The sequence below is a fragment of the Hippocampus guttulatus genome, chromosome 18 (assembly GCF_054856545.1).
Source record: "Hippocampus guttulatus isolate MCC_2025c chromosome 18, RoL_Hgut_1.0, whole genome shotgun sequence".
Classification (NCBI taxonomy): Eukaryota; Metazoa; Chordata; class Actinopteri; order Syngnathiformes; family Syngnathidae; genus Hippocampus; species Hippocampus guttulatus.
In genome coordinates, this window is record NC_141278.1 from 12,276,283 (window position 1) to 12,346,118 (window position 69,836).

General features: G+C 44.2%; 4 protein-coding genes and 1 pseudogene across 10 annotated transcripts; 1 reads left to right on the forward strand and 4 right to left on the reverse strand.

The window, feature by feature from the left end:
* Window positions 1-11,885: 11,885 nt before the first annotated feature.
* Window positions 11,886-17,702, reverse strand: LOC147191266 (uncharacterized). Of its 2 annotated transcripts, XM_086136737.1 has the most exons (4): window positions 17,146-17,702; window positions 16,003-16,317; window positions 12,445-14,781; window positions 11,886-12,369 (listed from the first exon to the last, which is right to left on the reverse strand). In XM_086136737.1, exons 1-3 carry the CDS (start codon window positions 17,246-17,248, stop codon window positions 14,633-14,635), a joined length of 567 nt encoding a protein of 188 aa, XP_085992863.1. In that variant the 5' UTR covers window positions 17,249-17,702; the 3' UTR covers window positions 11,886-12,369; window positions 12,445-14,632. The 2 variants fall into 2 exon arrangements, with proteins under 2 accessions (XP_085992863.1, XP_085992862.1); XM_086136736.1 differs by lacking the exons at window positions 11,886-12,369; window positions 12,445-14,781 and having other exon boundaries at window positions 14,881-16,317.
* Window positions 17,703-21,138: 3,436 nt separating this feature from the next.
* Window positions 21,139-25,081, reverse strand: LOC147191267 (uncharacterized). Of its 6 annotated transcripts, XM_086136708.1 has the most exons (4): window positions 24,701-25,081; window positions 22,700-22,863; window positions 22,552-22,621; window positions 21,139-22,065 (listed from the first exon to the last, which is right to left on the reverse strand). In XM_086136708.1, exons 1-4 carry the CDS (start codon window positions 24,801-24,803, stop codon window positions 21,485-21,487), a joined length of 918 nt encoding a protein of 305 aa, XP_085992834.1. In that variant the 5' UTR covers window positions 24,804-25,081; the 3' UTR covers window positions 21,139-21,484. The 6 variants fall into 6 exon arrangements, with proteins under 6 accessions (XP_085992834.1, XP_085992831.1, XP_085992833.1 ...); XM_086136705.1 differs by having other exon boundaries at window positions 21,139-22,621; XM_086136707.1 differs by having other exon boundaries at window positions 22,552-22,863.
* A 2,312-nt stretch (window positions 25,082-27,393) lies between these two features.
* On the reverse strand, window positions 27,394-28,620 carry LOC147191268 (uncharacterized; annotated as a pseudogene).
* A 2,484-nt stretch (window positions 28,621-31,104) lies between these two features.
* On the forward strand, window positions 31,105-40,393 carry LOC147191269 (uncharacterized). The gene is made up of 3 exons (XM_086136714.1): window positions 31,105-31,243; window positions 31,398-31,489; window positions 36,943-40,393. The coding sequence occupies exons 1-3, from the start codon at window positions 31,239-31,241 to the stop codon at window positions 38,250-38,252; spliced, it is 1,407 nt and encodes a 468-aa protein (XP_085992840.1). The 5' UTR covers window positions 31,105-31,238; the 3' UTR covers window positions 38,253-40,393.
* Window positions 40,394-54,219: 13,826 nt separating this feature from the next.
* On the reverse strand, window positions 54,220-55,945 carry LOC147191270 (uncharacterized). Its single transcript, XM_086137489.1, has 2 exons — window positions 55,226-55,945; window positions 54,220-54,383 (listed from the first exon to the last, which is right to left on the reverse strand). Exons 1-2 carry the CDS (start codon window positions 55,943-55,945, stop codon window positions 54,249-54,251), a joined length of 855 nt encoding a protein of 284 aa, XP_085993615.1. The 3' UTR covers window positions 54,220-54,248.
* Between the last annotated feature and the right edge of the window lie 13,891 nt (window positions 55,946-69,836).

Below are 69,836 nucleotides of genomic sequence, written 5' to 3' on the forward strand. Positions count from 1 at the left end.
GCTTACTTCCATGGCCTCACCGAACTCTTCCCACGCCCGGGTTTTTGCCTCGGCGACCACCGAAGCTGCGTTCCGCTTGGCCAGTCGATACCTGTCAGCTGCCTCTGGGGTCCCACAGGCCATAAAGGCTCGATCGGACTCCTTCAGCTTGACGGCATCCCTTACTGCTGGTGTCCACCAGCGAGTACGGGAGTTGCCGCCACGACAGGCACCAACCACCTTTCGGCCACAACTCAGATTGGCCGCCTCAACAATTGAGGCACGGAACATGGTCCACTCGGACTCAATGTCCCCCGCCTCCCTCGGAACATGGGAAAAGCTATGTCGGAGGTGGGAGTTGAAACTCTTTCTGACAGGGGATTCCGCCAGACGCTCCCAACAAACCCTCACAATACGTTTGGGTCTGCCAGGACGGACCGGCATCTTCCCCCACCATCGGAGCGTACTCACCACCAGGTGGTGATCAGTAGACAGCTCCACCCCTCTCTTCACCGAGTGCCCAAAACATGCGGCCGCAAATCCGATGATACAACCACAAAGTCGATCATCGAACTGTGGCCTAGGGTGTCCTGGTGCCAAGTGCACATATGGACACCCTTATGCTTGAACAAGGTGTTCGTTATGGACAATCCGTGACGAGCACAGAAGTCCCTCACCTAGGACCTGCTTGCCATGGGTAACCCTGCCAGGGGCATAAAGCCCCAGACAACTTAGCTCCTAGGATCATTGGGACACACAAACCCCTCCACAACGGTAAGGTGACGGCTCACGGAGGGGTGACCTACAGCCCTCACGGGATAACAGAGTTTCAATTTATCAGAATATTTTCAAAACGGTCGAAAATGTCAACATGTTCCGATCATGCGTTCAGATCAACTTGTCAGAAATCAGGTCAATAAGAAGAGGAGCTCAAAATGTCATATTTGAGAGGCATTTTGATTGATAATTGAACATTCGATCTGAATGCCAGTAGTGTGGTTGTTTACCCGGCGTGCCCTCGTGTGTCGACAACCTGGTGTGGTTGCGCGATCACCCAGATTGATTTTTTTTATATCAGGTGAATCCACTTGAGAACGCTTATTGGTGCTGTTCTGAGAGATCTTGTTCTTCCTCGGTGAATTTTTACCCGACAGCCAAGAAATTGCTTATTTGATATTTTTATTCATTTCTTTTAACCCAAACAAATGACGTTTATGCATTAGTGGAGTCGCTTTTATTTTGAAGGAGGCCAACGCTTATTGACAATCGCAGTGGCGGCTCACTTGACTTCGATTTTGCGAGTGGAGGCTGGCTTGACCGCAGTTAACTCTGCTGGGTGAGGAGGCATGTCGCTTTGTTTCGCGGTTAGGAAGCTAGGCTAAGTAAGCAAACCTCCAAAAAAAAGTTTATTTTAAATCCAGGAAAAAATGATGGACGTACTGCACCGAGGCTTCAGTGCGTTCAGTTCTAATGACGAAGAGGGAAAGAAAGAGATTTTCACGGGTGCATTTTTATAATTAAATGCGTGTAGGTAGCAACGACATACGGCAACTCCTTACAGACAAACTTTATCCCAACACAAACCTTTCAAATACACGCATACGCGCGTGCACGTTAAAACAGCCTGTAATTTGTATTTTTTTCTATTGCGTGTGTGTGTTTCTCTGTGCGCGCGCGCGTTGTTAAATAATGGTCATTCGCGCTTGACATAAAGTTTGTTTATATTGATTTGCCGTAGGTTTGTTATTCCCCCTTCTCCCCCGCCCACTGTTTTTTTTCCAATTAATTTTTGGTTTTACTGTTTATAGTTCTATGGATGATGTTTGCTCCATGCCCAGCATTTTGTATACAGCGGTGGTTTTTTGAAAGTGCTTAATAAATACAGTTGAGTTGAGTAGATTTTCCACCGAAACTTTCTCGACACACCCGCCTCCGCGCGTAGCATTGCATTTCCCCTCGAAGTTGTCTCAAATATACCCAAGCCTTACGATCTCCACCACTACTTTTCCAGACTAAAGAACCTTACGTTAAATCTTCTTCTCCCTTTTAAATCGTTTTGGTGCATGTTGGAGCTTCGCACTGAAATCAAGCCATCACTTTGTTGCGTGACTTCCTGTTCCAAATATGGTCGTCTGCACATCCTCATCTTTGACGTGCTTTCCTTGATCCAAAAAAAATCTGTCAAAATTTGGCAGGGTGTGCTGTGTTCAAGTTTATTTTCTCTTTATTTAACTGTATTTATTCAGGAAAGGCCATTGACATCATATTTTCATTTGGAGTGGCGATCTGGCCGGGTACAAGCAGAGCAAAACAAGGAAATAAGATGAGACTGCAGAAATCCAAACCAAATTGGGGTGATGTGTCTGAGGTTCGAGGTGTAGAGGATGCCAGGACAGTCCCCTGCGGCGCCCCAGTGCTTCAGAGAAGCCTGTCCGACTCACAGCTCTGTACACTCACGTACTGTGGCCTGTTTGTGAGGTAGCCTGTAATGATGTGAGGTGGTGGTGATAAGAGGCCAAATAGAATCATATAAATAGTTACATGACACATTTCATTCCAAAATGAAAAACGTTCGTTGTATTTAGGATCACAGATGCAGTTTTCAAAATCTTTTTTTTCTACCTAGTGTGGAAATTGTAGAAACTCAAAGAAAGCGACAATTTCTCACGTTCGCACTCCGAGAGAGTGTGTTGTTTTTTTATTAGCACACCAAAAAACTTCCCCTGCAACACGAGACCCGCCGTAAGTCAGTTTCCATATAAACAAGCAGACTAACATGGCGGGCCTTAAAGGGACTGCAATTATTTCTACCCCGTTACCAAATGATTGTGAACTCTCTGACAAGCATATGAAACATTGCATTCACAGGTTTGCAGTTGGTGGTGAATTATGTATATAGAAGTCACCACACTAGTCTATTTTAATTACTGTAGTGCTTTTCTTACTTCAAAAATATTGGGGGCGACACGGGAGTCGACCGGCTGCGGCCGTCCTGTGAGGGGATTGCGTGTTCTTCCCTGTCGTCTTGTACATGTCAAATTCAAGTCCTTGGGGGCCGGGATGTATTGCTCCAATGATTTAGCAGAAGTGTGAATTGTCAACACTTCCATCGGTAGTAATGAATCGGTGTATCTGGGAAAAGCGGATCTTAAAGTAGCAAAATACACCTCTGTGTTGATTGATTGCACTTGTATGGCAAATATGGGCGCATACCTATCGGCTGTTCAGCACAGACCTGACGTTCCGATCTTGCTGGTCCGCTAATTAAACACAGAGATTGTTGTGTTACAGTTTGTCTATGTATTTTTTTAGCTCTGGTTAGCAGACCGATGTGCGCATCATCGCCCTTCAAGAAAAAAGCTACTATTTAGCGCTCGTTGTTGTGTGCCCCCCTGACATACAGAAACGACCTCCCTGCTGTGAAAAGCCGGCGCCAGCCATTTTGGTGCCCAAAGCACAAATGCTTCGTGGTGACCCCCGACCCCTGTATCATCCCTCACAGAAACAATATCTGAGCATTTGTAAGTTTGGCATTATTTTACAAAATAACTTGTCAACTGTTTCAAAAAAGAAGAGATAAATAATCCTAATTAAATATTTGTAAAACACGAAGTCGAGCCAAGTCAAGTCAACTTTATTGTCAAATATGCTCTATGTGCAACATACAGCACAGATGAAATTCCTTTCCTCTCAACCACAGGAGAGAGAGGAGCCGCTGTGGGTACCCGCGCCGCAATCAACAGAACAGTTAACATAAAATAACAAAAAATGCTGCCCATTACAGGTGCAAAAAAACACAACCGCCATGAGCTGTCCAGCAATGACATTCAAATGGAGCCGGCATTCGTCCCAATCAAAATAAGAATGGAACCAAATACTCAAATCAATAAAAATAAATAATATAAACAAAAAAATCCACTAGTATTGATAACTTGAAGGACTGATAACACACTCTACAAATATTCTGGACATAATGTGAAAACAGTATTGTTTTGTGTTTTTTGTTATTGTAAAGTGTCCTTGGGTGTCTTGAAAGGCGCTTATAAATAAAATCTATTATTATTATTATTAATACGAAAGGGAGAAATCTACACAGCTTCAAGATTGATTGTTTTTCCAACTTTCAGTTTCACCATTAGATGTCGCTCTTGGCCGATGAACCTCTCCAAAATGTTGGCATAGTCGTCGCATATTGTAATGCCCTTCAGTAGCGGAGAGAAGGATGCTCGCAGTCACTGATACTATTAATCATTTTTAATAACAAAATAAGTAGTAAACACACGCATTCAAAGGAGTTGCTGTTAGCCACAACTCACGCCCATGCGCTCCCCACTCAGACTAACTCCCGGAGCCAATATTCCCCCCAACCTGGCTCCTCCCCTCCCTATGACATCACACAAATACAAGAAACAGATATTACACTGCCCTCCCCTTTATGAAACCCTCGCCCCGAGGGTTCAACAAAAAAAGTCCTCCAGCCGTCGTGGTCGTCGCCTCAGCCTCTGTGGTCGGCCTGGCTCTGAGTCGATACCACCTTCAGCTGGCTGGCTTGGGACAACATTGGTGGGATCCGGGGAACATGGATCCACCACATGTTCTGAACTGGTGGATGAAGCGGACCCCACCTCAAATACAGGAACACCGCTGCCCCGGTAGGGGGCCAACCTGTCCCGATGTAGGGCAACCTTTCTGCCCCTGGGGGGGACTGCCACCCGATAAACTACCTCTCCCACCCGCTCAAGTACCCTACATGGACCGTCCCAATGGCTGTCTAGCTTGGGGCAGCGCCCTTTTTTTCTTTTAGGTGTATACACCCAAACCAGTTCCCCAATCTGGAAGTTCCGCCCCTTGCTGCGCACGTCATAGTTCCGCTTTTGACGTGCACCGGCTTTCTCCAGCTCGTCCCGTGCGAACGCGTGCGCTGCCTCCAGCCGATCCTGCAGTTTGCGGGCATACTCCAGTCCCGGCTGGTCCTCTGAGCTGCCGGGAGGTCTTCCAAACGCCATCTCTGTCGGTGTCCGAATTTCCCGGCCCAGCATCAGCAGAGCAGGAGTACAGCTCGTGGAACTTTGGACCGCCGAACGATAAGCCATCAGTACCAGCGGAATGTGCTGGTCCCAATCACGTTGGTGTTTGGAGGTGAGGATGGCGAGCTGCTGCTGCATGGTGCGGTTAAATCGTTCCACAAGACCATCGCTCTGCGGATGCAAAGGTGTGGTGCGTGTTTTCTGCATGTCCAGGCGTTTACAAAGAGCAGCAAAAACTTTGGACTCAAAATTTCTACCTTGGTCACTGTGGAGGATATCTGCAGTCCCAAACCGACAGAACATGCCCTCCAGTAGCGCATCCGCCACTGTCTCTGCCTCTTGGTCTGGCAGTGCGTATGCCTCAGGCCACTTAGTAAAATAGTCCATCGCACATAGCACGTAACGGTTCCCTCTGTCCGTCACGGGGAAAGGGCCCATAATGTCCACAGCAACCCTCTCCATGGGCGCCCCAACCCTCTGTTGCTGAAGCGGTGCGTGCGATTGGTCTTGAGGTCCCTTGTAGGCCGCACACTCATCACAGCGCCGGCAGAAGTCCTCTACGTCCCGTCGATGCTGACCCCAATAGAACCCCTGGCGCAGCCGTCGGAGGGTCTTGGTGCTGCCAAAGTGTCCCGAGCCGGTGCTCCCATGGCATGCTCTCAGCACCACCTCTTTAAGAGCTCCGGGCACTACCACCTGCCATCTCTCCTCCCCGGTGGCTGGTTCCTTCCAGGCACGCTGCAACACGCCGTCCTTCATGCGTAACACAGCAAACTTGCTCCAAAAGCCTTTGGTGGCAGCGGAGAGTCCCATCACTCCTTCCCAGGGTGGCCTCCTGCCACTCTGGACCCACTGTCGCACAGGGTTGAGATCACGGTCCTCTTCCTGCTTGGCAGCCCACTCTGTAGTGTCCACAGCCTCCAAAGTGCAGCATGACGGTCCAGCAGCAGTCGCTTCCCCACGCAGCTCCAACTCCCTGGCATCCCGCCGGTCGCAGTAGCTGCAGCCACTAACAGAACATGGCCGCCGGGAAAGGGCGTCCGCATTGGCATGTTGAGCCCCAGCCCGATGTACCACTGTGAAGTGGAACGCCTGCAGCTCCTCCAGCCACCGTGCTACTTGGCCCTCTGGTTCCTTGAATGACATCAGCCACTGTAGTGCGGCGTGATCTGTCCTGATGGTGAAAGGCACGCCACACAGGTAATACTTGAAATGGCGTGTAGCCAAAACAACTGCTAACAGTTCACGTCTGGTAACACAGTAGCGTCGTTCACTCTTGTTGAAAGTGCGGCTGAAATAGGCCACCACTCGCTCACCTTCCGGCCCCACCTGTGACAACACCGCCCCCATGCCGACATTACTTGCGTCCGTGTCCAGCACAAAAGGTAAGGCTGGATCTGGCGGGGTCAAGTCAAGTCAAGTCAACAGTATTTATAGAGCACTTTCAAACAGCCATCGCTGCATACAAAGTGCTGTACATGGAGCAATTTAACATGCACAATAAACAGTAAGACAAATCGGTAATAAAGGCGGTAGAAAGCACCAAACAGTAAAACCAAGAACAAATCTAAGTCATGCTGAGTCGAATGCCAAAGAATACAAGTGAGTTTTGAGGAGGGTTTTGAAGATGGGCAGCGAGGAGGCTTGCCGAATGTTTAGTGGGAGGTCATTCCAGAGAGAGGGACCAGCAACAGAAAAGGCTGAGAACAGGAGCATTCATGAGGGCTCTTTTTAGGCTGCAGAACGCCTCCTGACAATCCGGCATCCAGAGGAAGGGTTGGTTGTCTTTAAGGAGGTGGAACAAGGGCGCCCCGATGCAAGAGAATCCCTTCACGAACCGTCTGTAGTACGAGGCCAGCCCCAAGAAGCTTTTCAACTGCTTCTGGTCCCTTGGTACTGGCCAATCTTTAATGGTGCGGACCTTCTCCTCCAGCGTGCTGATGCCCTCACCGTTCACTCGGTGGCCCAGGAACTCCACCTCCCGCTGCATAAAGTGGCACTTTTCTGGGTGCAGTTTCAGCCCAGCCGCTGCAATTCTTCCCAGCACCAGTCTCAGAGACTCCATTGCAGCCTGAAAAGACCCACCATGGACGAGGACATCATCCAAATACACCAGGCACCTTTGCCTCGGAATGTTCGAGAGCACTGTGTCCATCAAACGCTCAAATGTTCCTGGTGCATTGCATAGTCCGAAACTCATGACCTTAAACTGCCAGTGTCCTCGGGTGGTGCAGAATGCCGTCTTGGGTCTGGACTCCGTGGTGATGGGGACTTGCCAGTAGCCACTGCGCAGGTCGAGTGATGAGAACCACGCGGAGCCTGAGACCAAATCCAATGTCTCGTCTATCCGTGGGAGCGGGTAGCAGTCCTTCTTTGTCACCTTATTGAGCGGCCTGTAGTCCACACAGAACCGTGGTCTGGTGCTCTTTTTCCGGGGGACCATGACCACGCCAGACGCCCACGGACTATCAGAAGGCTCTATGATCCCTGCCTCGAGCATTCCACGGATCTCCTGATCCGCGGCCTCCTGCTGGGCCAGAGGCAGGCGTCGGGGCCGAACCTTTACTGGTCGCGCGTCACCGGTGTCGATGTGGTGCTCAACCAAGTGAGTGAGGCCCACCTCATTCTCACTGAGGGCAAAGATGTTCTCAAAGTCCCACAGTACCTGCCACAGCTGCTCACGCTGCTCGACATCCAAGCCGTCACAGTTCTTTTCCCAAATGGACCGGATAGCCTCAGTCCGGTTCTCTGTTGGCCGACCCGGGGTTAACTCCACTGACGTAGCTGGGCTGGATGTCATTGGCCCCGCCAGTGAGAAGTCCATCACGGGGCGAGCGGACTCTACCCGATCTACCGTCGACTGTCGAGGAGTCAGCGCTGCTGCTGCATTGGACAGGCTGGGTCCGGTCATCCGCACATCTGTGTTCTCCGCTGCAGGGTCTGCATTGTTGACGGCCACCCCCGGAGTACCCTGCCTAGACGCCAGGATCAGCCCTACATGCTGACCACTCGGCAGGGTGAGCACCCCAGCTCCCAAGTCCACCACACATTTCGCAGCTTTTAAAAAGTCCCGTCCAAGAATACAGGGATCACTCACGTCAGCTACCCAAGCTGAGTGGGTTGTCGAAAGACCCCCCAGGACGAACAAAAATGTCCCTTTGCCTCTCATCTCGGCTGTTTCACCGGTCACGGTCCTCAGTTTTGTAAAGGTCGATGTTAAGACGGTCCCTACTGGAACAACGTCAGGCCTCACAATTGTGGCTGAAGACCCAGTGTCCACCAGGGCTGTACAGGAAACGTCCCCAATCTGCACACGAACATGACTGGGGTCCCCCACGTCCGTCCAGCCCACCGTTATAGCTTTCTCTCCGAATGCGGGTTGCAGTTCCCGGTTAACAACTGTAGGGGTCCGCGTTGTCGGGGCTACACGGACCCTTTTCCGTTTCCCTGCTGGTTCAACAATTTTGGGCAGCGCCGCAGCAGGTGACCTGGCTGTCCACAACCCCAGCAGACAGCCGGGCGTGCACGATGTCCGCTTCTTTCCTCCTGCTGTGCTGGGCGGGTCTTTATTGCGCACACCAGCTCCTCCAACCACGCTGGCCTGGGCTCCTCCCCTTCCGACAACGAGGTGGCCAAAACGGGGCAGGCGGATGTCTGTAGCGCCCCCTTGGTTGCAATCTCCCACTCTGTAGCGAGAGAGAGTGCCTCTCCCAGGGCTGCCGGGTGGGCAAGCTGGACGTGCAGGCGCAGCTCATCCGGTCTGAGAGCTTGGATGAACTGATCGCGTATCAGTTCATTTTGGATCTCATTCGGCATTCCAGCATATGCGCGCCGACCCAGGCTCTCGATCTCATGAGCAAGACAACGGAGTGGCTCACCGGGATGTCGATCCCGCTGCTTGAACTCACAGCGCAAAGAGTCTCTCAAATTAAACTCCCCAAAGCGCCTCTGCAAAGCACCCACCAGGGCGCTGTAATCGAGTCTCTCTCCGGGGCTCAGCAGCAGCAGACAGGATGTAGCCTCCTCCGTCAGCGAAAGCGCTAACTGCACTGCTTTCACCTTGTCCGACCAATCCGCTGCGTTGGCCACCAACTCGAACTGTGCTCTATAAGCCTCCCAACTCCCTTTTCCGGAGAATTTAAGAGCTTTCATGGAGGGCCACGCGAGCCCAAGGGCGCCGCCATGCATGTTTACGTCCGTTGCGATGGCGGCGGCACCTGCCGCTACGTCATGGCGTAACTCAGTTTTGGCGGGCCCGCGCTCATTTTGGCGCGAATCAACAGCTTCATGGCGACCGCGCCCGTTGCAACTCGACTCAGGCATATCAATCACGCACGGTACGGCTTCATCCTTTACCGTCCGCCGGGTAACGGGATCGCCGCACGGAACGGCCTCTTCCTTCACCTTCCGCCGAGTACCGGAGTCGCCGAACATCCTTACGCAAAAACGGGAGTGCGACGGGTGAATCCAAAACTTCTGACACCAATGTAATGCCCTTCAGTAGCGGAGAGAAGGATGCTCGCAGTCGCTGATACTATTAATCATTTTTAATAACAAAATAAGTAGTAAACACACGCATTCAAAGGAGTTGCTGTTAGCCACAACTCACGCCCATGCGCTCCCCACTCAGACTAACTCCCGGAGCCAATATTCCCCCCAACCTGGCTCCTCCCCTCCCTATGACATCACACAAATACAAGAAACAGATATTACACTATAAAACAACTTGGTCTCAGAACATTCCATTTAATTTTTCAGAGCGTAATCAATCTGCAGGTCACAACTTTTCCACAACAGCGTTTTGGATTTTTGTTGGCGAGCTTGTCCAATGCAATCGCCACTTGCATTTCTTCCGGGACAGCAGGTTTTTGGTGAGAGTGGGGGAAAGCCTGTACCGAGACCAAGAGTTTTACATCATGTACTGTATTTGGAAACAAATCGAATTATTGACTGAACCATGTAAACCAGGTTTGCAAGCATTCTCTAACTTGCCTCTGGTGATTGTTATCATCTCAACATGGCTGTAACAAAATAATCGATTGTTATTTAAAACATCATCTTACAAATGATGCACTAGCATCGTCTCGCTGTTTTTTTTCTTTTCCTCTTTTTCGTGATATCTTTTCGATGACATGTTCAAATGTCAAGAAATAAACTTCTGCCAAATTTGCGATTGAAGCATAATGGAACAAACTACGAGAGAACAAAAAAAGAGGGGCCTGCGTAGCACCAAAGGTAGACTGACGAGAGGTCCGCACAGGACATTCATCTTTTTTTTGTGTAAATAAGCCTATGTTATTTTTGTATTACATATATTGATTAACATACGGTTCTTTGCAAAGTTTTATTATAAATATTCGATACTGTCTTAAGGTTGTATGATTGCCTTTTTCACGACTGAGCCAGTAGAGGGCAATATAACTCTACACTACATTTGTTCGTGGTGAGTGACGTAGTCAGTCCAATAAAAGGGACACGCCTTTCTTTCTTTCTATCTTTCTCTCTCTCTCTCTCTCTCCCTGTTCAATAAACACCTCATCGTGTCATTCTTGGGATGCGCTGTGAAGAAACCCTGCTAACAGAGGCAAAACGTGTTAAGGTTGTTTGTCACTCCCATCTGTGGTTTACTGTAAAAGTGACACGGAGAGCAAATATCCGATCATATTTTTGTAATGGTTCTCGTCTGATTGTCATGTTTTTGATCCTCCAATTTTTGGTGATTCACACAGAACCTTCCTGTCGGACTTCATTCAGTGGAGTCGTGTTGTACATGTAAACATAGTTATACTCAGAATAAGAATATAGGAAAAGAGTGTTAAAATCATCTATGACATTTTGATATGGAAGTAAAATCATGTCTCCATTCGGTGAGCCGTTTTCTACATCTGAATCACTGCCATCCAAAAGTAACAGCAGAGGGTACATTCCATTCACTTTAGACGTCGTGGGCGCACTGGCCACCGTGATAACTTGGATACGCAGAGCCTTCATACAGGGAACGCAGCAACATCCACACGACGTCAAGATAGCTGAAAAAATAGAGAGATTAAGACATAACGCACCATTTTTTTACGTGACATGGGTCTTACCCCACCCCTTCTGACGACAAGGGCGTGCTCACGCCGGAATCGTCCGGTTCAGTGTGCGGAGCCCTCAGGGCGTGGTTGAACAGCACCGTTCACTAAACATCGCACACGCTCCATTGGCTTCAGCCAAGAGCACATCCATTGCTATTCGGTCCCGGAACACCATTAGAGGGGTGACTGTCAATTGTTTTGCTTCTGATAGCCAATAAGGTTTCCTTAGTATAACTTGCAAGCTTCTGCACACTCGAGTGGAGGCATCTGATTCCGTCAACACGTTTTATTCGTGGTAATCCAAATAAAATAGAATCCCCACGGTGCAGCAACCCGGTTAACCAATTTATACTCATCTGGTACACCACGAGGAACTCCAATTGCCCCAATGGAGGTGAAATCTCAAATATCCTCTGCTGTGGACGGAAGCATGGTCATTGGTAAAAGCAGCTTCTCAATTATTTTCCGTTCCACTACAACTATAACACCCCCCCCCCCCCCCCATTTGTTGTTTAAAAAAAAACTCACTGCAGCAATAATCGTCATTTGCCTATAAAATTGTTATAAGTACACTTCTGTATTACAGCGGAACCCAATTAACATATTAAAATGTGATATGATGGCATATTAACATATATATATATACACAGTAAATATTCTCTACTACGGACTCGTGTTTGCGCTGTCCAATTTGTCCTGATAACAGAAATTCCTCACTTGGGAAATGAGCATGGTACATGTCCTTTATGAACGTGCAAGTATGTTGACAAAATGCACGTGTAACAACACAATCAATAAAATACAAAAATATACTGTCCAAAAACTGTTTATATAACAAAAACTGCAATACAGGTGTATCCAAAAAAAATCACAACAGTAAAATACGTACAGTATTTTAATGTTTATTTTTTTCTGTCTTGGGAAAAAAATATGTATTTTGGATTGTTTTGTTGGATGCATTCTTTGGTTTATGACAATGTTTGCCTGCGTGTCATACAGTTTTCTTGCTAGTTGCAAGTAACTGTCCCGTTGATCACTGATGTCTGGTAATTCTTGTGCATACTGAAGGATTTTTGTTGCCATTTGCATTGCTTCCTTGCTGGATGGTGGCTTGTCATCAGGAGTTGAATCGATGCCTTGTTGTTTAAAGTTTCGTAGATTTGCGTCTTTCCGACTCCAAGTGTCTGCTGGATCTTTTTAACCTTGTGTCCAGCCTCGCTCAAACGGATGCATTTCACTCCCTCCGCTCCAGTCGTTACAGTTCTTCTACGTTTCGATGCGATGATCTACACGACGTAAGTGAATAAAGTTAAAATCTTTCGCAATTACAGTAAAGCGCATGCCAATAAAAAGTGGCTTACACGTCTTCGTTTCGAATCTGATGAATGAAAACGGCGAAGCGAACACGTTTCTTCGGTCGTGTCGAGTGGGTGCTGCTTTTAAGCTAGTGCCGCGTTCTACAGGACGTAAGTGAATAAAGTTAAAATCATTCACAATTACAGTAAAACGCACGGCAATAAAAACTCACTTGCACGTCGTCGTTTAGAATCTGATGATCGAAAAACGCGAAGTGAAAACTTGTTTCAGCGTTGTGTCTTTTCCGTCATATCGGGTGGGCGTTGCGTGTATATAAGCTCCCGCGGCATTACATCTCCATCCGGGTTACGGGTAGTGGAATTTCCGCTTACGCAACTTCTGGTAACATGTAATATCGTAGTCAAAATGTTAATGCTTAGGTTTTTATTCCGGATGAAGGATATTCCTTTCCGTAGAATTCCGGGGATGGGAATATTTACTGTATATATAAATTCCTCGTCTCACCCCTCGGGTGGTGTCCGTCCCTCATTCAGCTCGGGTCCTCTACCAGAGGCCAGGAAGCTTGAGGGTTCTACGCAGTATCCTTGCTGTTCCCAGCACTGGACATTTCTGGACTGAGATGTCCGATGTTGTTCCCGGGATCTGTTGCAACCACTCATCTAGTTTGGGGGTCACTGCCCCGAGTGCTCCGACCACCACAGGCACGACTGTCACCTTTACCTTCCAGGCTCTCTCCAGCTCCTCTCTGAGCCCTTGGTATTTCTCGAGTTTCTCGTGTTCCTTCTTTCTGATGTTTCCATCATTGGGACCGCTACATCCACTACAACGGCTTTCCTCTGCCCTTTATCTATGAGATATCTGGTTGGTTCGCCATTACCACCTTGCCAGTCTGGATCTGGAAGTCCCACAGGATCTTCGCTCTGTCATTCTCCACCACCTTCGGAGGTGTTTTCCATTTTGACCTTGGGGTTTCCAGTCCATACTCCGCACAGATGTTTCGGTAGACTATACCAGCCACCTGGTTATGGCGTTCCATGTAGGCTTTCCCTGCCAGCATCGTACACCCTGCAGTTATGTGTTGGATCGTCTCAGGTGCCTCTTTGCACAACCTACACCTCGGGTCTTGTCTGGTGTGGTATATCTGGGCCTCGATGGCTCTGGTGCTCAGGGCCTGCTCCTGAGCAGCCAGGATGAGTGCCTGTGTGCCTCAGGCCAGCCCTCTCTAGCCACAGATAGGACTTCTTGAGATCAGCCACTTCAGTTATGGTCCGGTGGTGCATCCAGTGTAGTGGCTTGTCCTCCCATGATGGTCCCTCTTCCAGCATCTCATCCTCTGTTCCCCATTGTCTGAGACATTCTCTGAGTACGTCATCCGTTGGAGCCTTCTCCTTGATGTATTCATGGAGCTTGGATGTTTCATCCTGGACAGTGGCTCTCACACTCACTAGTCCCCGGCCTCCTTCCTTTCGGCTTGCGTACAGTCTCAGGGTGCTGGATTTGGGATGGAACCCTCCATGCATGGTTAGGAGCTTTCGGGTCTTAACGTCCGTGGTCTGAATCTCTTCCTTTGGCCACCTTATTATTCCTGCAGGGTATCTGATCACTGGGAGGGCATAGCTGTTTATTGTCCGGGTTTTATTCTTGCCATTGAGCTGGCTTCTTAGGACTTGCCTCACTCGCTGGAGGTATTTGGCCATAGCCGCTTTCCTTGTTGCCAGTTCGAGGTTGCCATTGGCTTGTGGTATACCGAGGTACTTGTAGCTGTCCTCATATGTCTGCTATTGTTCCTCCAGGGAGTGAGACCCCAGGGAGCCACTAGATAGCGGTAAAGAGCCGCGTGCTGCCGACCACCGACCTCAGGTAACAATGCTGACTTCTCCCCTGAACAGGGTGACAATCTCTCCGACTGAGGTAATTTCCAACCGTCTACCACCACCAACGTGGTGGGAAGTTCTTGGATCTCAAACGGTTGCCGCACACACCTGTTTGGATGAGGTAGCGAACCTCCACTCACACAATTACACAATCACTATTAAAGCACGTTTTATTTGAGTATATTTAACATCGATGTTGTTCTACATAAATGCAGAGTTTAAGTATGTACAGGACACCGCCGCCCTCAACAGTTTTAAAGACTCGACTCTGTCTATCTACCTGATAGGGACTAGTATGGCTCAGGGCTTGAAACAGCTTTAAAGACCACTCGGTCTGACCCGGCACGCAAACACTCATTCATCCTTTGAAGAGTTCCTTACCTACCAAGAGTACTCCCCTCTCTTCCGGCTTCGCGTCAACCCTCAGCCCCAGACGAGGAGCCGAAACCCAGCCCGAAAAGGGTGTTACAGCCGTGGCCATGGTCTTCCTGGCTGTCGAGTCATCTTCTGGAGGCATCAGGTAAATTGTGAACAAGCCCCCAAAAATGTCAGGCCCATCAATTTTACATATAGAAATAAAACACAAGGAGGAGACAGGAGACTCAATTCTGGTACCGGGGGGAACGAGGAGAAGCGTTAGGTTTCAGTTCTCTGCACGTCACCCAAAGATCTCCGCCCTCACTCCCTCATTTATTGGGAATCTACTACATAGGTGTGCCCAACCTAAAGGGTGGGGGCAGTTGAAGACACACTGAACTTGTTTGACTATGTGTGTGTATGTGAGTGTAAATTACATACATGTGTGCAATTGTTACAAAAACATCAACTTGCCGGTGGTGTTGAAGGCTCCATCCACTGTCCAACCTTGCTCCTGTTTAGTCTTAATACAGTACTTATCATGTGTCCCTCAACTGTCACACAGTGCACTAAGCACTAAGCAATGTGAGTACAGTATATATGAATTAAAAGCATTATGTCTTTATTAAAAGCAGAAGCGTTCTTCATTGCAGGCATCATCAATTTATCATTGCAGGCATAAGCGTTCTTCATTGCAAGCATAATCAATTTATCATTAATACTATGCAAATGTAAGATAACTAAAAACAATCAACCTAACAAAAGGTTGCTCACCAGTGTGGGTTATTTTGTGCGCTTGTAAGTTTCCCTTCTGAGAGAATCTTTGGCCACAAACTGAGCACGAAAAAGGTTTCTCACCAGTGTGGGTTCTTCCGTGCATTTGTAAGTTTCCCTGATGAGAAAATCTTTGGCCACAAACTGAGCACGAAAAAGGTTTCTCACCAGTGTGGCTTCTTATGTGCATTTGTAAGTTTCCCTTACGAGAGAATCTTTGGCCACAATCTAAACAAGCAAAAGGTTTTTCGCCAGTGTGGGTTCTTGTGTGTAATTTTAAGGTTCCCCTTTGAGAGAATCTTTGGCCACAAACTGAGCACGAAAAAGGTTTCTCACCAGTGTGGATTCTTGTGTGTATTTTTAAGTTTCCCTTACGAGAGAATCTTTGGCCACAAACTGAGCACGAAAAAGGTTTCTCACCAGTGTGGGTTCTTACGTGCTTTTTTAAGTCTCCCTTCCGAGAGAATTTCCAGCCGCAGTCAGAACAGGTGAACGGTTTCTCACCATTATCATCAGCAGTTGACGATGTGTTGTCTCTATCTGAGAGTGGAGCTAAGAGGCTATCTGCTTTTGGTTGTCCACAGCGGATTCCAATACCTTGTATAGTCATGTGTTGACATGAGCTGCTGTTTGGAGGCTCCGCCCCTCTGTCCGCCTCATTCATACTCTTCAGATGGACACCAGTCGATGGCAACTTGCAGATCCCCTTCTCCTCCTCCTCTTCTTTGACGTCGGGAGGCTCATCTACCTCCACTTTCGTGCAAGGGTGCTCTAGCTCCTCCTCTTTCTTAATGTAAGGGGCACGCTGCTCTTCTTCCTCTTTCATGGGAGATACCTCTTTTTCCTCCTCTTCCTCTTTAATATCAGAGGTCTCCGCATCCAGCTGCTCAGGACAAGCATCTTCGATGAGGTCTGAAAGACACAACAAGTCCAACACACGTTGAATTAAAGTTTAAATTTACAATGAAGCTTATTAGGAGAGTCAGATGAGTTCAAAACGCTACTTACAAACTGAAATGAGCAGAATCACATCTTGGTGGTGGATTTTTATTTTTATCCCTGGTGGTGAATTTATTTATTTTTAATCCATGATTATTTGCGGAAAGACTTGTACAGATTCTGACATTGCACATTGTGAGTGGTGGATCAGTCAAAAGCTGGACTGACTTCAATATTCATGATATAAAGTATTACGTTTTTGTGCTTTTAATGAATCTGATTATCAGAATCGGAAACGTCTTTATTGGCCAGGTATGTAGAACACACAAGGCTACACTACTATTATCATAAACATGAACATGACAAATAAGTCTCCTAATGTATAAAAAAAAAAAGGCTCCAAAGCCATGAAAAACCAAACCGTGCTTCCAGCTGCAGAAGGATGTGACCGTGTCCAAGGAGGCAGACATTTATCGGTCAACAAAATATTCTGTTCATACAGTATTAACTGAAAAACCCGTGCCGGACATCTCCTGTGTTGAAGAAAATGTTGATTTTCCTACAAATGTCTGTTGTGTGGATCTCCACAAGGCGCAGAGATCTTTTAATATATGGACATCAATGTCTTTGAAGGCTTTTATTTTGAAACTGGCCCTTGCAGCATGTGCAAGTATGAAAAATCGTGGCAGCTGGCTTGGCCACTCAAAAGACAGAAAATACAGCTTTGTGCTGTATAGTTAATTATGACATGAATAAAAGTAATTCGTGGATTTATAGCGTAAGAACGAGAAGCGACCAAACCTGCTCTGCGTGAGACAAATCGAGACTTCTTGAAAACAGCATCGCTCTCCTCTTTTGCCCCACAAAGTTGCTCCTCGTTCTCTGCTGTTCTTCCTGGGCGCATTTTTCAAGAAAACCACCACAGTTTCCGTTCACACTTGATCTCTGCTTCGCGACGAAGCGGCTAGCAAGCAGGGCTAAGTCAGCTAAACTAGGCCCAGAAACTTGAAATAATTATGTTCCAGTCCAATCAAGAAACGATGGTCGTCCTGCGTCGAGGCTAAAGTAATAAAACTCTAGAATAACATTTTGGTTCGTCTTCTTGTGATTTTTTTCACAAATAAATCCGTGTTGTAGTTTAGTGTACAGAGTACAGTTGCAGCATTCCAACAAAGATTGTACGGCAACACCTTTCGGACAAACTTCATGTCAACACGAGCATCGAGTCGTCATGAGAATAGTCCAAAAAGTATAATTGCATACTTTGCGTTTACGGTTAAATATTACGGTTTATTGTTATATTTCAATCGGCTGCGTCGCAGCTTATTCTTTCCAGTTATTACTGCGGTCAAGCCAGCCTCCACTCGCAAAATCGAAGTCAAGTGAGACGCCACTGCGATTGTCAATACTGTGCATTACGGTAATCTGTCGCCAGCGAGCGGCGTTGGCCACCTTCAAAATAAAAGAGACACCACTCATGCATAAACGTCATTTGTTTGGGTTAAAATAAATTAATAAAAGTATAAAATAAGTAATTTCTTGGCTTTTGGGTAAAGATTCAGAAATAGAACTCTGAGAACAGCACCAATAAGCGTTCTCAAGTGGAGATAGAAAATAAAGTCGATGGTAATTCTACATCAATTTCACCTCACATTAAAAAAATAATAATAATCTGGTTGATCGCGCAACCACACCAGGTTGTCGACACACTCGGGCACCCCAGGTATACAACCACAGTACAGGCATTCAGATCGAATGTTCCATTACCAATTAAAATGCCTCTCAAATATGACATTTTGAGCTCCTCTGCTTATTTCAAAATATTCTTGAAAATGAATTTCAGTTATCCCTCAATCAAACCAGACTGCAGGACACTAGAGCACTGCAGGTATCCAACAAGACCATTCGGATCTGATGACCGCAGCCAGTTATTTGACCGTGCTGCGATGCAGGAGACAGAAGAACGTAACGTGTTCTCATTTCGTTGAGGTACTGAAGATATCACCTATGTTATTTGTTTAGCTTAAAACTTTGTATCATAGACAGGTCGACCTTGACTATTAGGTCTCTGTCCTGAACATCCGCTACTTCAAACAAAGAATGTAGTTTGAAGCTGGGGTCCTATTTCCCCTTGAGTGATTAACAGCCCCCCAAGTGTTTTCTTTTGCGTCTCCCACCTTGGGAAAGTTCCTGAAGGCTGTCAAGTTCCCTAGAGGAGGAACTCTTGTCTCGAGATTTATGGACCAGCAGATATGGTCTGTACTTTGTCAAAATGCCAAGATTGAACTACATTGTTTCTGATTTTTACATAAGGGGAAGGACTGCCCGCCCCTAAATTAATATAATTAACATACTATGCCTATATGTACGTGTGACTGTAGTTGCTCGGGGCTTCCTGATGAAATCTGAGACTCACAGGAGCCCGAATCGATTCGTGTTGTGCCCTGAACGTTCAGTAAAACATCTTGCAAGAACTTCTCCATTTCCAGCCTCTGACTTTTGCACATCAACTCAGCCCGAATCAAACGAACACGCGGAGGACCTGGGGAAGTGGAGAACGGTCAAGGGATCCCGCCGTGTCGACAACAACACGCTTCCCCCTGTTTGATCATCCTCCAACAGTACCTTGGTGCGTTTGCGAGGCAAAAAGTTTGTAAAGTTGTTTGTCACTCCCAGCTGTGGTTTACTGGAATACCGACACGGAAAGCACAATCCGATAAAATATTTGGAATGGTCCGCGTCTGATTGTCATGATTTCGGTCCCCAAATTTTGTGTGACGTATAATTCGTGCGACAGCTCTGCGATGTTCGTCAACATCATCTCACTGTTTACTGTCCAAAATTAACACCTAACATGCGTCATGGTAAACTAGTTACCAATTACCTGAATATCGCCAGGGTTACGACGACGATCATGGCTGAATCAAGTTGGGACAAGCAGTGGGCACAGTTCAGCGACTACCCTCCTTCACGTGCATGTCACCCTTACTTCCCTTCCTGGTCTGATCCTCACACGCTGCATATGTTCCCGCGTGTTTTGATCTAGTGTGGCTCTTAAAGTGACAGTGCTACATTTGTTCAACAAGGAAGCTTTCACTACAAACGTCTAAATAAGGTTCACCTGGTTACAGTAAAATAATAAACACAACACATAACATAAAACACGGACAGTCGTGCAATCCTAACCACTTTTTCCTCATATGCTTTGTTGTTTAAAGCAGTTTGAGATGAAAGAGGAGAGAAACAAAGTGTCCTTTCACCAATGGATCAGAGATGTCATGCTCAAAATATGCACACGTCGGTTACAAGCTAAGTTTCAAAGTCAACAAGAAGCTGTAGCATCCATTGACGAAAAAAAGAGATTGGTTAACTTCTCCTGTCCCATGTAAATCCATTCCAATTCCAAGCGGCGACTCTCATTTCCAAATACGCATCTGTGCTTCGCGGCGACACTCCTCTCTCCTCATCCTCAACTTCAGCAGCCATCCATCCAGCCGCACCAACGCAGACTGTCCAACAGCGCCGACATCTCCACTGTGATTCGTGTGGCTGAATGTGGAGCAGCTTCGCATCGACACGAGGAAGTCTTCAAAGTCGATACGTTCCGGCGTGTTGGGTGGACACGAAACATGCGGAAAAACACAAATGAGCTCCCCTGCTGTACAGCTGTTTGCATGACCCACCAGTGAAAGCATTCAATATCCCAAACCACCATATCTTACTCTGAATGGGTCACAATGACGATTATTGGTTTTTCAAGTTGGGACGAGCAGCATACACAGATTTGATGGAGCTCTGCGGTGCGATCGCCTTGCTCGCACTTTAGGGAATCCTCTCCCTGAGTCGCTGACCACCACCGCTGGGGTGTACCAACATCCAGTGGCATCCCGTGAGCAGAACCCACCTCACCCGTCTCATTATCACGGAAAACCCCAGCAATGCGGTCAATTTATTCATCACCGCGCTCTCATCTTTGACCAACGACACTCCACTTATTTCCAAGATTCCTAAAATCCTGTTTGTTAGGAGTCTGTTCATTGTCCAGTGTAGTTCTTGGGCTGTTGCTGTGAGCAATGCACGCCCGGAAATCCTGTCTTCTTTCTCAGACTCAACTCCTCAGTTCAAAATGAACTGGCGGTTCAATGATGACATAACTCACCTGGAGGAACTCATGAGTTTGACCATTCGCCTGAACAACCGACTCCAGCAAAGATGCCGGGAACAGGAAACTTAAGGCCCTCGTACTGCGTCTGAGACCCTGCGCCGCGACTAAGCTTCCAAGAAGCCACAATGGAAAGCCAACCGTACGCTTGTCATCTTAGCGAAGGAACCGATGAAGCTGGCAGGTGGTCAGCAACTTCCTAAGGAGCAACGGTGGATAACAGAAACTAGTGCCTCACTGGTTAAGAATCTCACCGCACATCACCGGTTGCTACCAAACAATGTGGATGTTTGACTTTCTGGCTGTGCTTTTATGAATTCTTGAAAATGCATCTGTTGTCGGCGTGCCTCGGCTCCCACTTCTCCTTCTTTTTAACCATTGTTCTGGTTCCTTGGGAGTTCGGCACGACAGCTCTTTAGCACGAGTCATTTCGCTTGTTCACCTTTTGCATTTTTGCACACCGCACAAAAAGGTTTTTCACCCTGATGTCGCTTTCTCTTCATTGCCAGTCACTGTATTGATCGCTGGTAAAATACGAACAAAGTCGGGAGTAAACTAAATAAAACCAAGATTAGCATCTGGGGCTCTTTTTTTTCCACGACAAAGTTGTGGATACAAAGTATTGATTGGAGTGTCAAAGTAAAGCTTTATTGATTACTAACAGACACATATTGGTTTCATTTCGCACATTCTCTTGTCATTTAACCATTCTTTTCATTTCATTTTCAATACAAATGACCAAACCTCCTCTGAAAACTTATTAAAACAAACTACATTTAACAAAACAACTCCAAGCCAAATAAAAAGTAACTATAATGAAGAATCCAAATGTATTATAACCCCGATGAGAATGCTAGATTTTCTACAACAACAAACTTTTCAATGCAGTCAAGGAAAAGAAAAGTTCAGCAGCCCAAGATCAAGGTACATCAAATACAATCGGCCTGATGAAGCCTGCTCAGATGGGATGTGAACATTTCATTGATTATTGTTCATCTTATCAACACACTTATGATTCTGAATCTGATACTTCCAGGATAATCTTTGGCCACAAAATGAGCAAGCAAAGGGTTTCTCACCGGTGTGAATTCTTGTGTGCCTTTTTAAGCTTCCCTTGTGAGAGAAGCTTTGGCCACAGTCTGAACAGGTAAACGGTTTCTCTCCAGTGTGGATTCTGATGTGCTTTGTTAATGTTCCCTTCTCAGAGAATCTTTGGCCACAATTTGAACAGGCAAAAGGTTTCTCACCAGTGTGGGTTCGTACATGTTTTTTTAAATTGACCTTCTGAGAGAATCTTTGGCCACAATCTGAACAGGAAAAAGGTTTCTCACCAGTGTGGATTCTTGTGTGCTTTGTTAAGTCTCCCATCTGAAAGAATCTTTTGTCACAAACTGAGCAGTAAAAAGGTTTTTCACCAGTGTGAGTTCTTGCGTGCTTTGTTAAGTCTCTCTTCTGAACGAATCTTTTGTCACAAACTGAGCAGGCAAAGGGTTTCTCACCAGTGTGGGTTCTTGTGTGCTTTATAAACACTCTCTTCTGGGAGAATCTTTGACCACAACCTGAGCACGAAAAAGGTTTCTCAGCAGTGTGTACAATTGTATGACGTTTTAAGTGTTGCTTCTGAGAAAATTTTTGGCTACAAAGTGCGCATGAAAAAGGTTTCTCAGCAGTGTGTGTTCTTGTGTGATTTACTAATGTTCCCTTATGAGAGAATTTTCGGCCACAGTCTGAGCAGGAAAAACGCCTCTCACCAGTGCGCGTTCTTATGTGACTTTTTAAGTTTCTCTGACGAGACAATTTCCGGCCACAGTCTGAACGGGTTAACGGTTTCTCACGGGTGTGAGTTCTCGTGTGTAATTTCAAAGCATTCTTATCAGCAAACTTTTTCTCACGCCGAGGACATTTCCAGGGTTTGTTGTCAGTGTGACATGTGAGATCACCATCAGACTTTTTATTTTCATCAGCAGCATTTGACGAGATGTCACTATCTGACAGTGGAGCGATGAGGCCGTCTGCTTGTGATGCTCCATGGTGGTCACAATCACCTTTTATTGTCATGCGCTGACACGAGCTGCTGCTTGGAGGCTTCGCCCCATTTTGATCTTTATCTAAATTCTTTGAAGGGACACAAGTCAATGGCAACTTGCTGATATCCTCCTCCTCCTCTTCTTTGATATCGGGCGGATTACCCACCTCCACTTTGGTGTCAGGGTGCTTAAGCTCCTCCTCTTTTTTCATGTAAGGGGCCTCTTGCTCCTCTTCCTCTTTAAAGTAGAAGACCTCCTTTTTCTCCTCTTCCTCTTTAAAGTGGGAGGGCTCTGCATCCAGACGCTCAGGACAAGCATCTTTGCTGAAGTCTGAAAGACACGAGAAGACCAACACACATAATGATGTATTATTACACAGAGTACAGTGTTAACAAGGTTGCCAAATTTGATTGCAGGATTTTTCCTGCGTTCAAAATGGCGTGGCGGCCGCCTCCAGCTCATTTTCTGCCACGCCCAGCCAAACTGATTGATCTCGCTCAACACAATACAAAGCTCCAGCTGTGCTGAATGAGCGCTTGATGTCCTTCTGCAGCAGCGATGTATTTTAACTGCTATTGCAGGGTTGCACTACTATGGAGGCGCGATATCAACAGCAGTGCACTGGAATGACCTGAAGCAACTACAGAAGAAACAGATGGAATCGTGTTTGAACGCCCCGCTAGTCGGTATGGTTGGCATCCTGATTTTTCCTGGTGGGTGGCACAAAGAGGTAAAAAATGCCTGTTTTTTGCATCCAAACATGTTGTGTTTATTGAAATAAAAGTTTACAATTTGGAACATCACAACGGAAAGACCTTGTGTATGTGATTGAAACTTTTTTTTCCTCTTTTTATATTGTCTCAAAAACACATGAGCCAATGGCTTTGACAAGAAGTGGCTCAAGTATGGATCAGGCACACTGAGGAAGTCATTCACAGTTATTTATGCCAAAAAGCACTGTGCCCCAAAACAACAGGCAATTGCTGCCACCCAAGTGAGACAACTATTCACCAACTACACATGAATGCATCCAAAAATCTCTGAGTGGATAAAATAAGGCTCCAAAGTCATTAAGAATAGTGCCTTCCTTCCAGCTACAGGATGGTGTGAGTGTGTCCAATGGGGCTGACATTTAACGGTCAACGAAATGTGTTTGTTCGTTCACTATTGACTGAAAAACATGTGTCGGGCATCTGCTGTGTTGAAGAAAAAGTAGATTTTTCCATTACGTGTCTGTTGTGAGGATCTACAAAGGGCGCAGAAATCATTTAAGTAATCCAGTCAAACCTCGACCAAATCGATTTTCGACCAAAATTTTTGAGTTTTTTTATGCCTCGGATTACGACCGAAAATCGGTTCTCGACCAAACTAAGCAAACCTGAATACGTCACTCGACTCCCCTCGGCTTCCGGTTCTTGACCAAACTGAGCGCACTTGAATGCGCCACTCGACTCCTCTAGACTGTCTTACACGAGGAAGTGACGCTTCCTCGGGTAGATGAAGAAATGACAGATCCATTGTGAGCAGACGTGTTCAACAAAGATAGAAAAAAAGATTGTCCATTGTGAGCAGACGTGTTCAATAGAGATAAAAAAAGAGCATCCACTGTGTTCAATAAAGATAAAAAAACAAACGTGTTTGTTGAGATCTCCGCAAATAGGACTGTTATTTCTGCATGGCACCAAAGAAAGCAAGTGGAAGTAGTAAAGCTGGTGAAAAAAAGAGCAAAAGAAAGCAAGTGGAAGTAGTAAAGCTGGTGAAAGAAAAGAGGAAAATACTGCGCAAAACTATTGAATTTAAGAAAGATTTGATCGTGAAACATGAATCAGGTGTGCGTGTGTCTGTGTTGGCGAAGGAGTTCGGCATGCTGAAATCAGCAGCATCCTAAAAAAGAAAGACCATCTTAAAGTCAATGATGTGGCTAAAGGATCTCGTGTGTTTTGGGTCGAAAACCGAGGTTTGACTGTAAATGGACATCAATGTCTCTGAAAGCTTTTATTTTGAAACTGGCCCTTGCAGCATCTGCACGCATGAAAGTATGAAAAATAGTGGCAGCTGGCTTGTCCACTCTCGACAGAAAACACAACTTTCTGCTATGAAAATGGTTAATAATGACAGGAAAAAAGTACTTCCCCGATTATGGAGTCATAACGAGAAGTGACCAAACCTGCTCTGCGTGAGCCAAATCGACACTTCTTGAAAACACCGCCGCTCTCCTCTTTTGCCCCACAAAGTTTCTCTTCGTTCTCTGCTGTTCTTCTTGGGCGCATTTTCAAAGAAAATCACGACACTTTACGTCCACACTTGACCTATGCTTCGCGACGAAGAGGCTAGCAAACCAGGTTAAGTAAGCTCAATTAGGTCCAGTTGCTTGCGATAATGATGTTATTGTCTAATAAAGTAACTGTGTTCGTTCTGCGTCAAGGCTAAAGTATATTGAGCTTTAATTCGACAAAAAAGTGGGTTAGAGTTCTCTATTTTGACTATTATTATGATTATTTTAAACTGAAGCGGTCGAGTAGTTCGGCATGCGGAGATACAGCTACAGCTAGCGAACAACAATGTACGGCAACACCATTCGGACAAAAATTCTGTAAGCGGAAGAAGCGCCTTGTAATGGGAATTACAGTATACAAAACCTTATTTTTTTAAACGTTTGAAAGGCTGAAGTTTATGTGTATTTTAAATGTGATCGGTCCTCATTCAAGTTATTTTGCCGTGCTGCGATATACGAGGTTAAATAACGTGTCGTCATCTTTTGACGTAATCTGTTGTATACTGTCAATTGAGGGGTTCGTTGTTTTTCAGTGGATGGCTCTTCTGTACGAATGACAAAAGGAGAGATGGAATCCTTTAATGCGGTTTATTAAAAGGAGAAAAGAAAAAAAACGTCTGCACTTCCGAACGGATGAACGAGAACACCCCCCCTTAGTCACGAAAATACTTCTTGCTTCTCTTTAGCCAATCAGACGCAAGCAACATAAGAATGTTTCAACAATTATTAAACATAATGTAATTTAGATAACTAGAACATAAAATAATATAATGCTCAAATATAAAATGAAAATAATTAAGAATTTAACATAAGATGACATATACCCTCATTCTCCCCAATCAGTTTCGTTCTGCACTCTCAATGTCAGTTTTGGTGGAATTTGATGGATTAAAAAAAATCTGATATATTTGTTTGTTTAAAATAGACATAGTCGATTATTCCCTAATTACCGAGTCCATTTCATACCTGTCAACTTTTCGGAGCGCCAACCTGTATAAACTACCAAAAAAATCCTTATAAAGAGCAAAAAATCCGTATAACATACCAAAGCATTTTATATGTCAAAAATAACGGCAGAAAAAAACCCACGGAATTTTCAATGATATTTATTGTAGATCTCCATAATACAATGTCTGGTTAATGTCTAATCATCATTCTACTTAGTGGCATTACTGTGTTCAGAGTTGTATTCCTGCGTTACTTTTTTCACCAACTCCAAATGATTTGGAGTTGGTGGGAAAAAAACCCGGAAATTTTCAGAATCCGTATGATTTGTGCGATACGGCCATATACGTAAGATTCACCACAAAATCCGTATGAACTATGGCTAAACCGTATGAGTTGACAGGTATGCCATTTTCTTTCATTTTGCTTCCAATATTTGGAGCCTCAAATTAGCCTTAGAGAGGAAGAAAATCAATTCAACAGTTAAAAAGAATGCTTGGTGTGTTGAAAAATCATGAAAAAAAACTTCACCATCCATTCTCCGAACCCACTGTAATGCCTTTCAATGCGGAAAGAAGGATGCACGCAGTCGCTGATGTAATCCGTCGTTTTTAATAAACAAAAGGAGCAATAACACACACATTCATAGGAGTTGCTGTCAGCCACAACTCACGCCCATGCGCTCCACACTCAGACTAACTGCCGAGCCAATATTCCCCCGAACCTGGCTCCTCCCCTCTCTGACGTCACATGAATACAAGAAACAGATATTACACCACTTTGCAGCATTAGCGTAAGTTTCGAAATTATCTTGGGTGCCAAGAATGAAGAAAATAAATACCACTGTGGTGATTTATTCCGATGTAGTTCACTCTCACATACCAGAAAGTCTCAAAAAAGAACTTCCTGCCTTCAAACTGAACTTAAAAGTTGATTTTGCCTTTGCGTTATTTCATTGCGGGCAGCCCGGTAGTCCAGTGGTTAGCACGTCGACTTCACAGTGCAGAGGTACCAGGTTCAATTCCAGCTCCGGCCTCCCTATGTGGAGTTTGCATGTTCTCCCCGGGGTGGGTTTTCTCCGGGTACTCTGGTTTCCTCCCACATCCCAAAAACACGCATGGCAGGCTGATTGAAGCACTGTAAATTGTCCCTAGGTGTGAGTGTGGGTGTGCATGGTCATTTGTCTCTCTGTGCCCTGCGATTGGCTGGCAACCAATTTGGGGTGTCCCCTGCCTACTGCCCGAACACAGCTGAGATACGCTCCAGCACCCCCCGCGACCCCAGTGAGGATGAAGCGGTTCGGAAGATGTAGGTATGTATATGTTATTTCATCGCAATTCAGCGTGTCGTCCAAGCTAGTGTAGAGAAGTGTTCTGTGCCGGGAATATTCTGCCGATTATATCCACAATTATCTTGCTTTCCTTGACCATTCGACTTTGATCAATTTTCGAATCGCCTGATCCTAACAAGGGTTGCAGCCGTGCTGGAACATATTCCAGCTGACTTTAAACAGTAAGCGGGGTACATCCTGAACTGGTTGCCAGCCAATTGCAGGGCACACAAATTCGTACAACCATTCGCGCTCACAAAGACAACTTTATTGGCCAGCAAACAGTACAATGTATCAAACAACAATACATATTGCTAAATCATACATTTGACATGAGTAAATGGAAAATGTCCATTTTATTCAGGATCGCATCCGATAAAAGATGATTAAACACATATCTCGAAAAGTGGGTGCTATACAATCAAGGATAGTTCAGTTAAAAAAACAACAATAATAATAATGAAAATACAAATGACCAAACCTCTTCTGAAAACGAATTAAAACAAACGACAGTACATTGAAAAATGCCACACCCCCATAAGACAACTATGATGAAAAATCCAAAAGTGTTAGAACCCCCATAACAATGCTAGATTTTCTAATTCGCACAAAAATATAATAATAATAATAATAATAATGATAATAATAATTATACGTTTCAATGCAGTGAAGACAAAGAAAAGTTCAGTATCCCAAAAAGAAGGTACGTACATAAAATACAATCAGCCTCAGTGCGGGAACTGATGAAACCTGCTCAGATGAAAGGTGAAAACGTCATTGATAACTGTTCATCTCATCAACACACTTGTGATTCTTAATTTGATACTTCCACAAGAATCTTTGACCACAAACTGAGCAGGAAAAAGGTTTCTCGCCAGTGTGCGGTCTTCTATGAGCAATTACGTGTCCCTTCTGAGAGAATCTTCGGCCACAATCAGTACAGGCAAAACGTTTCTCACCCATGTGGGTTCTTGTGTGTCTTCTTAAATTTCTTTTATGAGAGAATTTCCGGCCACAGTCTGAACAGGTGAACGGTTTCTCACCAGTGTGAGTTCTCATGTGTGGTTTCAAAGCACTCTTATCGGTAAATGTCTTCCCACACCGAGGACATTCCCAGAGTTTGTTGCCAGTGTGACATGTTCGATCACTCTCAAACTCGTCATCTTCATCCTCATCATCAGCATTTGATGACGTCTTGTCACTATCTGCTAGTGGAGCTAAGAGGCCATCTGCTTCTGATTCTTCCGGTGGCTTCCAACACTATGTGTTGACATGAACTGCTGCTTGGAGGTTCCGCCCCTCTGTCCGCCTCATTTATACTCTTCAGAGGGACTCCAGTCAATGGCAACTTGCAGATCCCCTTCTTTTCCTCCTCCTCTGCCTCCTCTGCCTCCTCCTCCTTGTCTTTGATGTCGGGGGGCTCATCCACCTCCACTTTCATGCAAGGGTGCTCTAGCTCCTCCTCTTTTTTAATTCAAGGGGCCTGCTGCTCCTTTTCCTCTTGAATGTTAGAGGGCTTTGCATTCACCCACTGAGGACAAACATCTTCACTGATGTCTGAAAGACACGAGAAGACCAAGACATGTGGAACTATGGTTTATATTTACATTGAAGGTTATAAGGAGAGCCAGATGAGTTCAGATTATGATGTACAATTTGGCATTAACAAATTCAGTTCCCGATTGTGGATTTTTCAATTTTATTTGTACCTTGGTTATTTGTGGAAAGACTTGTACAGAATCTCACATTGCACAGTTTCGAGCGGTGAAATCAAAAGTAGTACTGGCCTCGAATAGTCATCATGCTCTACATTTTGGTGTTTATTTCATACTTTGGGTCTATATACTGTATTATTTAAGACCCTTTCAGAAATGATTGGTATGAATGCATTCAAGGCTATGATAGTGTACGAACCACTAAAATCAACATATGCGAGAGCAAAACATTGTGTTATTCCACGACACAATTTTTCAAGTAACTTGTACATTTGACAAAACACAGAGCAGAGTGTTAACGGGGCAGCCAAATTTGAATGCATCTAAAAACAACATCAACATCCTTAGGGGCCGGTACCGGCCCCCAACGATGTTCAATCAGGCCCGCAGGACAATTTAAAAGTGAAAAAATAAAAGACAAGCAATGAATATTTTTAATAAGATGCCATTTGTAGATTATCCGCTAGGGGGCACACTGTTCTGATCAGAGTATACGACAACATTGTTTTTATCAGTGAAGAAGAAAACAGCAGTCTCAAGTCTCTCACTGAGACAGACCCAACAGTCTCTCACTGAGACAGACCCAACACAGCAGACGGTTTATACCAATGCTTGTTTATACCAGAACAAAGGAAAGACGTGAAATTTTGGTTATTCATATATAGCATAGTATGGTCTGTATTGTGGCTTATGTGCGAAAACTGCAATTCTAGAAGAAAGATTGGTTAATTTTATTTTTTTATTTAAATTTTTTAAAATGAAGCTGTGGAGTAGTTTGGTGTGCGGGCGCCCAACTGCAGCGATCAAAGAACAATGTAACGGCAAGTCCCTTCGGACAAACATCGTGACACCACAGGAATCGAACTCGAGAAATGATTACATTACTACAAGGACTTTAAAATACCCTGATAGGACTTTGATTTGTTGCGTTTTTGGTCCCTTTTAAACATGCTCGGTCACGATGTCCCCATTCCATTTAGTTTACCGTGCTGCGATGTAGAATTTAACATCCATCCATCCATCCATTTTCCGAACCGCTTGATCCTCACTAGGGTCGCGGGGGGTGCTGGAGCCTATCCCAGCCGTCTTCGGGCAGTAGGCGGGGACACCCTGAAGTGGTTGCCAGCCAATCGCAGGGCACACATACATGAACAACCATTCGCGCTCACAGTCACACCTCGAGACAATTTAGACTAGGGGTCGGGAACCTTTTGACTTAGGGAACCATGGAAGCAAAATATTTGGAAATGTATTTCAGTGAGAGCCATACAATATAGTTTATTTTTAAAGTGAATTCGACAAAATGTCAGTATAATACGCCTCTGAATGTATTCTTTTAAATAATTGTGTTAGGCGGAGAAAAAAAATAGTGTGTTTCCGGTAACGCGACCCACCGAGAATTTCTACGTCGAAAATGCCGACCGTAAAATTTTGTTTTTTTCAAACAACCCTCTACATTGTTGTGTAGAGGGTTTACATTGGTGCAAACTCTCGCGATATTCACGTTGAGCGCATGCGTCCTTTGCTCTGTCGTCTGTCAAGAACATTGAATCATGCAGGGATGGCAATTTTCCGCGGATACGCGGAAATCCGCCGTTTTATTTCTTAAACAGATCATTTTTGTGAATCGTCTAAATCCGTTGAGAAAATTTTAGGGGGGGGGGGGGTCAGGTACCTTATCGTCGAGTTTTCACGAGCTCTCCCGATCAGTCTTTCCATCTTCCGATTGTAAACAGCCCTGCGATTGGACGTGTATGATGTCTTACTTGTTGTGATTGGTCGCTATATCGGCAAATGCAAATCACAACCAATCCGTGTTCGCCTTCCTAAAACCCTTTCTCGCGAATGCCGAATGTGATCGAGACTCGCGACGAAGCTAAAGTGTGTCAGATAGATGCAGATCTGAAAAACACGTTTCGCACTGTATACTCTCAAATATGTAAAGTATAAATACTGTTTGCATTTTTAAATAATGCTGGTCCCCACATACACATTCACAAAAATTCCTAAAGTGAGGCAAATCCTCCCTTCTCTTTTCACCTTTCGCATGGCGTTTATGGTCCCCTTTAACCATGAAAAACGAGGGATCCTGTTTTATGGTTAAAGCTTGATCACCACATTCCTCACCAGCACACGTGTTTCTTGACCTTATCCTTCTAGAGACTCTTTTACTAAAAAATAAGCAGGATAAAGTTTTCCCCCTTTTGTGGATTCTCATGTGTTGATTTACACAGCTCTTAAATGCAGAGGTATTCACACAATCACTAACCTGCGTTTCGCGTTGCGCTTAAGTTTGTTTGAAAGACGTTGCCGTACATCGTTGTTGCGGCCTGTACCGACGCCGAACACACTACTTACACCCGCTTCACTTAATTAAAAATTGGACGCTTCAAAATACCACCCCTCTTCTTTCACTACACCTGAACGCACGGAAGTCTCGATGCAGTATGTAAATCCTCTATTGGACGATAACATTCGCTCAAGCTTTTTGGCCTAGTTTACTTACTTAGCCTAGCTTGCTAGCAAAGACGCATTTCGTCGCCCTGCAGAGATTGAGAGTGAGTGTGAAATGTAATGACTCATGTAAAAATGTGTGCAGGGGAACGGCAGATTACGAGGATGATTTGCTCGGGGCAAAAGAGGAAGATGACGCTGGTTTCGAGAGGTTTCGAGTTTGGTCGACCAAAGCAGGTTTGGTACTTGTCATTCTTTCGATCGATTGCAGGGGCCACCAACCGTTTTAAAAGTGAGAGCTACTTTTTGGTCGCTGCTATGGGCTACCACTTTACACAATTCTGAAATAACGCATTTGCGCAGATTTCGTTTTATTAATGTTTTAATGATGTCTCTTCATACCTAAAACGGGACCAAGATGGCTGCTGGTCAGACACTTCCTATCGACAAATATCATGAAGGTGATTTGTCATCCAATCTCCTTGTGATTTTTTTTTACTTTACAAGAAAGTAAAGCTTCAATTTGCATGATTGCTTTCTGGTATTTTTGACGATTTGAGCTCTTCCTGACATGTGCTTGACATTTTTTTAAATTTTGTACATGCAAATACTTCATGTTTTTTCTACTTTCTTCCCTCCAAATGTTGCTGCTGTAAATTGCGAATTTCTCCATTGTGAGACAAATAAAGCTTTTGTTATCTTACAAACAGTGAAACTGGATTACCTAAAATCTCAGCAAGCCCCCCTCCCCGCCCCATAGCTTCTTCAGGTTTTTAAAAATATATATACTGTATATATTTTTTAAAGTATAATTTTGAAAACAACAGACGACATGACAGCAAAGAGCATGGAAAGGTTTTTTTAAAATCTCAACTTCATGTCAGAGGAATTTAGTCAAGTCAAATCAAGATTTATTGTCAAATATGCTCTTTGTGCAACATACACCGCAGGTGGAATTACTTTTTTCTCTTAACCACAGTGCAAACATGTAGTGCATTGAAACACACACGGCTAAAAATAAGGGCGGCAAACTGAACTGCATAAAAATACATAAAGACCAGTGTTGTGTCCAAGGACCGGCAACGCGAGGCCAAGGCCAAGGACTTGACTCCGAGGCCAAGGCCAAGGCCAAGGCCAAGGACTTGGAAAATTTTCCGGGCCAAGGACTTGAGAAATTTTCCGAGGCCAAGGACCAAGGACTTGCCTCCGAGGCCAAGGACCAAGGACTGATTTTGAAACTGAGGCCTTGCTGAGGACATGTATAAAACAATGCTATCATATCACTTGGCAGGTCTTCATGATTTGCAACACCCCTCCATCATAACCCCTTGCACTCCCTAACGCTTGAATGAAGTGTTTTTATTCAATGAGTAGAACAGTCAGGGTATGTGTGATTTATACTGAAAAAAAAATCATGTGGTATACATTTATGAATTAATGTTTTGGTGCAGTAGTTTCTTAATATGAAGTAAATCAACACTCAACAAGCATGACACAACACAAGTTGAGAAATGACTTTGCATATAAGTCAATCACTGAGTGCAGAAAAAGCGGTAATCTCTCAGTGATAATTTTACAGTTTACCGGCAGCGAGTCCCAGGGACTTGCTGATCAGAAAAGTATGAGTGCCATTATGCATTGAGAGAGTCCCAAATTTCAAATTCTGAAAGGGTCTACTTATTCAATTGCATATGATAACACAAACAATGACATATACATGCAATGATAAACAAATGCTGCAAAATTTTAAATAATTCAGGAGCAGGCCTGAGGATTTCGGAAATTCATGGTAACCGTTTTTCGGTTCCGTCGGATTACCCAATGGGAAACCACGATAACAAATGTTGGGTTCCGTAAACGTTCATCATGGGAACCCATTTTTCTATTTTGACCGATATTGATAATCAAGAATTCCGAAACTCAAAAGTCTAATGTTTCAAGGGTCAATGTTTGAAAACGATGCATTAACAATGAACATTACATCAGTAGCTGTGTACTCCAGGTTTATTCCAAAAAATAAATGGATCAAAAACGGGTGTACTCATGTGGCATCATCAGAGTATTTTTTCCAATCTCACACTGCAAAGATTAATTGACTGGTGATCATTAATACAGGTAAGTTTTGATGTGTCTTGACATCCTCTTCCCAAGACGATGCATGTGTAATCTCCGATCAATTTGACGAAAGAATTTAACACGTCATCATTAGTTCCACCAACAGTTAACATTAGCATGACTACACCTTGTGACGAATGTTTTATTCATAAAGTTAACATGCTACAACCAGTAAATTATAGAATAACCAATACTGTTTCATAAGATTTTTCACAGTGATTAGCCTACAAATCTAATATTAGACCAATTTGCCTCGTAATCGTGCCTCGCGTCGTATTTCGCTCTTGCGTTCTGTGCATACGTCACATGTGAGTTTAGTGAGAAAATATTGTGGAGGGCCGGGCCAAAAGTTAGAAATCTACTCCTGATTTCGATTTTATTTCTATGTTGAAATAAGTGAATGACATTGTTTACAGAAGCTGATAAGAGTATGTATTATTTCTAGATAATGAAAGTGCAGTTATTTTACAGAAAAATGATTTCTTCAGTGAAATTATGCAAAACAATTCTAATTGTGCAACACTTGTAACTCTTTTTCAGTAAGATGAACACTACAATGCTTTCTGATTTTAAATTTCCCATGAAGATAGCACAATTGTCTTTGTATGGCAGTAATAATGTAACAGAACTCACATTTTTTTGTCCTAACTGCCAAACAATGTAGAAAAAATATAAGCAAGCATGTTTCAGTGTTTTGATTTTTTTCTTGTTCAGGAGAGATCAATCTAGCCCAGGGGTGGGCAAACCTTTTGGCTCGGGTGCCACATTGATTTCTAAATTTGACAGGTGGACCGGGTCAGCACAAGATACGGTACATATAAAAAAATGTATATGTTGACAGTCCATACCAAACATCCACAGAACAAAAATATTAAAGTATTACCGTACTTTTTTTTTTTTAAATGAGAACAGTGAAACAACTGTGATGAACGTCCAAGTATGTTAACAACATACTGTACATGTGTGACAACACAAGCAACAAAGTGCAACAATATATTGCCCATAAGCTGCAGCATACAGTACAGTTATACTGTATGACAAAATATAACAAAATTAGGACTATTTTCTCCCAAATGAGACACGTAAAAGACCTGGTGGCTTTCTTTCCGCTCACTGTCTCGAACTTGACCTCCCCTCGATCACCACACATGACAGCGTTGCTCAGCTGATGTCGTGCATCGAACTTTTGAAGCCAGCCACGGGACGCTTCGAAGTCTTCGATGCCCATACTGCTATGGAAATTGATTGCTCTCTTATTAGCGGTCCGGTTTGCGGTAAATTTTTAGCACGATAACAGTCAAACCATTTCAGGAAACGTTTATTTATTCGACTGTCCGTCGAGCCGCCTACAATTCACCCTGAGCATGGAAACACCCAGAATCGGACTGAGCAAGAATCACTTCCTTGTTTTTCGAAGTCTCGTAGATTTGAGTCTTTCAGACTCCATGCGTCTCTTGAATGTTTCGTACTTTGTAACCCGCTTCGTTTAATCAGGTGCACTTCACTTACTGTTCCTCTTCGTTTGGATGCCATGATCTACAGGACGTAAAAATGTTCGCAATTCCAGTAAAACTCACTGCAATAAAGAGACACTTGCATGTCGTCGTTTTGCAATCAATGATTGCAAATAGCGGTGCGGACACACTTATTCCGTCGTATCGAGCGGAGTTACTTAATTTAGCGCTACTACTGCGGGCTTCCGTATCGTCTCCCCCTCCCTCCCTGTGCTCTGCAACTTCAAGTAACTGCGCCACCTGGCGTTGAAATGCCTGTCATTACAAGTCCAAATGAAATGAATACAATCATTTACATCGAACCTTAATTGTGTACTGTGCCAACCATCGGCGGGCTAGATTAAAAAGACCAGCGGGCCGGATCCGGCCCGCGGGCCGTAATTTGACCAGGTTTGCTCTAATCCCTCATTGTATCCGAGGACCGGCAATCCGACTTGACTCCGAGGCCAAGGCCAAGGACCAAGGACTTGACTCCGAGGCCAAGGCCGAGGACCAAGGACCGCCCTTCGGTCCTCGAGCCGGTCCTCCTCGAGGAACACATCTCTGATAAAGACATAAATATGCGGTATAAATATGAGCAAATAAAACAATAAATAGCAAACAACAGACAACCAAGGGCACTTGTGATTATTGCACGTTCAAGTTTAGGTAGTGAATTGTTTTAAGTGCAATAATCGGATGTTAAATGCTGAGGGAGGGTCACCGTCTGTGGCAGGAGGCAGTGGTGGTGGGGTTGGAGGCAGAACATTGAGGGAGTTGAGTCTCCTGACCGCCTGGTGGAATAAGCTGTTCTTGAGCCTGCTGGTTCTAGCACAGAGACTCCGCAGTCTCCTCCCCGACGGCAGCAGGTCGAAGAGGCTGTGAGATGGGTGGGCAGGGTCACCTGCGATATGGATGGCTTTGCGGGTCAGACGAGAATTGTAAATGTCCGCGAGTGGAGGAAGACAAACACCAGTGGTCTTCTCAGCTGCTCTCACAATGCGCTGCAGACTCTTTGGGCAGGACATGGTGCAAGCGCCGTACCACACGGTGATGCAGCTGGTCAAGATGGTGCCACTATACAGAATGTCTGCTTCATGGGGGGCAGGGCTCTTGCTCTCCTCAGTTTGCGGAGGAAGTACAGGCGCTGGTGGGCTTTTTTGGCCAGTGAGGTAGTATTTAGGCTCCAGGTCAGGTCTTCAGAGATGTGCACACCAAGGTGCTACTCACCATCTCCACTGCAGTACCATCGATGGTCAGCGGAGCATGCTGGGTGTGCGTTCTCCTGAAGTCCACAGCAATCTCCTTCGTTTTCTCCACATTCAGGTCTAGATGGTTGTCTTTGCACCACAAGGCCAGCCTGCTCACCTCACTCCTGTAGATTGTCTCATCATGGTTGTTGATGTCGTCCGCAAATTTAATGAAGAGGTTGGAGCTAGATGAGGGAGTGCAGTCGCGGGTCAGCAGAGTGAAGAGGAGGGGGCTCAGCACACATCCTTGCGGGGGCCCCGTGTTCATCATAATGGTGCCGGAAGTATTTCTGCATACCCGAACTGCCTGTAGTCTCCCCGTCAGGAAGTCCAGCAGCCAGTTACACATGGAGGTGTTGAGCACCAGGTGGTCCAGTTTGTGTTTAGCAAAGTGGTTCTATAACAGGTGGAGCTCCTTGAGATCCATCCATCCGTTATCGGAACCGCCGCTTCAAACCATTGTCTAATTTCAAAAGAAAGAAAAAAAGGGATGCGTTAATCCTGCGGACACAACTTTCACTCTCTAGTGCTGGATCTTCTAAAATGTGAAAAAAAGAAACACACAAAACCCAACCTCAAGTCTGACACTCTTGTCAACTTTTGTCACCGGTCTTTTAATAACATTTGATATAACCTTATGCGGGCAGATAAACTACAGCAACCTCTTTGGGTCGATCGTTTTGCCACTAAACACCTTTTTACCTTTTTATTGTAATAGCCTAAAGTTCCAATTGACCTTGAGTATTAAATATAAACAACCATGCAAAAATTCAAAGTTTAAACATGAGAATTAATATTAAACGTTTTGTCTTTGTCTTCTTGTGTTTTGAAGACGTCAGTGAAGATTTTGGTCCTGGAAAGCAGGATCCAGAGTCCAACCACATGAAGGAGGAAGTGGAAGATGAAGAGCTCCCCTGCATTCAAGAAAAAGAGGATCCAGACCCTCTTCTCATTAAAAAGGAGGAAGAGCACACTCACATCAAAGAGGAGCAGGAAGAGCACCTCCTCACCAAGGATGGAGAAGAAGAGCCTCCCTACATCAAAGAGGAGGAGAAGGAGTCTATTTTCAAGTTGCCATTGACTAGTGGCCCTTTGAAGAGTGAAGATGCTGGTCAAAATGAAGCGTGCGGAGGGGTGCGACCTCCATGCGGCACCATCTCAAGTCAACACGTGACATCAGAATGTGATGGAGGATCACAAGCAGATGACCTCTCACCGCCACCGTCAGGTGGTGATGACATAACGCAGCATTCTACTGAGACCGGTGATGAACCGTCTGAAGGTGATCTGACATGCGAAAGTGACAAACCCTGGAAATGTTCTCAATGCGGGAATAGTTATGCTTATGAGTGTAGTTTGAAGAGGCATATGTTTAGCCACACTGGTGTGAAACCGTTTTCGTGCTCAGTTTGTGGCCAGACATTCTCCCAGAAGGGGACCTTAAAAATACACACAAGAACTCACACTGGTGAGAAACCTTTTGCCTGCTCAGTTTGTGGCCAAACATTCGCTCAGAAGGGAACCCTAACTATACACACAAGAACTCACACTGGTGAGAAACCTTTTGCCTGCTCAGTTTGTGGCCAAAAATTCTCTCAGAAGGCACACTTAACAGTCCACACAAGAACCCACACTGGTGAGAAACCTTTTACTTGCATAGACTGTGGTCAAGTATTCTCTATGAAGGCAAGGTTAATTCGGCACACAAGAACCCACACAGGTGAGAAATCTTTTGCCTGCACATCTTGTGGTCAAAGATTTTCAGATAAGGAAACCTTAAGACATCACAGAAGAACCCACGCTGGTGAGAAGCCTTTTTCCTGCACAGACTGTGGCCAAAGATTCTCTCGGAAAGGCGACTTGGAAGGTCACACAAGAGCCCACACTGGCGAGAAACCTTTTTCCTGCACAGACTGTGGCCGAACATTCTCTCACAAGGTAACGTTAAAACGTCACAAAAGAAGGCACGCTAGTCAGAAACCTTTTGCCTGCTCATTTTGTAGCCAAAGATTTTCAGAGCAGACATCTTTGAGAAATCATACAAGAACCCACACTAGTGAGAAGACTTTCCTGCACAGTTTGTGGTCAAAGATTCTTTCAAAAGGCATACTTAAAAATACACACAAGAACACACACCGGTAAGAAACCATTTTCCTGCTCAATTTGTGGCCAAAGCCTCTCATGAAAGTATCAGGTTAAGAATCACAAGTGCGTTGGTGAGGTGAGCCATCATTGATGAAGTTTTGGCTTCTCATCTGAGCAGGTTTAATCAATTCATGCTCCAAGAATGACTGAATTTGAAAGTGCAGCGAATTGAAAGCCAACAAAGTTTTGCCCAAAATGTGTTGGTTTTGAAATTTGGTTTTACCTCAGTCAGTTTTCAGATTGTGTTTGTGTTTATACATTTTTATTTTTAAGGTATATTTTTGTTTTGTTTCTTTGAATATTATATGATTTGAAAGTGTTTAAAAAAGGTCCTGCTGTGGATGGAGTGATAGTGAACGGATTTTCATTTAGACGCTTTCGTATTGCTTTATTGCAGTTTTTCATAGTTTCACAAAAGACTTGCTTTTGTGGCAGGGCTGCCTCATATAATCATAGTTCAGGTAAAAGTTTAAAATGTTTGACTGCAAGTAATGATGTGTTTCTGCGTCTCAGTGAGGATTTGTTTATGGCGAGTACTGTGCATGAGGAAGTGCTTTGTTCAATGTTTGTCAAATAAGAAAAGCACTGATTGAAAAAGACTAACTTGGATGGAAAACTGCATTTGTGACCCTGAATATATATATTTTTATTTTGTTAGGAAATGTGTTATGTAACTCTATGTATTTCTCATTGGCTTCATGTTCCTCATTCTTACTCTGCCAGATTACGGAGCCCCTGAGGAGACATAGAAGGGAAAACCCCCCGCAAAAAACTTTGCATTCCCTCGCAAAGTTTTGCGTTCCCTCGCAAAGTTTTGCGCGATCTTGCAATCTTTGATTTTAAATGCACATTGATGTACTTCATCGTCATTGTCCGAGTAACCGAAAACAACAAACATGGAAGGTTTTCACCCTGTCACGTTGAGCCCGAAGCGACAGAATAATCGCTTCGTGCACAACTACTAGAGGTAAGTGGATCCCCGAAACAGCAGACACAGAAAAAGAATTTTGTCATAAAAAATGAAATTATAACACAAAATCCCCGTCTAAACGGACAACAGAAAACGCTGGTCAAAAGAGGGCCAGGAAATAATAACGAAGCAACCGAAAACGCTGGTAAAAAAGAGGACCAGGAAAATAACAGAAAACGCTTGCGAAACAAAAACGGCAAGGAGAAAGTTCTTAAGTAAAATACCAATCAAACACGAGAGGAATATTAAGGCACGCAATATAGTCAAGAAGTCAGTTTTAACCGAGAAGGAAATAGACGATAGCAAATGGCACGGCATGGAATACTCCGGCAGTGAGTTGACTGTCGGAGTGCCTAGATATAGCAGGTGCAATCGTCAACTAATGGGTGGCAGGTGTGCAGGCGGCAAGCAAGAACGCCTGCCCCCTGCTGTCAAATACGGAACGTGACACACCCGTTGGTGAGTTTAATGGAATTTTACTTTGAAATTGGCACAAAGATAGGAAATCTCTTCTTGAGCTTAAATACGATTTCCAAATAAGCAAAAGACATCTGACGCGAGTGTTGAACAAAAGATGTCTATTTCGTCAGAATACTTGGGGGTCCTGGTTGACTTTATTCGCAACCAGTTACAGGTGGATGTACAGTAAGTGCAGAGGATAAGGACTTCTTGTCAGGAAAGACGACGTTCGTCTGGTCCTGAAAGAGTTGGATCCAAGAGGTGTGGTGTTAAGGCAAGCAAGACGTCTGAAACTAACTTCTCTTAAGGGCCAAATCTTAATTAGTGTAATGTGGCTACACAACAATCACGCTGAGAAGCCACTTGAGTTTTTTTCAGCGAAAACGTGCCGAATGTTGCCATCAATCATCCCGCTTTGTGACTGCTACTCTAGCCATTAATCCAGACGATTAAAAAAAACCCAGCACAAATTATTTTATGTATTTCTGTTTTGTTGGTTAAAGTTTTTTTTAAATATTTTGCTCCTGAGATAATGTTGATTAGTTTGAATGCATTATTAGTTACTGATTTTATGTAATTTTATTTTTCAATGTCGTACGGTTTGACATGGTCAGTCAAAAAATATTTATAATAAAATTAAGGTTTTAATGTTATTTTTGAATTTCAGATGCACTTTAAATGTTTTCTGTTCCAGTTAAAAGCTATTCTTTGTTGTAAGTTGGTCCATATTTCTTTCTTTTTATTCTCTTTTACGTTACTAAGGATAGTGTTATGCAAAGGTGTACTTATCACAATTTTATTGACAAATGATACTATTTATCGTCCTGCTGTTGAGGGTGGGGGCGGGGCATGACAGAAAATAATTGAGAACCACTGCCTTTGGGCAGAGGTGCCCAACCAGTCAACCACGGACAGATACCAAGGTGACCGTGACGTGTGTTGGAAAAAAAAATATATTTTTTGCTTTTTCTTTTTTTTTTTTTATGACATGACAGCAAGTCAGTGCTGCCTAACTCAGCGACTTTGACGCTATATTTAGTGAGTATTCAGATGATCTCGAGCGACTCTTTTTTTTTTTTTTAATATGTGACTAGTAACAATCTCGCGACTTTTTCTGGTGTTCTTGGAGACTTTTGGAGTCTGTGTGGTGAAAGCACGATGTTCTCAGTAAGCAGCGCCGGGAGCTGTTGTGGCCCCTGCCCCAAATGAAGCCGCTGCTGGCTGATCGCGCCAGGTTTACAATCTGGGGGTGGATGTAAATGTAAAACTTTGTCTGAAATATTTTTTTTTAAAAACAAATAAAAATTACAAAAGAAAAAAAGATCCCCCCAAGTAAATCACACGCACTGCTGACATCATTGAGAGACGTTTAGGCAGGGATGAGATTTTTCCACTTTTTGGCGGAATTCCGCTTTTTTCCAGTCAAAATTGACCTTTTGTTATATTGTTACAAATCCGTTGCGAACATTTTAGGGGCGGAGCGTCTGGTGTTATTTCTGGGCTACCGGACTTGTCTTCGGCAGACTCAGGACTCGTAATGTTTACAAATAAGGTTTGCAAGCATCCATTTTGAATACCATTTTTTTCTTCTTGAATGCTTGTAAATCTTATTTGTTTCATAATTTAAAGTGATCCACCTCTTGCCCAAACCCCCTAACAATAGGAAATGTTATTTTCCGGGGTCATGGATGAAGTAGTGTCTGTGTTAGCAGAGTCGCTTCACAGCACGTGCAGATTGGCATCCTTCTGCCTAACATCCAAGAATGACAAGTTGAGCGAGGTGTTTCCATCAGCCATGTATCGGCGTGTTTTATTGAACAGGTGGAAAGAAGGGACAGAAAAAGGCATGTCCCATTTAATAGGGCCGACCACGTCACTCACTATGAAACAAAAGTTAGAGTCATACTGCCCTCTACTGGCTCAGTAGAAAAAGGTAATCATACAATCCCAACACTCCCACTTATGAGTGACTATTACACTGTGCAACAAAAATATTCATATAAACGTAACATAGTTAACCTACATACTTTTCTTGTGTCATTTTTCACACAGTGATCAGATTGGCTGAATTCTATGCCCAGAAAGTGTTTTAGCCTGCCTAGGTCTTTCATCTTAAATTGACTGGAAAGCATAGTTTTCACCTGTTTTTGACTCTCAATGTTAGTGGCTGCGATGATGAGGTCATCAACCCAAATAACAATGATGATTTTTCCTGTCTTTGTAGACTCTCTTGTGTAGACACAATGGTCAGCCGGGTTCTGTGTAAAGCCATTGTCAGTCAAGCATTTGTGAAGCATTTCATTCCAATTGCGGCCCGACTGTTTCAAACCGTAAGTAGATTTCTGTAGTTTACACACCAACTTTGCTCCCACTTTTTCATAACCCTCAGGCTGTTCCATGTAAATGTCTCGGTCAATGGGTGCAAGGTAGGCCGTTTTTACGTTCATTTGATGTAATATCAAATTTTCTTCGGCTGCCTTCTGCATGACCACTTCACACTAGTCAAATTTGCTGTGGGTGAGAAGGTCTCACCATAGTCTATGCCTGCCCTCTGACTATAGCCCTTAGCTACAAACCTTGCTTTATATTGGTCATGTCCTTCACTGTTCTCCTTGATTGAATAAACCCATCTCCCTCCCACTGTTTTCCTGCCTTCTGGTAGGCTAGTCAGGGTAAATATCTGGTTTTCTTCTAAGGACTTCATCCAGTGGTGGTTCTGGGGGGGGGGGGCACGGGCCCCCCCCCCCTCCAAGCGTAGATTACGCAGTCGCGCCGAGTCACCGATGCGAAAGGTGGAATGGAACCAAAGTGCGCTATTTAACATTCTCGTCGGACCCTTTAGTGCGCTGCACCACTTAAAAATGAGCGGGAAAATGAGAAGCAGTCCGCAGAGAAGGAAATTACCACGACACGAGTGCTATTTTCGACACACCATTTATATTTTCGATGTAACAGTAGCATTATTAATTCTAATTCCTCTTCACTTAAACATTTAACGTTAAAAATGAAAAGAAAAACGGATATGATGTAATATCATATTTCTATATGAAAAAGAAACAAATTGATCCAGACACAGAGAGAGAGTCAGATGATGATGGTGGTGAGAGTTCTGAAGAGGAGCAAGTTGAAAGCACCAGAGAGGGAGAGTCAGAGGACACGGGATTCATTTATTTTGAGAGCGAGGACACAGAGCAGGAAAGGGATACAAATGAAGATCCTGAGAATGAGGAAGACGAGACTGCAATAGAAGTGGAGTGTGAGACACAGACAGAGGATATTTGCGCTTCAACAAGCACTGGACCATCAGGTATGTGATGCTGAAAAGAACACGATCCTGTTCTGTGTGTGTGTGTGTGTGTGTGTAACTTTTTTAGTCTCCCTTTTTTTATTTTAATCTTTATTTAACAGGATCAATATATAAGACATTGCCTTTTAAAATTTGGATAATTATATGCATGTAAAACATCTAGCTTCAGTGTATTTGCAATTTCTGTCCCCGGCAAGCTGGTACCATATCATCCCCTGGCTTGAATATTCTCAACAGGTGGACACGGCGTACTTTTACGCTTGCAGACATTTTAGCCCTCCTAATACTGTTTTTTCTTCTCATCACTGTAATGTTATGACTACAATTTCAAAGTTTGAAAAAATAAAAAGTCAAATAAGATTTCGAATCTGTCTTTTTAGCCCTGGGTTGAATGTGCCCCTCCATCAAAACCCCTGGCCCCAGCCCGGCCCCCTCAGTGAAATTGATCCAGAACCCCCACTGACTTCATCTCTTTATCCATTGCCTGTTTCCATTTCCTTGACTCAGTGGATGCCATGGCCTCCTTGAAGTGGTATACCACAAACTACTCTGTAGCAGTAATCTACGCTAGTGAGCATGCTATCTTCGTCACTACTCCCATCTTGAGTATAATCAGAGAAGTAACTAGGGGTTTACGCTCTCTATTGGGATACGTAGAGGTTTGTGGTGTCACTCGAGGGTGCTTCTCGCCAAGATCCTCTGGTGACTGTGACACTTCTGTTTCCATGTCTCTGTTCAGGGTACCCAGCTGCGGTGTTCCACCCATCCCAACATCTGCAATGGAGTCGAGGCCAACCTCTTGTGTCTGGGTTGTACTCTCACAGGTTGTCTTCGTGACAAATTTCACTAATCTGTGCTTTTGTACTTTTCCTTTATCGGGGTAATAAACCTGAAAAGCAGGGCTTCCCTTGTCGTGTCCTACAAAGACCCCTTTTTCACATCTTGGATCAAATTGACCTTTTTCTTGTTGATAGGCATAGCACTCTGATCCAAATTTGTGCATTTTTGATAAATCACATTTCTTGCCGGTTAGTGCTGTGAAGGAGAGTACCCATGAGCTTATTAAAGCATCTGTTTCTCGTGTAGGCAGCTTCTTGGACCGCATAGTGCCAAAGGCTTTTGGGTAAATTGCTATCAATAAGCTTACATCTTGCCATCTCAAAAAGAGTGCGTCCCTCCCTCTCTGAAATCCCATTCTGGTGTGGGGAATAGGGACAGGACGTTTCATGCTTGATTTCATTCTTTCTCAATAGTGTCTGAAACTGCGTTTGTGAAATCGGTTCCATTGTCGGACCGAATACATTTTACAGTGCCGTAAGGCGCTACATCCGCCAAAAACTTTTCTGTTGCCTGTACTGCATAACTTTTCGATTTGAGAAAGTAAGTAAATACTGCCCTTGTACATACATCTGTGAAAGACTGCATATATTTGAAACCGTAAATAGATTCATTGCTCAACGGTCCGGCTAAGTCAGTTGTAACCAAGTCAAGTGGGGTGTTTACTTTCTCAACTGCATCTCTATTTCTCGTCTGGGTAAACTTGCCTTCAATGCATACAGTACATTCTTTGTCGGGTCTACGTTTGTCACCTTTAATGTGCATACCCACTGTCACACCCTGCAACTAAAGAATGTCATCGTAATTGCAGTGGCCCATGATTTCGTGCCATGTTTGTATGTCATGACTGACATTACACACATCACTTTCATGACATTCAGTTTGTAGATAATACATTCGTTTGGACACATGAATGTCAAACTTTGTGCCGTTAGGTACCACAAGACTGGGCGGCCCGGTAGTCCAGTGGTTAGCACGTCGACTTCACAGTGCAGAGGTACCGGGTTCGATTCCAGTTCCGGCCTCCCTGTGTGGAGTTTGCATGTTCTCCCCGGGCCTGCGTGGGTTTTCTCCGGGTACTCCGGTTTCCTCCCACATTCCAAAAACATGCATGGCAGGCTGATTGAACGCTCTAAATTGTCCCTAGGTGTGAATGTGAGCGTGGATGGTTGTTCGTCTGTGTGTGCCCTGCGATTGGCTGGCAACCGATTCAGGGTGTCCCCCGCCTACTGCCCGAAGACGGCTGGGATAGGCTCCAGCACCCCCCGCGACCCTAGTGAGGATCAAGCGGTTCGGACAATGGATGGATGGAGGTACCACAAGACTGTCTTTACCTTCCTTGAAGATGACCTTGGCACCGCTGGCAGTGGCACACTTCACTGAAAATATTGCTTGAGGAAAGGAGGGGATATAAAGTGCATTGTTTAATGTCACTGAACATCTTCGTCCGCTGCTGTCCTTGAGGCACACCCGCGCGTCTCCTCTGCCTTGAGCCAACCCGAAAGTGCATTTCCCATCCGCCAACTGCATGCTGTGCCGCTCCGGCTTGAATGAGTTGTCAAAGGTCTTGAATCTGCTCCTTTCGTTGATGAAATGAGATGACGCGCCTGTGTCCCCTATAAGCCCTTGGATAGGTTGTTGCTGTGCTGAACTGCTGGCAAACACAGTCTCTGCTCGAAAACTGTAATCTCCTCCTTCAGCTCCTTGCTCATGGCTTTGCCTGCGATTTGATCCATAGCCACCGCCGCCATCTTGAGCACGAGCACACCGAGAGCCCCTCTCTTTCTTCCTACATGCTTTGTCTGCGTGGCTTGAGCTTTTGCAGGAGCTGCACCAGGTCTGCTTCGAACATTCATCTTTCCGATGTCCTTTTTCGCCACACCTCCAGCACGTCAGATCTGTCGGGGGTCGCGCTTTTTCTTTGACACAAATTTGGCTTTAAGTACTCTTTCCTCAGCTTCCTCTGCAGCTGGTGCGGAATCCTCTGAAGCTTCAAAGTTTCTCAGTTTGACTTTGAACTCTGCTAGCTTCATGTCAGTTGGGCCATGAGTGACCAAATGTTGACCATTATTGTAACATGTCTCAAATAAGGTCAGAATGGAATTCCTGAACGCCCCTTGGGCCGGGAGGTCCGAGCCGTGAAGTCAGTAAAAAAAAGTTCCCAAATTCTCTCAAAAGACGAAGACTGAATGGCAAAAAATCCTCCAACCATCTATTTTCTGATCTGCTTCATCCTCACAAGGGTGTGCTGGAGCCTATTGCTAAATGTAATTCTGTTTTCCCATATTTACTCTCAGTATAACTACAAAACCTTTGTTCCAGAGTTTGACTTCGCAAATACCTCATTTTCAATGGGGTAGGTTTATTATGGGAGACTTGTCGGCCTGGGAGAGCTCAGCCGGCTCCTGTTTTGGCTCTTAAGTTAACATCCTTTTGTTCAGTTAACGGCTTCTGATCAAATTAACTGTTGCTTGTGACAAGATAACATCAACCCCAGGACACCATGTGAGGGACATCCACAGCTGTGTTCGTGGACCACCAAACTCCAGCAGGAGCCACCTGAGACCACAGGAATGAACTGTGTGTTCTCATTGAAAGTCGCCTCGACTGAAACTGTTGTGAAATGTGCAAATACTCCCCACAGCCATTAGAAGATAATTAGAAGGCACAGAATTCATTTTTTTGTTGCGATTACTGGAAGACAATGTGTCCTGTGACTCGCTGTTGTGATTTTGGCTGATAAAATCCCATTAATTGATTGGTGAAAAGGCCTAAGGAGAATCCACAAGAGACCGAAATAGCTCAGTTAGGACAGTGTTTGACTGAAGATTTAAAGGTCCCTACTTCAAACCCGGGTTTCGGCATGTGAGGCACAGGAATTGATTCTTTGTTGCGATTACTGTACGATGATATGTCCTTTGGATTGCATTTTTGGTCGATAAGATCCCATTAAATGATTGGTGAAAAGGCCCCAGTTAACCTCCAATGAGGGTGAAATAGCTCAGTTGGGGGAGAGCGTTAGACTGATGATCAAAAGGTTCCTGGTTCAAACCAGATTTTCGGCATGTAAGGCACAGGAATTGTTTCTTTGTTGCAATTACTGTACAACAATGTGACTTTGGCCTGAAAGATCCCTTTGATTGACTGGTGAAAAGGCCTTCATTAACATTATTTTTTTCCAACAAAATTGTGTTTTGGGGGTTAAATCTCATGCTGTGTGGCAGTCAATGAGTATTGAGAATACTTAAAGTGGTTCTGACTTTCCAGTTTTGAAATTCCAGAGAAATGCAAAATAAATAAATAAATAAACAATAATAATAATAATAATAATAATTAATAAATAAGTAAACTTGAAAAGGGCGCAGACACTCTGCGATCATGTGAGCCAGGCCTTGAGTCACAGAAAAGATCTCGTTCAAGTCCTTCTGATCTGGTTGGCCACTGCCATACATTCTCTGGATGGACCTTCACCATCATCTGAAGGACAACAGTGAACATCAATCAGTTCATGATAAACAATCCACCCGGTGTATATGAACAAGTCCTACACCCAATACTTTTTGTTGCTGCAGTATATTATAAATCTTTCGTATTGAACTGCACAGCAACGACGTACCTTGGCAAGAGCGTGTTGCTCTTTGTTCGGCTGAGGTGGAAGAGGGACGGTGCCAGGCAGACGGCGAGGTTGGCGGCCATCATCTGGTTTTCGTCAACCTGTGCAGCCACATCGCGCAGGAAAGAGAGCAGCGTCTGCAACGCTTGGCGGTTTTCGTCCGCCATCAACAAGATGGCTGCCTGCATCGCCTGCAAACACTGCTCCTTGGGTACGTCTGGGGTGTGAGTTGACAAAATTCTGAACTCAGTCAAGTATTGACATAATAACATCCTGGCAGAATCTACTATTCCCTCAAACTATTACCACTGAATTATCCCTGGACTCTCAGCATGAACCATCTGAAAATCCACAAAGGTATTTTATCAGAAGGCCTGGCGACCTACACTGGTAGATGTGAAAGAAGGTTTCTCCCAGTTTGTTGCTCAGTAGGGGATCCAGAAAGTCCCAGAAGAACTGCTTGACCATGTTGGCCACATCATTGGCCGACTGCTCCATGTGGTCCACGCCATCCAGAGAGGTATCACACCGATGACGCAGTGCTTGGATGCAAGACTTTGCAGTAGACTTAGCCCACCTGGAGGGAAACCCGTACAAGATGAGAAGACAGTAAAGCGTTCCTTGAGAACTCCATAATTGGTCTAATGTTGTCTTTTGTGGCAAAATCTTGGATTTTATTTTTATCTTTAAGATCTGCTTGCCGCAGGTTCCTGGTCCAGACAATGGTGGTGAGGTGGGCAAGAGCCTGCTGAAGGCAAAGGGGCAGCGGGAAGCCGCAACGTCGTATGTGCATGAGGAGCGGGACCCCAAACACGCTCTTGTCCTTGGAGTCGGGAGACTTTATGCGCTTCATGAATTTCCGTACACACTTGCAAGGAAACAGGATGAGTCTTCAATTGTGATGTTTTTACACACAAGGAAAATGTTGATTGCAATCAACATTTCAAAGAATTTGTTTCTGAGGGACCCATGAAAAAATTACCCTTTAATGGCCACTTCAAAACAAAATGGCTGCCTTTCTGTGCTTGCCATGCTGCGAAACGAAACTGGCTTTTAGGGCTGAATTAAAACTGCAAAAACAGATTGGGTGGACCTGAAACAATTGTTCCGAAAATGGAACAATGTGAATGAAAATGGGCCGCAAAAGGCAAGTCAGTAGCGAGCAGACGCTCTTGTACCCACCAGGTCCAACCATGCTTGTTGGACATGGAGTATTTCTCCAACATGGCAGTGAGGCCTCGCAAGGAGAATTTGTGCAGCAGGCTGAGCTGCATGGCTGACTGGCTGCGAATGTGAAGTGACGAAGACGGCTGGTTGAGATGGTGAGACGTCCTGAAACTGGGCTAGCGCACCCTGCAAAGTGTAAGCGGCTCAGATAATTGATGGAAAAATGATCTTCATTCGACTATGATCTGCCCTGCAATGCAAACGAGTTTGGCACCCCTCGTCTTAAACTAAAAGTGATCACTCTGGCAGTTAAAGAAGGAAATCAAGCTGCTGCCCGTAATCTTGGCATAGACGAGTCGATGGTGCGAAGGTGGAGGCTCTGGCAAGAAGAACTGAACCAGTGTCAAAAGACAACCAAAGCTTTTAAAGGTTTTAAAGGTGGGCCGTCGTGGTGTTATAGATTCATGAAACGGAAAAGCCTGTCTATTTGGGCACGCACGACGTTGTGTCAGCAGCTCGCTCCCAATTACGAGGACAAACTTGCTTCGTTCCGCACATTCACACAAACAAAGATAACGGAGAATTCCATCAGACCAGATGAAATAATAAATATGGACGAAGACCCTCTGACATTTGATTTGCCTCTCACTCGGACTGTAATTAAAAAAAGGTGACCCCCCCGTCATACTGAAAACAAGCGGCCACGAGAGAACACATTTGACCTGTGTTTTGAGCCGTGCAGCATCGGGCCTAAAGCTGCCAATGATGATCATTTTTAAGCGGCTGACTGTAGAAATAATTTCATATATCTTTTCCCATTGATATGATTTGCATTCTTCTATTTAAAGCCTCGTGGGCTGCAGTATTTCTCCTCGTAATTACGCAGATGCACATCAAGATCTCTCTTTGTCTGGCCTCTTATTATGTGTTTCAGCGTAATTTTGTTGTGCAAATGCATTTTTCACGCTCATAAAAATATGGAGATTATTTTAACCTTAAGAAATTTTGCGGGTTTTTTCTGCGGGGGTTCAGCGGGGGACCGCGTCAGCCGCCTCACCCGGAGGCTCTCCACGGCGGCAGAAGCAAACCCCCGCCTACTCATTGACCAGCGGTTTATAGTACGATGCGGCGCATATAAATACAAAATTGATTTTTCTTCATAAATCTGAGCATGCGGCTCTTAATTAATCAGGTGCGGTCTGTAGCCCGGAATTTGCGGTAATTGGAATTTGACATCCAACAGGGCAAATAAATATAAGTACCGGTAACTGTTCGAACTTTTGAATGCTCAACAATTATTTTGCACATAAGCAAACTTGCATGCTCATGCACCAGTGTGCAGTCTGTGTACCTGCTCAAAATGCAGATTGTGCCAACCTTCACCACCTCCCAACAAGATAAACCGAGAGCACAAGACACAGGGGGATACTCCCTTGACAGATCTGGGAACAGTGTCCCTCCATGTTTTTTTTCTTTCTTAAATAAATCTCATCATTTTTTATAAATACTTTCGTTGTCTTGGTTTCCCTGGACAAGACAGTGGTCGACTGGTTAGCGTGTCAGCCTCACAGTGCAGAGGTGAAAGGTTCGATTCCGGCCCCATCCTTCCTGTGTAGAGTTTTCATGTTCTCCCCCTGCCTCCGTGGGTTTTCTGCGGGTGCTCCAGTTCCCACCCACATTCCCAAAACGTGTGGTGCAGGTGAATGAAGCACTCTAAATCAGGGTTGGGCAAACCTTTTGGCTCGGGGGCCACATTGATTCCTAAAATTTGACAGGTGGGCCGGGTCAGCATAAGACATGTAAAAAACTGCACATGTTGACAGTCCATACCAAACATCAACAGAACAAAAGCATTGAAGTATTCACATACTTTTTTTAATATGTCCTGCAGATACAGTATGTTCTGCATGAACATCCAAGTATGTTCACGACATACATGTCTGACAACACAAGCAACAAAGTGCAACAATATATTGCCCAAAAATTGTTTATAACACAAAAACTGCAGCATACAGTACAGGTATGTAAAAAATATACAAAATATAACAAAGTTAGGACTATTTGCTACAAAATGAGACGAGTATGAGACCTGGTGGCTTTTCTTTCCACTCACTATCTTTATATCGCGCCACCTTACCTCTCTGAGCTCATCCGCCCCTACACACCTGCCCGGCGCCTCAGGTCTGCGGACCAGACATTATTAATAATAATAATAATAATTCATTTAATTTATAAGTGCCTTTCAAAACACTCAAGGACACTTTACAACCAAAACAAGAACAATAAAACCACAGATAAAATTAGAAATAATAAAAGGAGAGATGAATTTAAACAGAATAGCGATTTTAAATAGTTGACGCCGGCAACATCGCCGTTGCGAGGAGCACTAGCCAACACGTCGTGGTCCGCGGATCGGCCGCTGTTTCTGCCGCTGTCTCTGCGTGGCCGGCGGGAGGACGACCAAAAGGAGGTGATGCCCCTGGAGCCATCGATGTGGAAGCCCTGACGAGATCCGCGGCGGATACACCTCCGGGGAGGACGAGAAGCGACTTCCGGAAGTGGCGCAGCGCAGGCGGTGAGCCCGACCACCGGAAGCGGAGCCCAAGAAACCCCGCCACCGAGCACCGCAGCAGTCCCCCCACGGGCAGACGTAGGAGCAACAGGACGGTCCACAGCAGCATAGCTCAGACACAGGTCCCGTCGACCTGGCAGAGGGGCGGAGAAGGCATGGGGCCCCGTCCGACAGCCGAACAGGCAGGACGCCGCGACAGCGCGACCGAGGACAACCGTGCGACGTCCGGTGGTCCAAAACCACAAAGAATTTCGACAGGAATGTAGGGTTTCTCCCATGACGAGAGTAAACCGTAGAAACGACAGTAAACCATAAAAAAAAAAAAGCTAAAAAAAGAATAATTGCGGGTGAGCAGCGGCAGCCAGACGCGCCAGCGTTCACTCAAACCGAAGGTTGGCACGATGATTTTAAATCTGCACTGATTGCTTTTTATTAGAGGTACCAAGAACTAAACTGAGGCTCAGAGGGGATCGAGCCTTTTCTATTGCTGGTCCCTCTCTCTGGAATGACCTCCCACTGAACATTCGGCAAGCCTCCTCGCTGCCCATCTTTAAAACTCGCCTCAAAACTCACTTGTATTCTTTGGCATTTGACTCAGCATGACTCAGATTTGTTCTTGGTTTTGCTGTTCAATGCTTTCTACCGTCTTTGTTACCGATTGGTTGCTTTACTGTTGTATATGTTAGTTGCTCCATGTACAGCACTTTGTATGCAGCGGTGGCTGTTTGAAAGTGCGATATAAATACAGTTGAGTTGAGTTGAGACTCACTATCTTTAACTTTACCTCCTCTCGATCATGACATGACAGCATTGCTCAGCTGATGTCCATCCATCCATCCATTTTCCGAACCGCTTGATTCTCACAAGGGTCGCGAGGGGTGCTGGAGCCTATCCCAGCTGTCTTCGGGCAGTAGGCGGGGGACACCCTGAATCGGTTGCCAGCCAATCGCAGGGCACACAGAGACGAACAACCATCCACGCTCACATTCACACCTAGGGACAATTTAGAGCGTTCAATCAGCCTTGTTTTTGGAATGTGGGAGGAAACCGGAGTGCCCGGAGAAAACCCACGCAGGCCCGGGGAGAACATGCAAACTCCACACAGGGAGGCCGGAGCTGGAATCGAACCCGGTACCTCTGCACTGTGTAGCCGACGTGCTAACCACTGGACTACCGGGCCGCCTTCAGCGGATGTCTTTCACCAAAATTGTGACGCCAGCCATGGGACGCTTCAAAGTCTTTGATGCTCATAGGTAGTGCGATGGGACTTGCCTCCTCTCTTATTAGCGGCCTAGTTTGCGGCAAGTTTTTAGCACGATAACAGTCAAACCATTCCCGGAAACGTTCATTTACTCAACTGTCAGTTGAGCTGCAAGCAATTCACCATGAGCATGGAAATTGCCAGAATCGGACTGAGCATGAATCGTTTTCTTGTTTTTCAAAGTCTTGTCGATTTGAATCTTTCTGACTCCAAGCGTCTCCGAAATGTTTCGTACTTTGTAAACCGCTTCGTTTAATCAGAAACATATCACTTTCTCTTCTGCGGTCATGACTGTTCCTCTTCGTTTTGGTGCCATGACCTACAGGACATAAATGTAAATGAATGAAATTAAAAACTTTCACAATTCCAGTAAAACTCACTGCAATCAAGTCACTTGTATGTCGCCGTTTTAGATCCAATGATAGCGGCGCGGACACACTTATTCTGCCGTATCGAGCGGGAGTTGCTTGAGTTGACGTTACTGCGGGATTCCGTATGATTTACGGGTTCCGAAACTTCCATTGTTTTGAATAGATTGTTAATGTAATATAGTCGTCAAACGTTTAATGCATACGTTTGTTTTTTTTCCGGGTTCGGGAATTTCCGTTTGACAGAGGTCCGCAGGTGGTAGATAAGATTTCTCCCTTTCTCTCTCTCTTCATCTCTCCCTCCCTCCCTGTGCTCTGCAACTTCAACTAACTGCGCCACCTGGCATTGAAATGCCCATCATTACAAGTCCAAATGAAATTAATGCAATCATTCACATCAAACCTGAATTGTGTACCAGTCTTCGGCGGGCCGGATTAAAAAGACGAATGGGCCAAATTCAGCCCACGGGCCGTAGATTGCCGACCTTTGCTCTAAATTGTCCCTGGGTGTGATTGTGAATGTGAATTATTTATTGCCTATGCGTTGCCTGCAACTGGCCGGAAACCAGTTCAGGGTGTCCCCCACCTGCTGCCTGTAAACAGCTGGGATCGGCTCCAGCACATCCTCGACCCTCATGAGGTGAAGGGGATCAGGAAAATGGATGGATGGATGATGTTTTGCCATTCACAGTCTTTGTTGCCATGGGGCTCCTCTTTGATGAGTGAATTTGGGGTCTTTTTTTCTTCACTTCAGGGCTCTACCTCCCATTTCAAAGTGGCATTCAAAGATTCCATTCCGAGCTTATTCGAGACTAGGTTGAATAAATGTCAACATTTAAATACAGGCAAACCTGTTTTGGGGCTCTGTTTTTTATATCTCACTGCAGAGAAATGGTGCCTCACCAGGCATGAATTTCTCCAATATTGAGTTCGGGATTTGAAGAAGACTCATCTGATTTAAGCTTTTTGAGCACAGAGAACTTTATTGGCCAGCAAGCACCACACAATATCAAACACCAATACAGATGGCTACATCACACATTTCATGACAAAATGGAAAATGTCCATTTTATTCAGGATCACATCCAATAAAAGACGATTAAGCACATATCGCAAAACATGGGGGGCTATCCAGTCAAGGACGGAACACGTAAAAAAAAAAAGAATGAAAATCAAACAACCAAACCTCCTCTGAAAATGAATTAAAACAAACTACATTTCAAAAGCACAACTCAAAGACAAATAAAAACTAACTATAATGAAGAATCCAAAAGTATTATAATGCTGATAACAATGCTAGATTTTCCAATTCATTACAACCAAAAAACAAACAACCCTTTTCAATGCACTCAGGGAAAAGAAAACTTCACCATCCCAATAAAAAGGTACATAAAATACAATCAGCCTGATGAAGCCTACTCAAATGAGAGGTGAAAATTTCATTGATCACTGTTCATCTCATCATCACACTTCTGATTCTTAATCTGAGACTTCCATGAGAGTCTTTGGCCACAAACTGAACAGGCAAAAAGTTTCTCACCAGTGTGGGTTCTTACGTGCTTTGTTAGGTTTGCCTTCACAGAGAATGTTTGACCACAAACTGTGCAGGAAAAAAGTTTCACACCAGTGTGGGCTCTTGTGTGACTTTTTAAGTGTCCCTTCCTTGAGAATCTTTGGCCACAAATTGAGCAGCAAAAAGGTTTATCGCCAGTGTGTGTTCTGGGGTGTATTTTTAAGCTTTGCTTCCAAGAGAATGTTTGTCCACAAACTGAACAGGAAAATGGTTTCTCACCAGTGTGTGTTCTGGTGTGGCTTTTTAAGTTTTTGTTCCCAGAGATGTTTGACCACAAACTGTGCAGGAAAAAGGTTTCTCGCCAGTGTGTGTTCTTGTGTGTGTTTTTTAAAGTGCCCCTTCTGAAAGAATCTTTGTCCACAGTCTGAACAGGCAAAAGGTTTCTCACCAGTGTGAGTTCTTACATGTTTTTTTTAAACTTACTTTGCGAGAGAAGCTTTGGCCACAATCTGAACAGGAAAAAGGTTTCTCACCTGTGTGGGTTCTTGAGTGCCTTTTTAAGTATCCCTTCTGGGAGAATCTTTGGCCACAAATTGAGCAAGAAAAATGTTTCTCGCCAGTGTGTGTTCTGGTGTGTATTTCTAAGCTTTGCTTCCAAAAGAATGTTTGGCCACAAACTGAGCAGGAAAAAGGTTTCTCACCAGTGTGTGTTCTGGTGTGGCTTTTTAAATTTTTCTTCCAAGAGAATGTTTGGCCACAACCTGAGCAGGAAAAAGGTTTCGTACCAGTGTGTGTTCTGGTGTGTATTTTTAAGCTTTGCTTCCAAGAGAATTTTTGGCCACAGTCTGAACAGGAAAAAGGTTTCTCACCAGTCTGAGTTCTTACGTGCTTTGTTAAGGTTGCCTTCTGAGAGAATCTTTGACCACAAACTGTGCAGGAAAATGGTTTCTCGCCAGTGTGTGTACTTGTGTGCCTTTTTAGGTGTCCCTTCTGAGAGAATCTTTGGCCACAATCTGAACAGGCAAAAGGTTTCTCACCAGTGTGGGTTCTTACATGCTTTGTTAAGGTTGCCTTCAAAGAGAATTTTTGGCCACAATCTAAACAGGCAAAAGGTTTCTCACCAGTGTGGGTTCTTACGTGCTTTGTTAAGGTTGCCTTCTGAGAGAATCTTTGACCACAAACTGTGCAGGAAAAAGGTTTCTCGCCAGTGTGTGTTCTTGTGTGCCTTTTTAAATGTCCCGTCCTTGTGAATCTTTGGCCACAATCTAAACAGGCAAACGGTTTCTCACCAGTGTGGGTTCTTCCGTGCTTTGTTAAGTTTGCCTTCTGAGAGAATCTTTGAACACAAACTGTGCAGGAAAATGGTTTCACGCCAGTGTGAATTCTCGTATGTATTTTTAAGTATCCCTTCTGAGAGAATCTTTGACTACAATCTGAACAGGCATAAGGTTTCTCACCAGTGTGTGTTCTCACATGTCTTTTCAAAGTGCTCCTACAAGTAAACGTCTTCCCACACCGAGAAAAGTTCCAGGGTTTGTTGTCAGTGTGACATGTCAGATCACCATCAGACTCTTCATCCTCCTCCTCATCATCATCAACATCATTCTCAACGTTCGATGACATGTCACTTGTCTTTCGTGCAAGGGTGCTCTGGCTCCTCCTCTTTTTTAATGTGGAGGAGCTGCTCCTCCTCTTCCTCCTTTAAGTTAGATAAGATGAGAAAACCTTTATTAGTCTCGCAATGGAGAAATTCCCAATTCACAGCAGCAAAGTTATGAAAGGAAGAAGTAGAACAACAAAATATAGGAGCTGCTGGAAAGGCAGCCACTCTCGCGGCGCCATTTTGAAGTCAAAATAACAAAAATAACACAACACAACACATAGGGCACAGACAGTCGTGCAATCTTCACCACTTTTCTGCATACACTTTGTTGTCTGAAGCAGTTCTAGATGAAAGAGGAGAGGATCAAAGTGTCCTTTCACCAGTGGATCAGATGGGAGACTTCTTTGTTCTCCTCTTCCTCTTTCAAGTGAAAGGGCTCTGCAACCAGCCGCTCACGACAAGCATCTTTGCTAATGTCTGCAAGACACAACGAGACAAACACACTTGGAATTCTGGAACTCAGAAAGCAAGACGAGTTCAGATTTACGCAATATGTCACATTACCAACATCACATGTTCGTGGTGAATTTTTCTTTCTTGGATTATTTCTAATCCACAATGATGGTTTATTTAATTATTTTTTTATCCTTGGTTATTTGTGAAAAGACTTGTACAGAGTGTGACATTGCACATTTTTGAGTGGTGGAAAAGTCTAGAGCGCAAATTCTACCTCGTGCTTTTCACCTTTCGCGCAGCGTTTCTGAACCACGTAAAAAGCGATTATACAGTGATCCCTTGCGATAGGCTTCAGTACATCATGTTTACCCCCTTCCACCCAAAGTACTGTATTCAGAAAAAAAAAAGGCTGAACAACTCAAGAGTTTTTTCCACTGTATCAGCAACGAGCACTCATTCACGGCGCATGATTGGTTTCCGGTGCAATGTCGACCAATGACAGCACGAGTGGATTTATCCCTTGAGCTGATTGGTTGCGCATCCTCACAGCCCCAACCAGCGTGACGAGAAACTCGGGAAGCCTTGTGTCACGTCACGTCACGTTGTTGATTCTCTGGCATACTGTCTCTTCAATTTGCTCCATGCGCAGCCGTGTGTGTGTAGGTATGTGTGTGTGTGTGTGTATATATATATATATATATATAAATTACGCAATATGTCACATTATAAATATATATAAAGGCGACTCGAAAAGATGTGAGTCAATTGACGGAGGCCCAGAGAGGTGTGATGAAAAGGCCGATACCTGAGAGGTACATCCAGATGACCATAACTGAAGCACTCGAAACTGCCAAACAAAGCCTTGTCCAGCCACCTAAAGCGGTACACGAAAAAGAATGAGGCCAGACGAATAAACAGGCTGTTCGCAACACAACCTGCAAAAAAGTACGCTCAGTGGCAGGGTTCTAACAACAGAGCTGACCCACCAAGACTGGAAACTGAAAGGTACTGGAAAGGCATATGGGAGAAGGAGGTTGCACATAACAGCAGTGCACGATGGCTGGTGACCCTGAGAGAGGAGCACAGCAACCTCCCCGAACAGAACCCAGTTACCATAACAGTTGCAGACATACAGGAAAGAGTCTCAGATATGAAGAACTGGACAGCACCAGGCCCGGACATGGTCCACACCTACTGGCTAAAGAAACTCACAGCACTCCATGAGCGCCTAGCAGCACAAATGAACCAGCTTCTGAGGGATGGGACTCACCCAGGATGGCTAACCGAAGGGCGAACGATCCTGATCATGAAGGATCCCTCAAAGGGTGCAGTCCCATCCAACTATCGGCCAATAACCTGTCTCTCCACAACATGGAAGCTCATGTCAGGCATCATTGCGGCGAAGATAAGTGGACACATGGTTCAATACATGAGCGAAGCACAGAAGGGCATTGGTAGACATACCAGAGGAGCCAAACATCAGCTCCTGGTTGACAGAACAGTCGCACAAGACTGCAGGTCCCGACATACCAACCTGTGCACAGCCTGGATTGATTACAAGAAAGCCTATGACTCGATGCCACATACTGTACAATAAAGCAAATTCTTTTTGCTTTATTGATCATAGATAAAGGGCAAAGAAAAGCCGTTGTAGTGGATGCAGCGGTCCCAAGTGATGGAAACATCAGAAAGAAGGAACATGAGAAACTCGAGAAATACCAAGGGCTCAGAGAGGAGCTGGAGAGAGTCTGGAAGGTAAAGGTGACAGTCGTGCCTCTGATGATCAGAGCAATCGGGGCAGTGACCCCCAAACTAGATGAGTGGTTGCAACAGATCCCGGGAACAACATCGGACATCTCAGTCCAGAAATGTGCAGTGCTGGGAACAGCAAGGATACTGCGCACAACCCTCAAGCTTCCTGGCCTCTGGTAGAGGACCCGAGCTGAATGAGGGACAGACACCACCCGAGGGGTGAGACGAGGAATTTTTAATTTATATATATACACACACACACAGTGATCCCTCGCTTATCGAGGTTAATGAGGACCAGAACCCCCGCGAAAGAGGAAAATCTGCGATGTAGGATTGACCGCCATATGACCCCCCATGGATGTATGTACATGTGTTTAAGTATATATAATATTTATAAGGCCATATTTAATGGTATACTGTACAGGCATGTAGAAGTAAATGTTTGTAGTAATTAACGTTACTTAATGCTGTATCTCATATATACATACATGTATAAGATGTACTGAATAAGTTAGTCTTACTGAGCAATGTACAAAAGCTCTGAGTCATTCAGCATTTTTTTCTGAATACAGTACTTTGGAAAAAAAATGCAATGCCACGATAATCGAAGTGCAAAATAGCAAGGATCACTGTACTTGGATCACACAGTTGCAGAGCAGCAACTCTTCGGTGCTCGAGGATGCTCTTGTCTCGTTTTTTGTTTTTTGTTTTTACTTTACTCAGCTCTGTCGTGGGCCTCATACCTTGTTTTCTCTTGAGTTTATTTAATCCAACACTACATGTAGATTTTGCTTCGTCATTTTTCTGAAGTTATGTTGGCAGTGCAGCTCAGACATGAATTAGGAGGCCGATGTTGGGCAAGCTGCTTGGCAAATGTGGCAGGCTAAGGTACAATAAAATGATGAAAGGAGCTCAACCACACATGTACAATGTCGTATAGTAGTTCCTGCACTATAAGGCACTTTTGATTATAAGGCACATGTTCGATAAATGGCTGCTTATTTATGCCTAAAGATACATCTCCTGTACGGACCTCTCGTCGGTCTACCATTGGTGCCCACCACCAACCTTTTCTTCATTCCCAAGTAGTTCCATTTTACTTTAATTGCAAATTTGGCAGAAGTTTCTCTTTGGGTATCAGGACATGTCGTCAAAAAGGCATAAAGAATTGGAAAAGAGGAAAGGGGAGGAAAAAGAACAGTGAGATGATGCGCGCGTCAATGTTTGAAATAATGTTTTTTTATTTTGTGAGAGCCATGTTGACCACAATCACCACAGCCATGTTTAGATGATGTGTTTACCAGCACTTCAGTAATGCGATGATCAGAAAAATCTGGTTTACATGGTTCAGTCAATCGTTTGATTTATTTCCAAAGACATGACATAAAACACCAGCCCGAAAAAAACCCCTGCTGTAATGGTGATTGCATTTTCAGCCATTTTGTTACCTCTGTGTCCCGCTTTCTAGACACATAATTTTCCCGCCAGATGCACAGTTCCAAATAATGTGCGTTAATTTATCAGTCCAAGACAAAAAAGCAAAAAAAAAAAAAACTATGGTAAATCTTTTTTTCCAGCAACGATTTGCAGTTTGATAATCGCCACCATTATTGTTTTGAAATCGCATTAAGTAATCTCGCGCGACGAGATTTCCGTTCTCGTGAGACGAGATTGGCGAGATCGGCCTTCACCGCATGGACAGCAGACGATTGCAAAGTCATGTAACGCTAAAACAAGTGTTGCGAACAAGTGTTGCAAATGTTTATTGTGGAGATACAGACAAAAGCAGATAAAGTTGGATAGATTTTTGCGATAATAATCTTGTATGCCTGAATTATTTTAATTTTTGCAGCATTTGTTTATAAGAAATAAACCTATTATCAATGTATATTGTCATTGTTTGTGTTGTTATCATATGCAATTGAATAAGTAGACCATTTCAGAATTCGAAGTTGTTTGATATGCCAACATTTTCGAGAAGTTCATGGGCCAAGATCGGCATCTGTTGGTGAAACTGTAATTTGGGAGAAAAAAAATCGCCCTTGAACCTGTGTGGATTTCTCACTTTCATATTCGGTGTTTTCACATCATGTCCAGAATATTTATAAAGTGCCCTGTCAGTCCTTGTCGATCAACGTAGAATGTTGACATTTTCATGTACCTCCAATTTAAATGTAGGCCTACATTTGTCTGTTCAGAGTAGTGGCATAATTTTGTTTCATATTTATTTTGATTTACAGTGATCCCTGGCTATTTCACGGTTCGTTTATCGCGGATTCGGTGCATCGCGGATTTTTTCAAACATATTCATGAAAAATATACATTTAAAAAAAAATTCATATACATGGAATACAGTACTGTATATGTCGCTCTATGTGACCCGCTGTTGTTTTACAGCTTCTCACGGACTGTTTGCGGACTTTTTGCGGACTTAAAAAACAAAAACAAAAAAAGAATAATATTTTTACCTGTATATGTTAATTGGTCGCTACTTTGCGGATTTTCATTTATCGTGGGTGGTTTTGGTCCCCATTATCTGCGATAAATGAGTGATTACTGTATTTCCATATTTGGTGCCATTCTTGGTGTTTTATGAAAGACCCAACCATAAAAAAGGCAAAAAAAAATTGCTGATATTCGAGGCCTATTATTTTGAAATAGGATGTCAGATCTGAATGAAAGTACTGTAGTTGGGGTGATTTAGACGATCAGCTCATCAGCCAACTTGGGGTTGCCTAGTATGCCCTAGACATGGTCTGGTTGCTGGATAACTAAAACAAGTTTTTTCATGATTTATTATTATTTTCTTTTAATCAGGTGCTTGAAGTAGAGTTAATATCAACTCTATTCTTTTAATATCAACATTAGAACGCTTCTTGGTGCTATTGTGGCAGGGTTTTCATTCTCACTGGGTGAACACATCATTGTTTGACCGCCAAGATATTATTTTGTTACATTATGTTATCATGATGTGGACTGTTTTCAGCAATATTTGGCCACGACATTCGTCAAAGGAGAAAAATCTGGGCTTGGTGGTTGCGCCTTCTCGGCAGCACACCTGTACCAGCACAGATTTTGATTGGGAGGAATGTCGGCGCTATTTGACTGTCAGTGCTGGATAGCCCTGGGTTGCTTGTGTTTTTTGCGCCTGTAATGGGCAGCATTTTTCACAGCCCCGTTTTGGTCAGTGGAGACGTCGGCGCTGTTGGACAGTCCGCGTTGGTGCGGCTGGATGGATGGCTGCTGAAGTTGAGGATGAGGAGAGAGAGGAGCGCAGATCAGAATCAGAATCATCTTTATTGGCCAAGTATGTAGAACACACAAGGAATTTGTCTCCGGTATAACACGCTGCATTTGTATCATCGTAAACAACAAATCATTGAACCATTTTAGAGTAACCAGTAGCAGTATTTGTAGTACAAGAAGAGTGACTACGTCAGTGACTGTTTAAGGAGTTAATGGCTAGAGGGAAGAAGCTGTTTAAGTGTCTACTGGATTTGGTGCGCATGGATCTGTAGCGTCTGCCTGAGGGGAGTAGCTGGAAAAGGTGGTGGGCAGGGTGCGGGGGATCCAGGAGGATTTTCCGTGCCCTTGTCTTGATTCTTGCAGTGTGCAAGTCCTCAAGAGTGGGTAGGGCGGTGCCAACGATTTTTTCCGCCGTCCTAACTGTCTGTTGAAGTCGGATTTTGTCCTTTTTTGTGGCGGCCCCAAACCAAACCGTGATGGAAGAACACAGGATTGATTCGATGACTGCCGTGTAGAACTGTCGTAGCACCTCCTGTGGCAGGCCATGCTTCCTCAGCAGCCTCAGGAAGTACATCCTCTGCCGGGCCCTTTTCAGGATGGAGATGGTGTTGACTTCCCACTTCATGTCCTGGGAGACTGTGATTCCCAGGAACTTGAAGGTCTCGACAGTTGACACGGGGCAGTTGGATAGTGTGAGGGGCAACTGTGGAGAAGAATGTTTCCTGAAATCCACGATCATCTCTACAGTCTTGAGCGTGTTCAGCCCGAGGTTGTGTCGGCTGCACCAGAGCTCCAGCTGCTCCACTTGTTGGCGGTACGCAGACTCGTCGCCGTCTTTGATGAGACCGATGACCGTGGTGTCGTCTGCGAACTTTATGAGTTTGACAGCTGGATCTGTTGAGGTGCAATCGTTTGTGTAGCGAGAGAAGAGCAGTGGAGAGAGGACACATCCCTGTGGGGCTCCAGTGCTGGTGGTGCGTATTGATGATGTTGTTGCTCCCAGTCTCACCTGTTGTGTCCGTCCCGTCAGGAAGCTGAGGATCCACTGGCAGATCGTAGGGGACACACCGAGGTGGAGAAGTTTGGGGGTGAGGAGTTCCGGGATGATGGTGTTGAACGCAGAGCTGAAATCCACAAACAGAATCCTTGCATAGGTCCCTGTGCTGTCGAGGTGCTCGAGGATGTAGTGCAGACCTATGTTGACTGCGTCTTCCACAGACCTGTTTGCCCGGTAGGCAAACTGGAGAGGGTCCAGCAGGGGTCCGGTGACGTTCTTTAGGTGGTTCAGCACAAGGCGTTCAAAGGACTTCATGACCACAGACGTCAGGGCGACAGGCCTATAGTCGTTCAGTTCCGATGTTGCCGATTTCTTGGGAACTGGGATGATGGTAGACTGTTTGAAGCAGGATGGGACCTCACACAGCTCCAGAGATTTGTTGAAGATTTGTGTGAAGACCGGAGCCAGCTGGTCAGCGCAGACTTTCAGGCAGGAGGGGGACACTTTGTCGGGCCCCGCAGCTTTCTTGATCTTCTGCTGCTTGAAGAGCCGTCTCACGTCCTGTTCGTGGATCTGTAGTGGAGAAAAAGAGGGTGGAGGGGTAGATAGAGTAGTTTCTGGTAGAGGTGGGTGTGTGTGGGAAATGGGGGTGTCCTTTTCAAATCGTCAGAAAAACATGTTTAGTTCATTAGCAAGACCCTTATTGTTCACTGTTTGGGGGGATGGCATTCTATAGTTAGTGATTGCTTTCAGGCCATTCCATACAGATGCAGAGTCGTTAGCAGAGAACTGGTTTTTCAGCCTCTCTGCATAGCTTCTCTTAGCGATGTTAATTTCCTTTGTCAATTGGTTTCGGGTGTGTTTGTACAGTGCCCGATCTCCACTTCTAAATGCGGCCTCTGTGTGTATTTGGAACTGAGAGTCGCCGTTTGGAATTGAAATGGATTGACATGGGACAGGAAAAGTGAACCAATTTCTTTTTTTTGTCAATGGATGCAGCTTCTTGTTGACTTAGAAACTTGGTTTGTAGCCGACGTGTGCACATTTTGAGCATGACGTCTCTGATCCACTGGTGAAAGGACACTTTGATTCTCTCCTCTCATCTGGAGCTACTTCAATCAACAAAGCGTATGAGGGAAAAGTGGTTGGGATTGCACGACTGTCCGTGTTTTATGTTATGTGTTGTGTTTATTATTTTACTTTATGTGAACTGTTTTGTAAAGCGCTTTGTTACAGCTGCAGCTGTTGTGAAAGCACCACATAAATCAGGATGTATTGTATTGTATTATATTATGTGCATGCATCAGTTGGGAGGCTTTTATTTTGAATGTGGCCAACGCTGCTTGTCGACCCCACATGACCATCATGCAGAGTATTAACAATCGCTGTGGCGGCTGTCTTAACTTCAACTTTGCAAGTGGAGGCTGGCCTGACTGAAGAACGCAGAGGTGCTTCCGAACGTAATGGCACTCACCCCGGAGTTGCTGAGCTTTTTACAAAATCGCCGTGTACCAGAAGATTTCCTCATCCCCATGGAGCGAGAAGGTGTTTATGTATTTTGACATTGCCCGTGATTGGTTTTCACTCTTTCGTGTTAGCAAGCCTGCTTCAGCTATAGCTAGCACAAGTTAGCGGGGAACTCCGGTATAAAATATTAAGTACTTTTTGCATGATCACGCAGTTATTTATCTGTTGTCAGCATCTTCGCCTAGGGCAGGGGTGGCAAACCAGTCAGAGACTAAGAGCCAATTTTTTTACTGTGTTACTGCAAAGAGCCACATCATTCACATGGGCATCCCGTCCTGGCGCGCGCGCACACACACGCACATACACAAACACACAGACATACTTTTTTGACCAAAGATCGACTTTTGAAGCGACCAACTTCCCACGATCGACCCGATCGCGTACTTGCAAGCATACACACACGCACGCAAGCGGGTGCCCAACCATGCTCTCGCGCACATATGCACGCACACCCCGATGAGCAACAGCTGAAACGGCCTGAACATGAACGAAAGCTAAAGACACAAACACCCCCCTACCCCATATCCTCCTCCCACCCCTTGCGATCGACTTGGGACCAGTCCGCTGGCTCAGATCGATTGCGATCGACATATTGGGCACCCCTGCCTTAAAAACAAAGATAATTTGCTGACGAGCTTTGCGCTTAGCACCATTCTTTTCGTATGAGCGGTCATTCAGTCATCTGATTGGTTGCCCTCTATGTCAATCAAGTAACGGGATTGATGATAGGCTGACGTGGTACATTCTGTGTATTGTTTGAAAGTGCAGCGCCACCGCCAAGGCATTTTCAACGCTCCTCATTTGAAAGCCCGGGAGCCGCATTGAACCAGCCTCTTCTGCCCTAACCATGCGTTTGAGATGAGAGCATGACGTAGACAGCGAGCTAAACAATCCTCCAATAAAAACACGAAGATGAGAGTCCACCGTTTGGTATTTTTATGGAAGTCTTTCTTATAAAACTGTACACAAATAGAAACACAATACAAATGTTTGTATAGAATCCAATTATACATATGGAATGATATTCGACACTCTTGTAACAGCCCTATTCTCTAACTTATTCAACAAATCTATGGTAAATATCTACAAAGATTAATTGATGAAATACTTAGATATGACAATAAATAACTTGTACAGCAAAGAGTGGTATATACAACTGTGTAAATGTACTTACAGATTATGCCTGAATGTGTCAAAAGGAGGAGGATGGAAGTGGATGTTATCACACCTCTCCACTGTTTCTTTCTTAGGAATTAAAATGGCTACCCCACTGACTTTATGGGTGGTTCGAACCACTTCCACCACTAGGGGCACTGCACTGCACTGTAATACAATTACTGGGGGCAGAATACATCCAAAGAGCTGCATGGGGCTCGTGAGCCGTGGGTTGGCCACCCGTGGCCTAGGGTCGTCCTTCTGTAGTGAGTCTGTCACCTAAATTGTGTCGCGGACAACTTGCTGGTAAACAAAAGGGAGTCCTCGATTGATGACAATGCTGAACGACGCGAGCCACGATCTTATCAAATTAGTTTATTTTCACTTGGCACAAGAACAAACACTTTAGTGCGTCTTTTACATTAATGGCCAAAAGACGTTTTTCTGTACACATGTACACTGAAATCATGACAGGTTGTAAAATGACAAGTGCATTTCGATTGAAAATTTCAGGTTATATTGCCGACATTGGAAGGAAACTCTGTTCTAAATTGAGGCCACCCTGTACAGTGAGTTATGTAACGCGAAATTCAGGTTGGACTTGTCTTTTGCACAAAGAAAAAATATTAGACAAGCATGCATCGCAAACATTGTTATTGAGGCATTGTACACCCATCCATCCATTTTCTGATCAGCTTATCCTCACAAGGGCCTTCTTTGGGTTGTTTGTTTGGGAAGTTAAATAAATAATTTAAAAAAATAACAAATAGTCATCATTCAACCAATTTACATGTTCAAAGTTTTAACTTGATTTATATTAAAATAGTAAGAGATTGTTCATTTCGCATTTCACAATCTGAAAGGAAAAAGTCAACGCCCACTGGCACATTTAAATATCACTCTACTCTCATACTCATAATCAATATTCCCTTACATTGTAGCATTTAATCAATTTACCATCTTAACTCTGATTTATATAGGTTTTTTTTAAACTTGACTTTTAAACCTGTTTTTAAACACAGCAAGTGATTCATACGTTGATCTCTGCTGAGCGATGTGTTAGTGAGAAAGGTTTCTCTTTGTTCGAGGCGGACAGAAAGGAAGCATGCAAGCTACTGAGCAGGGTGCAAGCTAGCCACCAGCAACTCCGCATATGAACCCCGCAAGGTGACTATAATTCGGCTAGCTTTGCTGGATCTTGAGCAATCGTGAGGAACGGAAAACCATTCACATTAATGGTGAGTAATATATCAAAATTATTTAAAAGAATACATTCAGAGACTTATTATACTGACATTTTGAATAATTCGCTTTTAAAATACACTATATTATATGACTCTCACTGAAATAAATTTCCAAATATTTTGCTTTCATGACTCTCTGAGTCATGAAGGTTACCGACCTTTGGCCATACATCGACTTTTGTAGTGAAGGCTGCCTTGTTTAACAAATGTAGCACTGTCACTTTAAGAGTAATGCAAGATAAAAGCCCGCGGGAACACGCGGTGCTCGCGCAGGGGTCTCCTGGAGGGCTACTGCCCTGCCTGTTTTCCGGCTCTTCGAGCTGTAACACACCTGATTTAGACGATCAGCTCATCAGCCAGCTCTGAAGCAGCATTAGAACGATCCTGATTATTTGAATCAGGTTTGTTCCTCCTTGGAGAGCTGGAAAACAGACAGGACAGTAGCCCTCCAGGCCCGGAGTTGGAGACTCCTGCGCTAGCGAGACTTAGACCAGGAAGTGAAGGGAGGATGACATGAGTTTGAAGGCTGAGAGTCTCTGAGCTGTGGATGCCACTTTCCTCAACGTGATATAACCATAATCGTCATTATAACCCAGGCGATATTCAGGTCATTGGAACTATTTTACCATGAAGCATGTTCGGGATTGTATTCGGACAGGTGATTGATTATTTGAATATTTGTAGAGTAAGAGATTGTGGTTTGGGAATTTGAATGCTGCCATTAGTGGGTCAGGTGAACAGCTGTATTGCGTAAGTGTTCTCGATGAGACATGATGTAAATACGTTTTCTGACTGTGAAATTACATGAACTGTTGTTTTATGTGTTCTTTAGAGGGGAGATCATTTGTGTTTTTCCACGTGTTTTGTGTGCACCCAACACGCCGGAAAGTGTCGAGTAAGTGTGTCCTCTCAACACATTGGATTGTAATGATTAGTCTGTCTGCACTTTAATAATGTATTTGTATGTGTTAAATCCAGTCTTTCCACAGACCGGCTACATATACATATTCTATAGAAATACTATATATACAGTACATGTACTATATATATATATATTAGAGCTGTCAGTTTAGCGCGTTTTTATTGGCATTAATTTAAATGAATTTTAACGGGATTAAAATTTTTTCTCGCGAGATTAACACGGCACACGTCACAAGCGGATGTTACGTTGCTCTATAAATACACCAGAAACAAAACAACAAGCGCGCTGCAGAAGTCCACGCCCATGTCTGTTTTGCCAGCCACGGCAGCGCGAGACACCGAAAACAGATACTGTTAAGGAATTATTCCGCTAGAAGTAGTAGTAGAACATTGTTGAGGAATTTCACATTGCTATGAGAACTATTGGTACCGGTCTCTGTCCTGAACATCCGCTACTTAAAACAAAGAATGTAGGGTGAAGTTGGGGTCCTATTTCCCCCTGAGTGATTAACAGCCCCCAAGTGTCTTCTTTTGCGTCCCCCACCTCGGGAAAGTTCCTGAAGGCTGTCAACTTTCCTGAGAAAGGAACTCCAATCTCATAATTTGTGCACAGCAGATGTGGTCTGTACTTTGTCAAAATGCCAAGATCGAACTGCATTGACCTTTCTTTGTTTCTGATTTTTACATAAGAGGAAGGACTGCCTGCCCCTAATTAACATAATTAACATACTATGCCTATATGTACGTGTGACAGTAGTTGCTCGGGCTTCCTGATGAAATCTGAGACTCACAGGAGCCCGAATCGATTCGTGTTGCGTTGTGATAAACTGAAGAAAAGACGACGTGGTGTTGGGTCTTCTTCCACCTTATAGAGAGATAAAAGAACCTGTGTCCAAGGAGGACCAAGAGCAAATTGACAGCCCCCCAACAATACTTAAAGAGTTTATGAATGGAAAGTTTACTTTTAAAAAGTTGCCAGATTGCTCCACTGACAAGACCAAAGTTACCTGTTCTTCTCTCCCTGTGTATCATACAGGTATACGAAGTATGCCACTGACGCGATTGTTACTTGTTTGGAACTATTTTGTGTGGAAGGTTACAGCGTTCCGTGTCCATAGAAATAGAGCGGGTGGAGCTTCTCTGTGTTCGTCTGACAGTGACAGTGAGCTGCTGTGGTAGCGACCTAGCGAAAATAAAACGTCTCTGTTGTCATCCGAAATGAGGTCTACACAGAAACCGTAGAGAGACTTCCGCGCAAGAAGGACCAACACAATCAACATAGCCTGACTGTGTTAGGGGGAGTGAAACCCCCCTCTTTCAGAATGGTTTGCCCCAGCAGCACGGGGGAAGTGCGTGCGCTTGTTTGTACGGCCGACAGTTTTGAATACAGCGGCACATAACGAACACTGGTGTCCGGTGTCTCGTTATTCTCCAACAAACATACAGAAACAGACTGCTGTGTTCAAAGCAAACTTGAGAAAAACGAAGTATGCAACCATGGTTCAAATCCACTATAGGCTGAGTACTAGTTTACCTTAGATGTGCACTTTATAATGTTATATTGCTGTTTTGATTTCATAAAAAAAAGCTGTTAAAGCAGCTGTTGTGTGACAAAATATTTTTTCACTGTTGTTGATGGACAGTAATATTGTGTGAGAGATTATGTGTGAACAACTGCTCCAAGTGAAAAATGTTCATGTAAAATTGAAAATCGAAATTGTTATTTCAGTAAATATTTGCATTTGGCACAAAACTGATTCATGATTCCAAGTTGATGAGAGCATTAAAATGGGGAAAAATAGGACAAAAAATATAAAAGGAAATTCAGAAACGATAAAAAATGTGTAAGTAATCACGATTAATTTTTTAGTTCATTTGAGTTAATTATGACAGTTGCATTTTTGATTAGATTAAATATTTTAATCGTTTGACAGCTCTAATATATATATATATATATATATATATATATATATATATATATATATATATATATATATATATATTTTTTAATCCTCGTCTCACCCCTCGGGTGGTGTCCGTCCCTCATTCAGCTCGGGTCCTCTACCAGAGGCCAGGAAGCTTGAGGGTTCTGCGCAGTATCCTTGCTGTTCCCAGCACTGCACATTTCAAACAAATTTTAAGCAGTGGTACATTTCATGAGTCATTTATTAGGACATCTTGACGTTGAGTTCTTTCTTTCACCATCTAAATCAATAATATTTATTCAGGTTTTTTTTTCCCACCGAACACACCGTTGTCAAACTGAAGGCCCGGGGGCCTGATCCGGCCCGCCACATCATTTTATGTGGCCCGCGAAAGCAAATTATGTGTGTCAACTTCCATGATCCTTGCTAAAATCTGAACTGAAATATCAAATTGTCATTTGTAATAAATAATGTTGAGAATTTGTAACAATTTTGTTACCCTACTCACTCAAACAATAATTGAAGAAACTATTGTCGTTGATTTAACTGATTTCAAAACTGGTAATCCATCCGTTTGCTGTGTAAAAGTAATAAAATATAAACATTTATGTAGTTTCACTGTCGTAACGGCCCTCTGAGGGAAGACGTAACCCCAAATTTGTATATTTCCCCATTGCGGGACAAATAA

What these genes read in the sequence shown, in the direction of transcription:
- LOC147191266 (XM_086136736.1), bottom strand. Translation starts at nt 17,248, where the DNA reads ATGCGCCCAGGAAGAACAGCAGAGAACGAGGAGCAACTTTGTGGGGCA. An exon ending in ATTTGTCTCACGCAGAGCAG is followed by an intron (nt 16,318 to 17,145) that starts GTTTGGTCGCTT and finishes TGTGTCTTTCAG; the next exon opens with ACCTCATCGAAGATGCTTGT.
- LOC147191270 (XM_086137489.1), bottom strand. Translation starts at nt 55,945, where the DNA reads ATGTCATCGAACGTTGAGAATGATGTTGATGATGATGAGGAGGAGGAT. An exon ending in GTCAAAGATTCTCTCAGAAG is followed by an intron (nt 54,384 to 55,225) that starts GCAACCTTAACA and finishes TTCTCTGTGAAG; the next exon opens with GCAAACCTAACAAAGCACGT.
- LOC147191269 (XM_086136714.1), top strand. An exon ending in AGTTTGGTCGACCAAAGCAG is followed by an intron (nt 31,490 to 36,942) that starts GTTTGGTACTTG and finishes TGTGTTTTGAAG; the next exon opens with ACGTCAGTGAAGATTTTGGT.
- LOC147191267 (XM_086136704.1), bottom strand. Translation starts at nt 24,803, where the DNA reads ATGCGCCCAAGAAGAACAGCAGAGAACGAAGAGAAACTTTGTGGGGCA. An exon ending in ATTTGGCTCACGCAGAGCAG is followed by an intron (nt 22,864 to 24,700) that starts GTTTGGTCACTT and finishes CGTGTCTTTCAG; the next exon opens with ACTTCAGCAAAGATGCTTGT.